Source organism: Melopsittacus undulatus, chromosome 2 (assembly GCF_012275295.1).
Source record: "Melopsittacus undulatus isolate bMelUnd1 chromosome 2, bMelUnd1.mat.Z, whole genome shotgun sequence".
Lineage (NCBI taxonomy): Eukaryota > Metazoa > Chordata > Aves > Psittaciformes > Psittaculidae > Melopsittacus > Melopsittacus undulatus.
In genome coordinates this window covers 19,929,875-19,980,490 of record NC_047528.1, presented here as the reverse complement: position 1 = coordinate 19,980,490, position 50,616 = coordinate 19,929,875, and the positions used below count along the sequence as shown (strand labels likewise).

The 50,616-nt window shown below is 38.2% G+C and overlaps 1 protein-coding gene across 1 annotated transcript; it reads left to right on the top strand.

Annotated features, from left to right (window-relative positions):
- Nucleotides 1–6,183: 6,183 nt before the first annotated feature.
- USP12 (ubiquitin specific peptidase 12) lies at nt 6,184–45,037 on the top strand. The gene is made up of 9 exons (XM_031049516.2): nt 6,184–6,343; nt 18,347–18,427; nt 24,656–24,869; nt 29,420–29,646; nt 34,932–35,008; nt 35,199–35,282; nt 37,433–37,630; nt 39,408–39,486; nt 42,344–45,037. Exons 1-9 carry the CDS (start codon nt 6,296–6,298, stop codon nt 42,443–42,445), a joined length of 1,110 nt encoding a protein of 369 aa, XP_030905376.1. The 5' UTR covers nt 6,184–6,295; the 3' UTR covers nt 42,446–45,037.
- Nucleotides 45,038–50,616: the final 5,579 nt, after the last annotated feature.

Below are 50,616 nucleotides of genomic sequence, written 5' to 3'. Positions count from 1 at the left end.
GCATGACAGCTAATTTTACTTCTGGAGAACTGCTGCGTAGATCACAAAAATACTGTCTTGCTGACTGCAGTGTGAAGCTTTGATGGTATTCTGGTAAAGAACACAGAAACTGAGTGCCTTGCACTTCTCACCTCTGGTAATGGATTTTCCAAGTCAGTGTTAGAGCACTGTCACTGACTCCTGAGTTTTTCATACTGAGGAGAAACTGGAGTTATTGAGATGATGGTTTTGCTTGTGCCTGTGTCAAGGATCAAAGCCATTAATTTTTAAAGAAAAGTTTCTACTATTGAAAGTATTTATTCCAATATTAAAAAACCCTTATTTCTAAATGTACCTGTGGCCCTGTTTCTCCAATAGATTCTGTTCAGAACAATGTCAAAAAGCACCCAGTTACTATTCTCATACCTAGCTCATGTCCTTTAATATTGAGATAACTGAGACTCAAACTATACGCATTTCTTTTGCAGTATAAAATGATGTCTTTCAAAAGAGTTTTTATAAATGGACTCTTTTTCTAAGAACTGTAACTTTATTTCAAGTTAGAATTCCACCTGCTTTTAGGAGTCTAGAGACTCATACAGGGATAACAGTTTAGAATTCTACTGTTATTTTCAACACAATTCTTATTTAACACAATCCTTAATTCAACACAATTCTTACTCTTTACAGTTTCATTGGACATGTCAGCTGATGTATATATTAAGTGCTGTTAGTAGAAATTTGTATTCAGTTTACGAGCATTAAATTTTGTATTTTCTCTTTCAACTTTTCAGATGCTCGTAATCATTTGTGTAATAACAGGTTCATTGTTTGCTAGCTATATATGTATGGCAAGATGCCTGGTATCAGCTGAACTGTGAAAGGATAAGAATATCCCTGTGTGTGAACTCTGCAAGAAATAAATACTACCCTCTGCTTAAAAAAATAGGCACAAACTAACAAACCCAACACCTTTGCTAAAGAAAGCTTTGGTCTTCTGAAATGAGTGTAAGGGAAAATTCATTATGTGTAAATTCTACCCTGTCAGAGAACTCTCACCCAATTTATTCTGTTTACAGATTTGGGCTAATAATGATTATTTCTCACACCTCTGAGTGTCAGATTTACTGATGAAATGTGCTAGGGAATGAAATAATATTCAACTATTGTACAGTTGAATTCAACTACTGTACAGTTACAGTATCATAATTTTAAGTTTTATAGTTTAATGATAACTTATTAATGTCTTGCTTATGATTACAATTAAGACTGATTTTTTTCTTTTGAACCCACGAATAAAGTGTACAACTCATTTAACTACTTGCTCAGATCCTCCCATATCCAGTTAGTCCATCATCTGTCACATCACCCAGGCAGCATGCACAACTCTTCTGAAAATGTATCCTTTGCATAATTTACAAAGATTAATCTACTAATACAGATGTTTAATTATCTGTGAATCAGTACAGATAGTTTGATAAAACATGAATTTTCAACTATACTTTCTGTTTGTCTCTTCTGTTCCTCATAAATGTTCCAGTTCTGATTCCAGTTCTGTACAGTCTGATGCAGCTTCAGGTTTCCTTGGAATTATGAAATACAAGTTCAGAAAAATTTCTTTTATGTCTTACTATGTATTACCACATAGCACAAATCCTGCAACACCTGTTGCCCACAAAGTAAGGTGCATGTCCATAGCTAGGCTGGTTAATCTATTGTGAGAATGGTGGATGACCTTCACTGGGTTATGTGTCAATAAAAATAGATGGGGAATTCAGATAGTTTTCCCGCAAGAACCAATATCCCTCCTCTCCTTCTCCAACCCCCACTCCTCCATCCCTTATATTTTATGTCTAGATCCAAATTTAAGAACTTCCAGAACAAGTAAAAAGGTATTTATACACAAAGCAACTTGTTCTGACCTCAGAGCTGACTCTGTTATGAGCAGAAGGTTGGACTGGAGACATCCAGAGGTCCTGTCCAACTCAGAGGTCCTGACCAACCCTGTGGTCCTATGATCTTGCAATCATGCTGTATACTAATCCAACCAGATGTAATATGCCTGCATTCAGATCCTGCAGCAATAGTCCAACCAGTGGGTGGTTTGACCGGTTAGTGGAGGGGTAAACAGATTCACAGGACTCATTCTGTCATCAAGCAACATTCATAAAAACCTGACATGCTCCAGACTCAGCAAAACCATCTGTAGTCACAGATAGATGATACAGGCACAAACACACCTGTACCATGCCTACTCTTCAATTTCTAAAGCCAGCCTTCCCACGCACCCTAGAGTAAACTGAGCGCCTGCCAAACCACAAGATTATGAAACAAGGAGAGGCACAGGGTGAGCAGCAGCAGCTTACATGTACTGTATTTTCCTTTTTGCTCCTCTGTGTCTATTAATACCTCTCTACGTTTGGAGTGTAAGTTCTTCAGAAGATAGAATGGAGTTTTCTCCTAAAGTCTTATGCAGTGACTAAGGAGGTGAAGAGCTTTGGACTCTTGGTTTGTGTTTCTAGGTGTTACGGTAATTCAAATACTGTGTAATAACAACTACACAACTCTAAGAGACTTTCAGGGCAGGAAATTAATTCTGTCTGTTCAATTAATGTACTTCTGAGATAAAAGTGTCTATTCTTTAACTAAAGTCCTCAGGAGATACAGGATGGTCCATTTCTCATGGAGGCATAGTCCAACCGTTAATGTCTTCCACTGTAAAAAGTTGTGCAGAATTTCTAATTTGAATTTGTCTGATTTCAGTTTATAGGTATTTTTCTTGTTATGCCTCTTACTGGGAAAGATCAGAAATCAATGTAGCCACCTTCCAGTCGTCTTTTTGAAAAGCTAAACAGATTGTGTGCTTTAAGTCTTCCCATGCAAAGAATCTTCTCTAGCCTCAAATAACTTCTCAGCATTCTTTTGACAGCAAGGGCACTAGAGGCTGGTGCAGTATTACCACAAGAATCTCCCCAGTGCCAGATGTAGCAGGAAAATAATGTCTCTTTCTACTAGCCACATCGGTTGTTACATAGTCAAGGATTCCATTATTTGCTCATATTGTAGCACTAGACTGGAAATTAATTTTTGCTGTCATCCCCATCTCTGCAGACATGACCCGCTCATTCTATTTTTAAGTAACTATACTGATGCCTATACTAAAATACACTGTATCTGAATGGGATTAATTTACTAAACAATACAGATCTTTTGATAACCCCAGCTTGCAATTGATTTCCTATTTAACCACTCTCTTCACAGTACATGAGTTTTGCTTTCTCATTGCTGAAAATACTAATACATCTATTTCCTTTTCTCTGTATTAAGATGCTTGTGTTCTCCTGACAGCTTTCCTGAGCAACTGTACCCTTTGGAGCTGCTGTTCAGTGGATACCACCTACCAGTTTCCTGAATAAACTGGTCTGCTCCCCTTAAGCCCAGTTCTGTATTCTGCTGCTCTTCTTCTGCCCCCACAGGATCATGAACGCCATTATTCACTCATTTCAGGCCAGGCTCTGATAGCCAAGCCATTGATTACATCCCCCAGTTCTTCCTTGTTGGTGAAGAAGAGATCCAGCTGTGAATCACCCCTGGTTGGCTCAGCCAATATCAAGAAGTTGTCCATGATGTTTTTCAAAATCTCCTTGACTGCTTGCATTCCAGTGTGCTGTGTTGTAGCAGATGTCAGGCAGGCTAAAACTCACTCAAAACCTGTAGTCTGTGATCAAGAGACTTCCTTGTTCCTAGTTAAAGTTCTCACCATGTTGGCTGGCCAGCAGGAAAAGATGCTCTTGTTGCATTTTGTCAGGTGGATCTTGTCTCTCCTCAGTGACTCAAGATCTCACTGATATGTTTTCTCAAACAGGGTTAGTTACCATGCTGATCTATGTGCATTGCAGTCACAGTTTTCAAAGCCCTGTCTCCTCAAGCATACACAAACACATGCACAATCCTGGCCTACCCACCCAGTTTTTCCTTAGCTTGTCAAATACCTGGCATACTTGTGAATCATTCCAATCACTGTAAGGGTTTTAATGATGACGATTAAGTGCTAATTTCCAATTCTCTTACTCCTTTGCTGATATATTACCTCGGTTTTATGTTCAATAGTATAGAAAGTGATTCTGTGTTGCCCCTTGTTCTGTGTGGTGATAATTAATTTGCTCCTAACACAGCACCTCAGTTTACATGGCATTGCAGAAGAAAATCAGCCTCACTCTGTTACTAATTTAGCATCTTCCAGCTGCTCTGCTTAGTCTGCAGCCATGATTAACCCACGCCTGGCAGATAGAGGCCAGCATAGGCCTACACCCCCCACCATCTTCAAAATGTGTCTGATACCCTGCAATACCTAATTTTTCTCTTGGAACTACAGAGAGAAAGAGAACTTCACACCAAGTATATTTTGCCTTCCTTTTCTAATCTGTGGGCAGGAAGAAACTTGAAGGCAATCTCCAACTTGCCTTTTGAGTGCCTTTCAAGGTTCCTGCCGTTGTCTATGGCCTGCATAGTTCCACTTGATGCCACATAATTGGTTCCAAACTGAATTATCTCCCAGATAACAGTGTAAGCTTCTTCAGTAGTGCAATTGCTTTTTATGTTTTTGCTTTAGGGAGACAACATGCTGTTGTATTTTCCTGGTGTCATTTTCTGACAACTTTGTCCACTCTGGATTATACAGGAGTGGCATGTTTACTTAATACTGTAAGGAATCATGCTGCAGATGTATTTGGCAGCATTGTATTTCAGCACACGATCTGCTGGATATCTGAAGGTTTGACACCTTTAGCTGGCCAAATACCCATTCTTGCTTTTTTTGCACATAAAGTGTCCAATCCAGGTCTTTTGTTTCTATTCTCATTTCCCTGATGCTGTCCTCCCCCATGGTTTCTGTGGCAACAGCTTCTGAATGTAGTCATCCAAGAGGCATTAGTTTTCTGAAATACTATACTTTTGAAATACACACTTCTAGACCACAGATATTATGTAAAGGAACTGCTTGAGGATACTTCAGGTTGCAATAGAGTTCAATTATAAGACTCCTGAAGTCATGTTCTTTATGTTTCAGCTGAAGTAACATTTACCAACAGTTGCTAAAAACTGTTTACTTCTGGCGATGATAGAAAGTATCATGATTTGCCATTACACACATTTAAATATCTTTTTTACAGTGAAAGGATGCATTTATGATCCAAACCATTATTATTAATTGTTATTATTATTACTAATAATGCATTTTCATCTGCTGAATGTATCCCATATACAAAAAGAGGCAGGTGGAATGTATCTTATCTAGCTTTATGCTTTTTTAATGCAGGCAGGAACACCTCGAACAACTCACCCAGATTTCTGTTAGTCTGAACAGACAAACAGGCATATCTGGATGATTCACCTCCTTCCCAAACAGACACTTCCAGTGACTGATACAAATGACAACTCTACAGATCAGCTTTATTATCCAAGACATCTGAGACTGGGGTATGCAAATCCCAGAGCACAGAAACCAAACAGTTGGTCATCTGGAGAGGAACTGAGAAAAAGAAGAATTCACAGATGCTGCGTGCCTCTTCATGGGCCCCTTTTGCTGGGAGGTACCTCGGGGCTTTGGTAAGACAACGGCTCTTCAGATACATGAAGTCTGAGGTGAGCTTGCCATTATTACTAGGTAAAAGTTTTCTACTTCTGAATTTGACATATTCTTCAGTTGCGAGTTAAGTCTGTTCATTCTCCTCACCTCTCTGGGCCACAAGGGAACTGTTTCCCTGAAGCGGCTCAGCCCTTGCATTGAGTAGCACCCACCAAAACCAGGCCCCGCGCCCTCCCTCTTCCAATGCCTTCACCCAGCGCCCGCCCGTTAGATCTCAGCTGTAGGCCACAGAAGTTAGTAAGGAGGAAAGGAAAGCAAGCTCTGATAGCGAGGGGCAACCAGCTCACACCCCTGCCATCTTGGGGCGCGACGGCCCCACCCGTTCTAACGGCCCAGGGCACGCCCCCACCACGCCCCCTCGGCTCCGCGCATGCCTGTTGGGGCGCGCTCAGCGCCGCGGGAGCCGCCGAGGGGGCGTGGCCAGCCCCGGGGCGGTTCCGCGGCCGGTGACCGGCGGGGCGGGGGGAGCGAGCCTCAGTGGCGCCGGCCGGTACCCGCGCGCACGGACGTTGGGGCCGTTGGGGCCGCGCGCGCCCCGCGGCGGGCGCAGCCCCCCCCCCCCGTGGCTCTGCCTTCGCTTTGCCTTCCCCCCTCCTCCTACTCCCGCCCGGCACAGCCCGGCTCCGCTCGGCTCGGCGCTGTGATTGGGCGGAAGATGGCGCTGGGCGGATGGAAATCCTAATGACAGTCTCCAAAATCGCCTCCATCTGTACCATGGTGAGGGAGTGAGTGAGGGGCCGGGGCAGCCCGCTCCCGGCTGCCCGGGGGTGGAAAGGGCGATGTGGAGGCTGGGTTTGCGCAGCGCCCCGGTGGGCGGGTGCGTGGTGCGGAGCGCTGGGACGGGGAGGCGGCTGTGTCCGTGGGAGGGGATGGGAAGCGGAGCGGGGTTAATCGGCTTTGGGAGGCTCAACCTTGGTGTAGATGCTGATGGGTTCGGATTGGACTGGGGGCCGGGGGGAATCCCTTCTGTGAACGGGACAGGGAGGAGTGCGGGTTTACTGACCGCAGCTCTTCCCCGAAGTGTGCTGAGAGCCGGGAGAGCGTGGGGCATTGCTTTGAGTTCGGGGGGGGCTTGTTGCAGGTGTGTTGTTCTTAGCTTCGGGTGCCTCCTGTGCGCTCGGTAACTGTCCCTTCTCCCCGCGTACCTCACTCCTGCGGTGGAGCAGTGCCTGGGAGCGGGCGGGTGCTGCTCGGGTTACCCGGAAAAGTGCTCGCACCCTGCATGATCTGCTCAGCCGTGCGCGCTCCACGCGCTGGCTGTAATTGGACTTGTTCGCTTCGATCCGCGTCCTGATAGGAGCGGTCCTCCGCTGGTCGCGCTTTCATTACGCTCTCGCTTGAAATTAGAGCTATAAGCAGATATGATAAGGCTCTCTCGGGCTTTTTTAAAAAGGAGTGGATTCACTGGTGGGGAAATGCTGAATTTAACGAAGGAAATAGCCCTTAGTCAATAGAAGTTAGTACTACTCTTCATGAAAGAGATGTATCGATGGTTCGTAGCTGAGGATCTTGCATTTGTGCTGTTTTCTACCTATTCTATGGCCAAATGAAAGTTCTTGTTCTCAGATCTGTTTTTGTGAGGGAAGGGAAGAGATTCTCGAGGGGAAAAACTAGATACACTCTGTCATCTAGTTTTGTAATTTGCTGAATTGAGAATATAATGTCTTGTAACGTCAGACAGTGGGGAATGCTCACGTTTTATATTACTGGAAACTGATTTATGGTTTTCATAAATCTTGTTGCAAAGAGGCTTTAAACATGAGTTTCAGAGGTGGCTCATGCAAACTTTGAAGAACATCTGCAGGTCCGTGCAGTGAGACTGCTCAGGTGGGGTGTTGATCGGCTGCAGCAGTAGTTTTCTGTGACATGGGAGATCACATCCTTTCGTCTGGACTTGGAAAGTCTGACTTCTTGAATTCATGAGCTGTATACCAGCACCTTTATGTGGCCAAATGTTGTAAGACATAGGCTTTAGGAGTTTTAATTCTCTGAAGTAGTTAGATTTTAGGTTATACTGTTGAGGCATCAGTGTGGTTGACCCTTGAGCTGGGACCATCTTGTTTTATTGCCATTCCAGCTAATATCTTTTCACTTGCAGCTGATCACTCGCTGTTGTCAGTATAAATCCAGTGCTGGCCCTTGATTAGGCCCACTGAAAGAAGAGGCCTACTTTTCTGCTTCTGGACAGCACAGAAATTGTATTTGTGGACTGACCAAGCAGCTAGTTTAAGATTATTCTGCATGTATGTTTATTAGAAATTACATTATGTCATTGCTATTTAAGTCAATCCCGAACCAATTTGTTTCAACTAAAAATCTTCTGATTAACTAAAGTGTCTATATCCATGAAGCTGAAATTCTGAAGGCAATTGAGCATTATCTGTCCAGTCGTAATCATGTGCGCTGAGGTGGATAAATTCCAGGCATAAGATTTTTCCTGTGCATTTCTGATGCATGATCTTGAATAGTACTGTGAGGTGGGACACCTAGTATAGGATACCTGCTTTAAAAGTTCTTTCACACTTAATAGATAGTGTATGATTGTGCTTAAAAATATTTTCATAGTGTGGAGAAGCACTTGGTGTTTACTGTGGAGTTGTTTAGACCAGTGTGGTTATGGTAAGGCAGATCTATTTAACGAGAGTCACATACTCATGTTTAAACATATGTTTTGCAAAACCAAAAAGGAATATAATTGCTGAGTAATACTGTTTTTTTTTTCCTGGCAGTTCTTCTTCGTGTCAACACACTGTTTGATAAACTGCCAACTTCTTAAAAATTCTTACAAGTTTGTCTTGCCCTTCCCCATGTCTCTTACAAGAACTCTCAGGCTGCTGCTTCTCCTCTTGTGTTTGCTTAATACAAAACCAGTAATAGGCAATTTTTGTCAGAGACGGTTTGTGCCTACACAAACCTAACACACGCATACGCTTACAATTTGTAACAGAGCAGTCTGGAACTCTGTTGAAGAAGCCCTTCTACTGCAGTCCTGTGTTTCACGACTTCCATTTTTGTACCCAAATTCAAGTTTCACTTCTGCTGGCTCACTTGAATTTTATGCATCTTATTCTTGTTTAAGATCTGAATATTAGAAAGTAATAAATGACATTTTACGGTACTGGTGGGTTGTGTGGGTATAGTGAAGAGTGATATCCATTAATTTTAGTTTGTTAGCCACAGTGCCTTTTGAGATGATCTTACAAGAGCACATTCTGCCTGCAAAGGGTTGGTTCTTTTCTATGCTTCATTAGTTCACTGATCTGTACTCCAGCGTTCATATCAGTGATGGCAGAGCTCTTCCTGTCATACTGTCTCCTAGGGCTGTATTCCCTTTGAGCTTCCTTTGCTCTACATCACCACTCACATGGTTCCTTGCGCTGTAGTCTCAATTACAAGGCTGGAGATTGTGGAAGAGCACTGGAAAATTCCTTTGCCCTCGAGTGGTTTAGCCAGTGTTCTTGTTGCAAGTGGATAAGGTTAACAGTGTGGGGTCTTTTTTTTAATGTCTTTGCAGTAGAAGTAGAACTTGGTCTTTTACCCTCATCCATGCATTGAACTGCAGCCAAAGTCTTACCTGACTGAATTATATGGGGTTTTTATGCATTTCTGAGAAGTGGTAAAGTAACCCATGCTAACTGCCTTGAAGATGTGATCTAGGCTATGCTCACCGTAAAACAGAGATTGAATCTAATACTTCTGACTTTTGTTTCTGTTATCTAGAATCTAACAAAAAAATTGCTAGCAGTTGAAAGGTATTAAATCTTACAGTAGCTGAAGCAAAGAGGAGATAGAAATTACCTTTTGTAGCTTAAAAGCTACAAAGATGTCAGACTCAGACGTGCAGAAGGAAGTTGTAGTGGGAGTAGTGCTTGTTTTTCAGTGTTCTAGAAACTGGTTGCTTATGTTACCACAGCCTGAAAAAGTTTAATGAAATTTAAAAATGATGCTAATCTAGAAGCTGTAGCATTAGACATGAAAATCTTTTCTTCACTTTTCAGGTTATTTGTCTACATGTTCCCTTCTCTATCTGACAGTTTAGCATCTTATTTACAGGGCCAACGTCACTGAATGTCTTCAGTGATTCACTCAGCCCCCCAACATTGACATCACATGCGTAGTTTTTAGCTAGATTGTATGATGTAACAGTGTGTTCTGCATGAGAAGTCTGTGCATATCTTATAAGCCAAATTTTTGTTTTTGAAAGGAGTGGGACTTGTGGAGTCACTCTGAATGGCTGTCTGTTGTCCTTTTCCTGCCTGTCTCCTGTCTAAGAGTACTGTCACCAGTACCCTGTTACTGTTTCAGTCACATTTGACCAGGATTTAGAGGTCTTGGAGATACTTAAGTTCAAACACGCACACTGGGAGGGGTAGAGGGGGGGAAAGCAGCTTAGAGGAAATAGAACCTGGAAGTGCCCAGTTGAGAGAAGGCTGCAGTGCACCTGCCTTGGATGTCATAGCGGAGAGGCTTTATAAAAACATTGATTTGTAGGAAAATTTAATAACTAACTGTGAGATAGGTAAACATACATGGATTTAATTCCTGCTTAAGGAATTATGTGTTTACAATAGGCTTTTCAAATCTGATTGTGAAATCTGCGCTTAATGTAAATTGATGTTTGCCAGAGTCTGCAGTCAGCCAGAAATGGCTATGATGTAGTCACTCCTGTTCCCTCTAATTGCACCGTCTCTTCTGAAGCGCAAATTACAATACTTAAACATTAATTGATGATAAGGTTAATAGATTCAACAGGAAAGCGTACAGAAGACTTGTGCTGGAAGAAGTGGGAATTGAAAATTACAGCAAAGAAAGAAAAGTTGTGGGGAAACATACCTTCAAAATGAACTGGTGATAGAAAAGAAAGCAGAGGAGGAGAGGACTAAGCTAACACAGAGAAGATAGCAGTGTTATGGTATTCCTTCATCCAGCTGTCTGCCTTACTCCTGTAGCAGGGTTGGCAAGAAGGAACATGTGCTGTGTCTCAGCCACTGCATTTCACTCTGGCATCATGACCTGAGACATGCCTTGAGACACAGACTGGAGGGTTCTGGCACGTGTTCTGAGGTGGTGATTCTGTTGCAAGCACGTTACATTTTGGAGAAGTATCTGTTGGACAGTTGGGTAACAGCTTAAACCACAGTTGGGAGGTTCACTCATTTGTTGGGAGTTCTCATCAAGAGAATCTTTCAGGATAAATATGACCCTAAGATTCATGTTGTCATAATTTTTCTAGATGTAATATGCTACAGTATGGTAATAAAAGATGAGTCCATATATTTGCTCTTTAAAATACAGTGTCTGTGACACTGCTTAGTATACTAATTAATTTAGACAAATTTGTTTTAAACTTACATGAAACTGATTTTGACTCTAAATTAATATAAAGCAAATGTCAAATATGAGACACAGAGAAAAACTCCTGAAGTTGTATAGCTGTAAAGCAATATTTATACCAGCACAGATAATTATCTAGTTGGCATATTACTTATATTGGAAAATGTCAATTATATAAATGTTCCCTTTTCTTTTTTACCTGCTTGTACATGTATAGTCATCTTGCAAGTTCTAAGCACAAAGAAACAGTGAAATTCCAACCCTAACTGTTCTATGATTCTATGAAATACAGACTTGGGCCCTGGTCTTGCCAACAGAATTTTTAGCTGTGTTGTAGGGAATACAAAGTTTGAATATCTAGATTGGTTATTTAATACTCTTTGTATTTATTTTTTAAACTACTGAAGCAGCTAATTTGCATTAAAACTTCTAGGAATGACTCTATATAATGTGGTAAAAGGATGTTTGCCTTTTAATTGATGTTGCCTACTTTTCTCTTTCAAAGTTGTTGAAGGAAAGAGGTGTATAAAGGCCCTGTATGGGGGGTAGCTTCTGTTTTTTTAGCTTAGGAAATTTGCTAAATTTAGATGCTTTTAACAGATAATTTGTTTAGTATATCTGATCTTTCAGTTGAGCGGAAAAAAAAACCCAACTAGATCTTATTGTGGTGTAGAACCAGAATGGTGTATTAACATAAGCAGACCAGAACTGGAAAAGATTCTTTGCTATTTTTCATCAACTCAAATTCTTTTTATAATTCCACAGAAATGGGAAATTATAAAAGCAACATACTTGATTTATGAAACAGGAATTATGGGGGTTAAACAAGCATGTGAGACACATCAGTGTGCAGTTTATCAGTGAAAGCAGTTGAGCAAATGTGTTGTTCCCCACCCTCCCCTGCATTTTGGGTGATTAGTTAAGTCTGATTTTTCCAGAAGATTAATATAATGCTTATAACTAACTGTACTTTTTAGCCAGTAAAGGATTTCTAAGATTTCTTTAAATACATCTCACAGACTCCTGTCTTGTCTGCTAGTGTAATTCAACCTTTAACTAAGTCTTTGAAGGTGATAGTTTTGATCTTTTGGGACCCCACTTAATGAGGGTTGTTATGAGATGTGTTGTTCTGATGCTATTGAAAATCCATCTGATTGGAGGAAATTGAAGCAAAGGCACCTAATATCATAAACAGCATCAACCCAGGAATTTTCTGGAATTGCACGGTATAAATATGAATTACCTTGTTGGCCAGTATTTGAGTTTTTAGAAATATGATTTTATTGTGTACTGGGGGTAGTACTGAACTGTAGAAGGATGACTGCCTCTTTTCATGCTTGGCATATCCATTCCATGAAAGAGCCAAACGCAGAGCCCTAATTCTCCCTTTGTCAGCTTCATAGGTTAGAGTAATTTATCTTTGACTTCAGTATTCAAAACAGAAGGAAGTATGACTATGCGTAGTTGCTGTGAAGGAAAATGTGTTGTGTATGTTCAGTGGGGCTCAAAAAGATGGGTTTGATAGTTACACCAGATGTGAAGAGAAGGCTATTTTATGCTATGATAACGTTTTCCTTGCCCAGGCAAAGATGTCTGTGCTTTGTACTCAGTAAAACCCCTTTTGTCTTAGCTGCACATGATTAGAATGTATAGGACTATGTCTTAAAATAATTACAGATAGTGTTATTTTCTCAAGTATTTTAAAAATATGAACTGAAACTATCCAAATATTTCCTAGTTAAATTAACAAGTTGTGTATAACTAACACATGTTCTTTTGCAAATAAGTGTACAATGAGGATTATTGAATCCCACTCAGCATATTTAATTTCTGCTTCCTGTGCTAGAAACAGTATCAAAAGAAATACATTTCCATTTTGGCTGCACTTGAAACAACATATATAAACTGATATAATGTAGCTGTTCCATTTGTGCTTAATCACAATTCATTGTTAAAACATAACTGGAAGAGTGGAAATACATATTTCTTTTTTAACGGATTCTATCAGTCACAGTGTATTAGTGTAAGCTGTGAATTTCTGGATACCTTCACCAGTGGCACAGACAAGGAAGACTTTTCTAATACATAGCAAAAAAAAGCAACAGCACTAGTAAATGAACATTTCTACATTGAAGGTTTTTTATTATAACTGATCAATTTTATGCTTGCAATGTTTTATTCTTGTTCAGGAAAACATTGCTATTCCTGGTTACCAAGTTTCTCTTTTAGTTCTAATGCCATTTTGTCATAGGAAGAATAAAAGTTCTGTTTTGTAGCATTAGTTTTTGTGATTGTTCGTTTACCTGTAGATAAGGTAATGTTTAAAAAAATTGGACTTACATATTCCTATGCAACATGGTTTAGTTGTGTGAGTCATCTTTTATCTTCATTTTTCCTTGCTTCTTGAGGGAGGTGGAGAGCATTGTAGGGAAGGATCTAGCGTAGTGCACATGTGAAGGGAAAAATGCATCTTCAGAATTTTCACCATAAATCTAAGGTTCAAGGTAAGAAATTTCAAAGTGAATTTTTTTTTGTTTACTCAGGAAATTTACAACTCAATAAAGCTGGAGGATAAAGCTGTTGGAGCAAACTACTGCAAAGATGACCCACCAAGTTACCAACTGAACAGAGCTTATTCTAGAAAGGGATAGATCAACACCTCAAGCCCAGCCTAATAAGACTAACACCAGTGTAGTCTTCAAAGCACATTTGCCTCATTATGAATATAGTCTTTGTAAGAGAAATGCTGCCAACTAGGTGGGCTGATAAACTGCAATTGTTTGCCTGCTGGCTGGCATGTTTTTAGACAGGTTTTTTTTTATATAGGTTGGCTTTTTTTTTCCTTGTTCTTTCTAGAAAAGTGCCAGATGCGTTTTTGTTAGTGTTTTAGTTCATATGAAGGTCTGTGCAATTCTGAAGCGATTCTCCCAAACAGCCTGCATCTTGGAGTGGTCTGAACATGCACAAATCAGATTGCTTGTGGAGGAAACCAAATCAGGCAATGTAGTTCAGCTGCAGCTGGGTGTTCAGTCACCAGCCAGCCTTGAACTAATCTGGCAAAACCCCTCTGAAACCCAAAGCCTCTATGTCAGATCATAAGTACCAACTGATTTGCTTTAAAGATTGGCTTCTGTTAGCTTATCCATATGTTAGCTGTTAGTGTGTCTCAGGGATACTAGTTTGACGTGTAGCACCACAATAGTGTGACTTCTATGGTAGTGAGAAAAGGCACTAGTAAAGTGGAAATGACATTTAAGGATATTACTGCTTTAGCAAGTGAAAAACTAAACAAATAAAAAAGCCCATCATATGTCTGCACTTCATTTTTTCCCTTTTTCCATTTAAATGTACAATATTGGGGGTTTAGTTTATTTTAGAGCTTTGTGAGAATATCTGTAAAACTTGAAAATCAGGAAAATTCAACTGTACTTAATTAAAAGATACTACACTTTCCTCTCCTACTGAGTTTTCTGAGCTTTGATTCCACTAAACTGAAGTTAAACACTTTTTTGGTTAATGTTACATGTAGTTATTTATAGAAAATCCAAGCTCTTTTGAAAATAAAAGTTGAGAAACTTAATTAAGGGCCTTCAACAGTAAACATGGATTCTTACCTCTTCATTAGTAGAGCCTTTTTCTCTAACTTGGTGGGGGAGATAAGCAGTACATGTTCAACTGATTTGAACATAGTTAAACAAAGAGTACTCATTATTTATCTCATATCAGTTTGAAGTTAAGCACAGGATGAAGTGTACAGTGAAGTAAAGGTCAGCTTTACACCTAACTTTCATTATGTGCGAGAGCACTCGTTTATAATCATTGATACTTTAACATTGTTTTCAGGATCATTTTTGGCAACAAAGGAAAGTTATGCAAATCTTCATTTCTTACTGTGTTTTTGTATATACGCCTTAGCTGATAAACTTTCCACTTCGTAAAGCTATATTGCATTCACTATGACAAATAGGTTTTCTGTATGCCTTTATAATTATGTCTGTGCTAGAAAGGGTGTAATGCAGGGCAGTGTTTGGTGATGTATAGTTTTATACTAATCTGATGCAAAACCTGGGAAATGCCAGTACTGATGCAATATTAGCTCTTTTGGACTTTATGCCTCTATTCCTTCCTACTTCTGGTAATGCCCTGTGTGCTTCTGCTCAGAAGGGTAGGAGAAACTGGAGGTGGATGTACTAACCAAAGCTGACGATGTTCTTTCTGTCCTCTGCACAATGTCAAAGCCAAGTTGCTGTGTGGGAGCTGAGCACCTGTTGTATGGGTTGTTCAGTGAGCCCCCTAAAAAAAGAGAGGTTCATTTTGGGGTCTTTGTACATCCCAGTTAAATGGCAGAGGAAGAAATTCTGTGTTCTGCAGCATGCATCACAAGCTGAAATTTCCCAAAGCTAGATCCCAAGCCCAGTAAGTCCATCCTGGCTGATGGAAAGAGGTAGACTTCACTCCTGTTTTAAACCCCTGCTGTCCTTTTGACCAAAAGATGGTATGATACCACAGTGGTTGGTGGTGTGACAGGTACTTCCCCTCTGCATCTGTATTCACAGAATGGAAGAGTCAACTGGGACTGGTAGCATGTATGGTAATAATGAATGCGGAATATTTTGCAGTGAGGGATAGCTAGAATCTTCAAATGGTTTTTATGAGTCAGATGTGAGCATGCATTTTAGCATACTCTTTCAAGTCCCTGCTGCATACTATGTTTTCGCCCTCTGCAACCAATGTGCTGTGCATTGTATGAATGATTCTTTGGAGGGAGAAATAACATCTTTTATGACAGACCAAAAGAGAGCTGTAGAAGGAAGTCTGAGTAGCTTGAGGGTTTTTATATTGGTGTAAAACATCCATGCTGGTTTGTAGTAATAAAACATTCATAAACAGCTGCATTCAAACATAGGCAATGCTGTGCTTTGAAATCATGTGAAAGTCTACGCGTTGAATGAAACAGCCTTGAAGAATCAGAAAACCATAACAATATGGGAGTATCTCAGCATGTCTGTCTTGTTGCCAAGTCAGGGTCTGTATTGTGCTAGAAAACTAAGTACAGAGTTCAGGTCTGTACAAAACAGAAACATCAAAGTTTATACCATAATATTCTTCCTTCCAAAGATAGAATAAAGCAGCTACTCCACCCTAGCTTCGAAAAGAGAAAGAATTTCCTAAAAGCCTGCTCTTGAATGTATTTATTTTTAAAGAACTAGAGATTTTAACAATAGGATAAAAAGGCCTCCACGGTTCCTTTTTTTGCTTAGTTTATTGGCAAATAATACCACCTAGCCAGAGCTCATGGATGTATTTCAATAAGGCTGCAAAACTAAATATTCAGAAGTCATGGAGAGCTTTAATCTTAAATGAGGGTTTATATTCCTTTTCCTTAGCACCAACGTCACCATCTGAGAACAGCTTCTAAGGTAGTAAGCCCTGCAACCAAGTCCCTGGTAAAGGAGAGGCTTTATTGTACTGGATAATTGCAAGGGATACGACTGACCGTGCCAGGACATGGCCCGTTAGCAGCTGGGGCCATGATGTGAATGGAGCAGAACTGTACTGTCTCAAGGGTGGAATTACACTCTTGTTTTCCTCTATTCTAGTTAAAGTTGTTACCTCCAAATGGGCCTTTGTCCACGTGTTTCCAGTTTCAGAACTACTAACCCACTCTTAAGTTCTGCAGTACCACAATCACATCATGGCAGATACCACAAAACAGAGTTTCATTTTTATTTTATACATTTTGATACGTTCCTTATTTTAAGTCTACACCCTTCCCCCATCTGTAATTACACTGTGAAATCCTTCATGTAAGTTTTAATGCAGTTGTGACTTTGATTTAATTTTACTGTTGTAATGCCCAGGGCTGTTTACTACATGTTTGGTGTAAAGAAGGAACTTGTCGGGAAGGAGTCATATCTGGTTTTAAGATTCTTTGTTGTTTACTGTGTGCTATTTTAGCCTCGCTTAGGCCTGACTTTGGACTGGAATACTGGAATATTCATGCTTATGCATTTGTTTGATAGTGTGTATGTATATATATACATATCAGTGGTGTTGTATGCAGCGAAAGCGATTTAGGATATGTTTGCTTTTCTCTAAAACCAGTCAGTATAAGAGCTGATAAAATGCTAGGGGGTTTTAGTTCTCTCAGTTTTCAATGGTAGAGGTTTTTCTGTCTCTAAATAAATTTAAAAAACAAACAAAACCAAACAAAAAACAACCAAACAACAAAACCTGCTTATTCCTTTGAAACTCAATGTTTATTGCACCAGTTCAGGCAACGGTTATTGGCTGGAACTATAGAGTAACCAAAGTTACCTTCTCTGAGTTCTTTTTGAGGACCAAACCCAGCAGATTTGTTGTGCAAAGGCTGCAGCATTTGTAATGCACACCGACAGTAGTTGTACTATGTTATCTTTTAATTTTACAGAGTTCAAGGTATTTAGCAAAGCCCTTTGAACAGTTTACGTTTTTGGTGTAGGTGGAACAGACCAGTCTCTCTGCTTCCTATGACCAAGATGCATTTTTTAACTGTTTCTGAAATGTGCTATACAGTATGAAAATTACATGTGAAGAGGAGCTTGCCATTTGGCCCTGTATCACCTGCTTTGCAATACTATATTAATGCAGTTGTTACTAAAGAAGCTTCTGTCTGAAAATAATAAATACAGAACATCGAACCAGTATAATTGCATGAAAATATATGAAAATGATAAAACTTACTTGGGATGTTTTTGAACAGAACATATTTGGAAACATATCTCTGAGGTACACTGGATTATGCTGAAATAGTTTTCTTGTGGTGGAAGAGTATTAGGCTCTTTATTATAAGTAGTGAAGCATTATGTTGTGGCACAGAAGACTTGCTGTCTTAAGACCTGTGGGAAATGGTTTTGTGGACAATCTAAATGTCCTGACAGTGCAAATCAACAGAGAACATAAAGGACTGAATTTTCTGCATTCATGCCTAATGTTATTGTGCCTATGAGCTTGTCTTTGTTTTAACTAAACAAGTTCAGTTAATTTGCCGTGTGTGATTGCTGAGCTGGGTCACAAGCTCCACTTTCTCTCCCACCTCCAGGGAAGAGACAGGAAGGTGTTTCATCCATTTTCAGTATTTAGTCTCTTGTTTATTTCTGTTTTTCTGCCTCCTGACTAGAGAGACCATCAGTGCAGGTAAGCTCAGTAAACCAAAGTCTTCTGGTCTGAGATCTGAAGATACTGGTTTGGTGTTAGTAAGGTTGTTTAGGGGGCTGTTTTTTTAGGATTGGTTTGTTTTGGTCATTTATCCTCACCAAAAAAACTTCTTGTCTTTTATCAACTAGTTAAATTCACTTTGTGTACATAGTTGCGACATTGACTTTTTATGGCTTTTGGTTTTTCTAGGGCGCCAATGCCTCAGCTTTGGAGAAAGAGATTGGTCCGGAGCAATTTCCAGTCAATGAGCACTATTTTGGTTTGGTTAATGTAAGTTTCAGACCATAATTTCATTGCTTTGAAATGCCACCAGTGGATTTGTTCGATTACAAGACTGTGAATTAAAACACTGAAAGATACAGTAGCTGAATATACATACTTACTGAAATGTTTCAGTGTTTACTGTATTTGTTGGACTGTATATTTAATGCTTTATTTCATTTTATTAATGTAAAATGTAGGTTACTTTTAAAAATAACTTTCTTGCTATTAAAATATCTAAGTCTCAACAAAAGCTTGTTCATAGTATGCCTATCTAAGTGAATAAATAACAGAAAATAATCTGTGAAAGAATGTTGATGGTATGTTCACGTCTGCTATTTATGTTAAGATTTACAAAAAATACTGAGTCCAAAGAGGAAAGCAGTGGTAGAAGAAACAAGCTGAATTGTTTTGATTCAATCATTAGTTTTAAGGAATGATTTAAATTTTAATTTCTGGTATTACCAAAAAAAGTGTATCTTGTTAGAAATTGCGTTATTCTGACCCGAAATATTTAAATGATTTTCTTTCGGGGGCTTCAGAAAGTACGTATTTCAACTAAGCTGATTTAACAAGAGCTATCATCTTGCTTGTCTTAATGAAACTAATTACTTCTAATGCCATCCCGCTACTGTAACATAGGTTTCTACCTCTAGGTCCTTAGCACTGACATCGTTCAAGAGTGCAGTCTGAGTATACACTCTGAAGTCAGTAAACATTCTAACTGATAAGCTGATTTACATGAATCTCAAATGCCATGACTTACATTACTGCTAATTTTAACTTTCTCATGAAAGTTGAAATGTCTTCAAACTGACACATCGTTTCTCTGAAAAGAGGAAATACAGTAGGTTAACTGTTAATACTTACTCTGTACCAGAGCTTAGGCTTTCCATCAAAGCTGTCCGTATCTGCCATTGTCTGTTACGATATTATTATCTTCTCAATTCTGTTATTCTGTTGACAGATGATATGTTTTCTTAATTTCTTGTCCAAATCTAGAGAGAATTTAAGACTTGACAGTAAAATTGTATTGTAACCTAATCTTGAAGTTTTACAGACTTTGTACCCTTAAGAAAAGTTCCAGTAAAGGACAATCTTCCTAATATATAATGAATATAAAGAAATTTTGCCTTTCTGTAGTCCGGAGGGAGTAGGAAATTTGAGAGGTGATCTGTCTTTAAGTCATTGCTCTCAGCCATACACATAAGAAGCAGGCAGCTAAGATAGTTTGGAGTGCGCTTAACTTTCTGTGTAATACAGTAATATTGCTTATTTTAGCTCCAAACAATAAAGTTTTATAGACCAGAAGCCTTTGAATTGTAACAGATAGTAAATTGGGATTCCATTACATCTGTGGCACCCTGGTGCCGTGTTTTTTGTCTGTAGTGGTAAGCAAAGGAAATTCAGTCATATTGTTGCTTGGATGGTTTTCAGATCTGTTCTACAGATTGTGTTTACTAACACTGTATGTTTACAGAAAGAAGTAGATATAAATATATAATATAAATAAAAATATATAAAAAAATAATATATATAAATATATAAAAATGTGTAATAAGCTTTCAGAATTTAAATCTATCAGGAAAAAGAAAGGTAGTGACCTCTTGATTAGCAAACTATGTCCAAAAGCCATTCAGAAAGAATGACAGCTAATAATAATTAAAAGAAATATTAGATAATTAGGTAACAAATTTAAAGTGCTGTTAGAGAAGTGATAGAAATCACTGGTTTTGCCTTCATTGATTTCTCTAATTTTTATAGCAATTACAAGAAGTGAACCTCTTAGAGGTTCACTAACATTTAGTGCTGAATTTTTCTAATTTGTTTATTGATTTTGTTTGTCCTAACTTTGTCCAGAGTAACAGAAAAATGAGATAATCTGGAAAACTGAGGTAATGTGTAGCTGTCTTCTGCCTCTGTAATGGCTAGCCATTTGAGATGTCCAGAATGCAGGTCAGGATTTTAGATAAAGATGACAGTTCTGAAATGGAGATCTGTCACTGGTAAATGTAGTGTTTATTCAGAGGTTGTGTAAAAGAAGGTAGAAGCACTGTCTTATATCCTCTCCAGCTTTGTGGTGTAATCTAAGGATTATTCAGAGGATGTGCTGAAAGAACAATTAGAGAGGTAGGTGAAGAATTAAGAAAGGGCAATTATGGGAAGCAGTTGTAAGACCAGATGGGATTTTGGTTCTGTCAATGAAAGCTCAACATGGAAAATTTAGTTTAGACTTTGAAGAACAATATCATTCACTAAATCAGCAGGAAACGTTTTAGATATGATGAGATGAAAATGTTAGTAGTATAATGTCCCGTCACATGGACAATCAGGAACACCAAGTCTGCATATCATTCTTCATTCGCTCTATGGTGCAGTAACGCAAACAATTAAAATGTGTGTTTCACAAATTAAATAGATTATTTTATCCAAAGGGTATGAAATAATGAACATTTTAAATCTCATAAGAACTAGTCTGGTAGCTCCTCATCTGTTTACCAGACTTACTGTAAGGGTGGTGAGGCACTGGAACAGGTTGCCCAAAGTGATAAATGCTCCAGCCCTGGCAGTGTTTGAGGCTAAGCTGAATGGAGTCTTGGGTGGCATGGTTTAGTGTGAGGTGTCCCTGCCCATAGCAGGGGGTTTGGAATTAGATGATCTTAAGGTCCTTTCCAACCCTGACTATTCTATGATTCTATTATAGAGCAGCAAGTTTGGTTATCCAGTCTCTTGCAATAGATTGTGTATTTTGGAGAAATCTGATTTACTGTTGTGGCCCATTGCAGTGATAAAAGTCATCAGATCTGTCAACACATCAGAACTGGGAGGAACCCTAGTGCTGCTCAGTGTTCTCAGCAGATCTGAGTTCTTGTAGATCTTGTGTTCATTTTTATAGCTCTGCGGTGTTTAGCAACCAAGGTTCTTGGTGGTTGTATGTTGCATCAGAAGATTAAACTATAAAGCTACAAGCCTTAGTGAGTGTGTGGTGGTTTTGCTGCAGCTTTCCTGATTGTCTCTTTTTTTTATTTCCACACAGGTTTTGGTTTTGTAACTATGACTTTGGTTTGGGTTTCTTTTGGGTTTTCTTTTTTTTTGTTTTTAAAAGGGTGTGTGTATGAAATGTCCAGAATGCAGTATTTGTGTGAAAGGAAATAGTCTGATTTCTCAGAATTTGGAATAGAAGAGTAAGATGAACTGGAAAAAAAAGAGTGAATGTGCATTATTTTGTACTTCTCTTAGATTTGCACATTTTAAGAAGGATCTCACAGAAACAGGCAAGCAATAAACCAGTTGAAAACATAGGTTAAAATGACTCTGCTGCATATAGTCTCAGTTACATTTCCCTGCACAAGTTTGAGGAGTTTCAGTATCCCACACATTACAATGATGGTCTTTCTTACAGTTTGCCACTGCTGCTTGTCAAGTCTGCCTCAGAGTGTTTTGTTATACAGCACTTGCCAATCTTCTTACAAGTGTTGTGCTTCTGAGGCCATGAGGGGAGATGGAAGAGGTCTGTTGGCCCCGTTAAGAGGGTTGAAGCATTGAGTGTTGAACAAGCAGAATTAGAAGGCAAAGTTCAGCGGGTAGTGAGAGGATGGGGAGTCTGAGCAAAATCTTGGGTGTTCCCTAAACATGGGATCTACTTTTGTACTGAAGTCAGTGATGGGAAGTGAAGTAATAAAGGTGGTAAGACTGGTATCTATCCATGTAACAAATTCCATGTTTGCTTAATCTAGAAAACTCCCTTCCTTTCCCCTCTTGTTTGGTACAGGTACCATTATAATTTTAACAATTGGAAGCTTTTCTTTCAAAGTATTTGAAGTTTTGAAGCAATGAAGCCAATGCTTTAGATATAAACCAAATGTGAACTAATTAATTTTTTTTCAGGAGTTTATTTTACAACAATCTTGTATTGCCTACTGTCTTTCTGGATTAGGTCAAAGAAAACGTTTTATGACCTTTCTCTGCTTGCTTTTATTTCCTACCTACAGGCACGTAGATTAGCATACATTCATCTTAAATTAATTTGAATTTTGTTCATTGCTCTGAGTTCTCATATTTTGGTTGTCTTTCACTGCTTGTGCACAATTCTAATTAATTTATCATCAGACTATTCCTTTTTAAAATGGGAATATTACGGAATTTCTAATTTGCTGCCTTTTCATCTTTTGACACTTGCTGTAGAAATTTTAACACTTTTCCCATTTGATTTGATTTTAAGAACTTTCTTAACAATTTAATGTAGTTCTCTGTGGCTGTTTCTAATTGTAAACTTATAAACAGTGAGCTTACAATATTAAATGTTCTGACATAAGCTACTGTGTAATTTCATCTGCTTCCTTTAAGGAAAAAAAAAAAACGTGTTTTCCTCTTAAGTTCCTTTACCTCCTTGAGAGTAGATTTGGACAAAGAAGCTAATATAAGCATTTTCCCTAGCTTAAATAGATAAAAAACAATAGGTGTTAATTTCCTCGCTTTTTGATATGGAGCTCTTAAAACTTCTTTTATATATATATATATATATATATATATATGTATATAAATACACTTCTTACTTATTCTTTGGACATCTCTTGGAGATTAAGAAAGTAGTTCTTAGTATTTCAGTAATTTAAAATAAGAGAAAACAGTGTACTTCCCAGTTTTGTGATGAAATTGCATAGTGCTCTTGTTTGTCATTGTCTCATTCAGGAGAGAGCAAAAACCAGTTACTTCCCTAGTTATTGCTAGGATGTAAAATCTTTCAGTTCTTTTTATCTATTGAAAGAATCTGTTCTTAAAATATCTCTCAGTGCACTCTTTTTGCTATACAGTTTCCTCGTCACAATATAGTCTTAGAATTTGTTACCCATATATGCTGCTATCTTTACAGAAAACGTGAATATGAACACTATTTTCACATTTTACAGAATGTGTGTGGCAGGTATGTGCTTCAATTTGCAGGTTGAGTGACTGCAGCTGAAAGGTTGGATTACTTGCTGAGGACCTTAAAGATTTTTATCACACTTTCAGTGTTAGATAGTAGGTTTCACTGGAGGAGGGCAGCATAAAATGAGAGTGGCTGTATCCACTGGCAACGCACGATGCCTTCGCAGAGGTGGTGGGGAGGTTCGCAGTGTTGGGATGAGCTGGAGTCAGTGTCAATGAAGTGGAAGGAGTCTGGGGAAGAGGGACATCTGGAGCATTCTGGTACAAAGGGGGTTGTGGATGCTTGTCCTGCTGGCTCTGCTTGCCCCCGGCAATTCAATAGCTTGCCTCCTTGAAAATGTGCATGTCCAATTTGTGCATTTTTTAACTTTCAGTCTTGATTTGAAACTACTGATCGTGCCACAACTTTGAATCCTGAAGAGGCCATCTTGCACTGTTTCAACAAAACTCCTGAATGCCGATCCTGTTGTAGAATCATATTGTAGAATCATAGACTGGTTTGGGTTGGAAGAGACTAAAGATCATCTGATTACAAACCCCCTGCCATGGGCAGGGACACCTTCCACTAGACCACGTTGCTCAAAGCCCCATCCAACCTGGCCTTGAATACTGCCACAGATGGGGCAGCCACAGCTTCTCTGGGCAACCTGTGCCAGTGTCTCACCACCCTCACAGTAAAGAACTTCTTCCTAATATCTAATTAAATCTACTCTGTTTCAGCTTAAAGCCATTCCCCCTTGTTCTATCATTACATGCCCTGTCACTCTACAATGAGTGTCACTGAAACCTGAGGAACAAGTTAAAGCATTATTTCTGACTTTGATCACAACTAATAAAATATGGAGAATCCAATTTCTGAAGTGTCTTAGAAGCTTTCAATTTATTCACAGTAAAAGCTGAATTTCTTCACAGTGCAAGGGCATGCTGTGCCTGTTCTTTACTGTTGTGGCTGACTTAAGTAGATGGATAGTTATTTTTACCTGGGTATATTTTGAGTGCTGTGAAATTGGTGGTATTTGTTGAACATTTTGACCCAAGTAAATGCAAAGTATTACTAGTAAGTTAAATTTACAAGTGAGACAAAATTAGATAGCATTGTTCAAATTGACCTAGGTTATTCTTGAACTTATGTACAGTGTACTTGTTAATCCTTTGCAAAACAGAAATGTGCTTTACTATTTTAAAGTCAAGAAGAAACAACTTGCAGAAGATTTGTCCCTGCTTATGCATTCTCCTATGCTTAGAATTTAATTTTACTTCTCTACAGTAATACTATGCAAGCTAATAGATCTCTTTCTTATTTTATAGTTTGGGAATACCTGCTACTGCAATTCAGTTCTTCAGGCACTTTATTTTTGTCGACCATTTCGAGACAAAGTCTTAGCATACAAGAGTCAACCAAGAAAAAAAGAGAATCTCCTTACATGCTTAGCTGATCTGTTCCACAGTATTGCAACCCAGAAGAAGAAAGTTGGAGTAATACCTCCCAAGAAATTTATAACAAGATTACGAAAAGAAAATGGTAACTTTTTAAATCTTTTTTTCTTGTGTAATAGCCATAGCTATTGTGATTTAATTCCTAAGTTATCTGCATATTTGTTACACATGGAAAGTGTTTGTAGTGCTACACTATAATAAAGAGTTGTCCCTAGCATAAGGGTGTAACCCTGGAGCTGTTTAGAGAGAGAACCCTTGTCTGTCTCTCTTCATGTAGAACTGAGTGTATTGTCATGGGCTGCTTAGGAAATTGCTTGCTAATTTTGCCTGTCTATGAATTGTCTTTCTATAATCAAAATTCACTGCACAATTTTTGCTCTGTGTTTAAAGAAACATCACTCTTTGAATGCAGGAATCAGTCTCCCAAACTGAGTGTGTGGGAAGGATGGTAAGACTTTTTCCTGCAAGAATCTACCTTAAAACCCCACAATTTTTAAAATTTATTTAGAATTTATGCAGTACATACCTTGAGCTACTTTCTAAAGGATTAATGAATTTTAAAATGACTAAGTAGTTTTATCTTATTTTTTGAAGTGTATTTAATATCCTAAAACACAAGAGATTTCCAGAGATTTTAAACATTTCTGGTTTCTTATCTGCAGGGCTAATTGGTCAGAATGTTTTAGAAAATCAATGTTAAAATATAAATAAAACCATGTAATCTAGTACTCAATTTGCATACAGTTATATAAAAATACAACATAAAACCTTTCCAGAAAATAAATACTGGATTTGAATGAACTGCATAAGATACTGTATTTAACACGCCTGCATGTTCATACTGGTGTAATCTCTGCAAGACTATATATGCAGGCTAAAAAAGTATTTAAATGCTATGATGACCATCTCTGTAGTAAAAACAAGAAATAAAATATTGTGATGATGTTCTTAATTCGAAGTAACCCCTCCAGTAAATGCACACCATAAGTTGTGATAATATTGTTTAAAAAAGGCTCTCAGATAATGTACAGTCTCTTTCCTATGGAGAACAGAAACTGTCATGGACTTCTTTGATAAGTATACTTGAGAAATATGCATGCATGTTGATACATTTACAGAAATAGTTCATTATATCAACAAATGTTGACTAAATACAACAAATGTGGAGAATGGTTCAAATGGAATGCAGAAAGTAAGCCACAGGAGCAGTTAAGTTCTTTCTAAAAACTGCTCTTTTTAATGCTTAATTACGTCATTCTAAGTAGAAGAAGGCAACTGGAAACTCTTAGAGAAATCAGATGAGAAAGTTCAGCTCTTGTTGGCCTTTTGGGTTTCTTTTAATGATAATACTTTCATCTTTTCTACAAATAAATGACTAAATTGTCAGGCAGTGGTTGCATGGGCATCATATATGCTATGAAGTGATTTTTGTAAAGGTATATAATTTCGGGCTTTAAACAAGAGATGATTAACGAATCAGGTATGCAACACCAGTTCTAGGTTCTGTTTCAGTTGTTACCTTGTTATACCAGGGTGATGACTGAGAACATAATGTATTCCAGACTACAGTGCTGCTATTCCATTTTAATTTTCAATGTCTGAATGCATCATACATGTATTAATGACCTTAAAGCTTAACTGGCTGGGAAGCAGCTGCTGGATTGAATTCAGCTGAAGGTATACTGTTACATTTGCTTAAATTTCTTTAATCATAAAATGAACAATGTGTACCTTTCATTCTGTTGTACTTACTGGTAATTTACTGACCAGGCACATAGACCTGTGATGCAACGCTGTGAAGAACCTCTGAAGTGTTTTACCTCAAGAGACTTGTAGCTCTTGTTCTGCCTTGATTTACTTGATTAAATAAAGACCTTACAGTTGGATAGATTCAGAGTGGAACTTATTCTTACTCTCAAAAGTAGTTAATTAAATAAACTTCTTGATTCACACTCTTGGCTGACCTACTGCACTACTTAACCTCTCCAGATTATCTAGATTAGCATCAAGTTCTCTCTACTTTGTTCATAAATAGGGATTTTTTTTCTTTTTGAAGTTTACTCCTGGATGCCATCAAGTGATTGATAATAAAGCTTCCAAGTAGTTCCTGTATGCACGTTAAAACTTCAGCTTCACTGAGTATCTTTTCCATTCATCTGTCCAGTCTTGGGAGTTATCCTTCCACCAAAGGCCAGTTTCATAGTATATTCTTGGACTGGAAGCAAATTGCAAGTTATAATTAGCTGAAGCAGTTGCACATTGAAAGACTTGCATGATATTAGCTAGTGGTATGGAATGCTGCTTAAATTGGCAGGTAAATTTTCTTGTAACAATTCCTGGTCAAAGAGAAGCAGTAACTATTATTAAATCTGGTTCAATGCCTGTATGGTTTTCTTAGCCCCATTCCTTATATGAGGATTTGTAGCAGCAGGGAATTTATCAGCTTGATATCCCAGGGGACTGCAATAAACAATGTACCAATTTGAACATAAGGCAGAGAGAAGACTTGTAAGAAATAGTTCAACTTTATGCTTTGATCTATTATCGTTGCTATACTTTGCAAGTATGTGAAACTATTCCCCTTCCACTGAATTAATCCTAAAATTATTATGCTTAGAAATCCTGACAGAGTGAGGGCATGAAACATAAAGCATGGTGAATCCATTATTATCTGTCCAGCAGGTCCACCAGTAATAAAGGTGTCACATATACCAATATCTAGAAGCAGTACTTCACATCTTAAAAGGCAGATCTAGAAGTTCTTACTTGAGACCTGTTTGCTGTGGCTAGAACTTTAAGCTAATTTGGCTTCTGCAAGTACTACCTTACTTAAAAAGCTTTGAGAAAGAAAATACTTGTTTAAAAGTATCAGTATCTCTAGATTTTTAATCTTATTCTTAACTTTCATTGCTAGTATTTATGACACTGTGCTTGTGACAGAACAGTAGGCTTAAAACCCTAAAAGTGAAAATTAATAAAGCAATGTTTTGAGCATTTGTTTTTTCATGTTCTTCCTGTGATAGAACATATCATAGGATCTTAGGCTGGTTTGGGTTGGAAGGGACCTTAAGGGTCATATAGTTCCAGCCCTGCTGCCACAGGCAGGGACACCTTGCACTAGACCAGGTTGCTCAAAGCCCCAGGGATGGGGCATTCACAGCTTCTCTGGAAAACCTGTTCAGTGCCTCATTACCTTCACCTTCTGGTTCCTTACATGTTCTTGAATCTGACTTGCTGTGGGTGGTTCTTAAATCTCCTAGTCCCTATGTTTACCTTCTGCTACTTGGGTGGTGTGGCTGCAGCACTTGCTGGTGAAGACCAAGGCAAGAAAGTCACTAAGTACCTCAGCCTGGGGTAACAGTTTTCCTCACTGAGAGGGCCCACATTTTCCCCATTCTTTCTTTTATCATCAACATACCTGTAGAAGCTTCTCTTGTTGCCCTTGAGGTCCTTGGTCAACTTTAATTCTGTCAGGGCTTTGGCTTTTGTAACCTGATCCCTGGCTGCTCAGACAATTTATCTATGTTCCTCCCAGGCTACCTGTCCTTGCTTCCAGCCTCTGCAGGTTTCCCCTTAGTGTTGGAGTTTCTCCAAGAGCTCCTTTTTCATCCATGAAGGCCTCCTGGCGTTTTTGGACTTCCTTTTTGTTGGGATGCATTGCTTCTGAGCTTGGAGGAGGGGATCCTTGAATATTAACCAACTTTCTGGGGCCACTCTTCTCTCCAGGCCTTTATCCCATAGTACTCTACCAAGTAGACCCTGATGAGGCCGGAGTCTGCTCTCCTGAAGTCCAGGGTAATGATCTTGCTGTGCACCTTTCTTGCCACCCTAAGGATGTTGAACTCCACCGTTTCTTGGTCACTGCAGGCAAAGCTGCCCTTGAGCTTCACATTCCCCACAGCCTCTCCCAGTTGGTGAGAACAAGGTCAGGCATAGCACTTCATTGGTTCCTCTGTCACTTGAAGAAGGACGTTGTCATCAACTCACTCCAGGAATATTCCGGATTGCTTATGCCCCACTGTGTTGTCCCTCCAGCAGGGACTGGGGGTGATTGAAGGTGAGGCTGCTCGTATCTGTCTGTTGAGAGCCTTATCCCCCTCATACGGACATTGAAGCTTCATGTAGATGAGGAAACATTTCCTGTCATAAGTTCTCTGTTAATTTATGGAAAATATCAGTGTCTAATGCCCTTTGATATGCCCTGTGTTATCCAAGACTTTGACCTAAGCTTGGCAGAGATATTATAGCCCCTGTAGGAGAGTGAAATCATCCTGGACAGGCATGTAGAGGCTGGATGGGAGGAGCTATAAAATTTCAGGTGGCACTGTATTCACACCTATGTTTAAAGAGCTGCATCATGCCCTAGTTTGCTTGTAGAATGGCTCACTTGTCTGTTAATTCCCATCAGGTGAGAGATTTCTGGGAATGTAAGCTGACATGTCCTCCCTTCTTCCCATCCCCTATGTTTTTGGCTTAGTTTATGAAGTATGCATTTTGTGTTGGTGTTGTATATAAATGAGTCAAGAAATAAAGACAAGTAAAGACTGGTTTTGAAATTTGACTTCTCTTAAAAATATTTTTGTAGTATAGCACTAACAAATCAAATCAAAACTCTTCTGTGTTTTTATGTTGTAGAGCTTTTTGATAACTACATGCAGCAGGATGCACACGAGTTCTTAAACTATCTATTAAATACAGTTGCGGATATTTTGCAAGAGGAAAGAAAACAAGAGAAACAAAATGGTCGCCTACCTAATGGCAACATCGACAATGAAAATAACAGCCAGCCAGACCCAACCTGGGTTCATGAAATCTTTCAGGGAACATTAACTAATGAAACCAGATGTCTTACGTGTGAAACTGTAAGTCTGTATGTAATTCATAAAATGAATTCTTCTTTGTTTCAGAACTTCATTTTTCCTTATTCATTTATCTCAACAGACTAATGTACTAGTTTTTTTCTTTAGAAATCTTATGTTCATATAAACATTTGCGCTTTTGCTTTGTTACTGGGAAAATTTCAGCGTCTCATTCATGAATTGTAGGAAAAGGGTTATGTCAATATTAGGAAAATGCTCACTTAAATTTTTGTCAGTGTGATCATAATTGACTTCTCCTCTACTCTACTCTTGTGAGACCCCACCTGCAGTACTGCCTTCAGCTTTGGAGTCTCAGCTCACGAGGAACATGGACCTGCTTGAGTGAGTCCAGGGGAGGCCATGAAGATGCTCAGATATCATCTTCAGCCTTTCGATATTTGAAAGGGGCCTACAAGAAATCTGGAGTGGAACTTTTTACAGGGGTGTGCAGTGACAATACAAGGGGAATGTTTTTAAACTGAAAGATGGGAGTTTTAGATTAGATATTAGGAAGAAATTCTTTACTCTGAGGGTGGTGAGACACAAACAGGTTGTCCAGAAAGGCTGTAGATGCTCCATCTCTGGCAGTGTTCAAGGTCAGGTTGGATGGGGCTTTGAGCAACCTAGTCTAGGAGGTGTCCCTGTGCATGGCAGTGGGGTTGGAACGAGGTGATCTTTAAGATCCTTTCCAACCCAAACCAGCTAAGATTTTATGATTCTAAGAATTTCAAAATTTGGATTAGAGAATGCTAAATTGATGTATCCCTAAGAGCAATGAAGTCTGCTACTTGGGGATGTGGAGTTCTCAAATTTAATGTCATGATGACCTAATGTCTTGCTTACTGATCATAAGTATTGTGATTCAGCTTCGACCAATTTCTAGTTTTGAATTTAAAGCCATTGAAATCAAGAATCTATGGCTGGCTTTTAGCACTGTGACAGTAGACTGGGATTCTCAAAGAACATAACTTAATGTGCAGGAAAAGTAACGCTTTTTTAAATGTCTTTTCACAAGAATTCTGATGTTAGACCCTGAGAAATAAACTACTCATTTGAGCAAGCTATAAAAATTTTTCTCTGGAAATAGATCTATAATAAGAAAAAGCATATATTTCAGTAAAAAATCATAATTGAATTTTAGCAGCTTGAGAAAGAGAAAAAGCAGTACAACCTGAAAATCACAGTAATTCTGTTATGATCTGTGCCTTGGATATAAAAGAACTAAATGACTTTATTTTGTATGACTTCATGCCTATTTTGCTTAATTAGGTAATGAATGTATTTCAGCATGAATACCTTGGAAAGGAAGAATTAATCGAATTAAATCCATATATTTCACATGCAATTTTCTCCATCTTCTAGAAATACCCACCTCTCTTTTATTTCAAAGAAAATAGCTTACTAATGTCATGTATAATGTAACTGCAGATGTTAGATGGTATTTTGTGTAATTTAGGTGATGATTTCTGGCTACCATATTTTCTTTCCTGGTGGGTTTCACCTCCCGAATAACTATCTCATGGCAACTGTCAATTGCTTCTCTTTTAGTTCTTGAAGTGATTTTTCTTTCTTCTTGAAACATGAGTTTAGCTTAGACTCTTAACATGACTGACATCATTACCTTTCCTTATTATGGCATCGTGAGTTACTGCTGTCAGGATTTTGATCTAGATACAGTCTTTAATATGGTTTTTAAATGCTGATATGCTCTTTGCCAGCATACTTTATTAGTTACCAGGCCTATCACATTTTTGATTTTTACTAAGCTGGGTCAGTTCTATTTTTCTATTAGCTATTGGTAAACAGGATACACCATGTCTAATTGCCACTGCGCCTTCTTGGATGGTTGAATTTTAAATTCAGTGTTGTAATGCACATGAGGTCTTAGTATATTAGGGTCTGTTTTCCAATAATAGTAATTTCAATTTCTAATAATCTGTAAACTATTTTATTAGCTTCTGTCTATTCAGTATATGAGCTTGTTTCCAATTAAAACACGGTGACCTGAAAATGAGCACTTAGTATTCACAGCAATAGTACTTATTTAATGTGTCTAAATCTATTTCTATCTTACTTTCAAATATAGTGAGCATATATGATTGTTTTAATGTTTATTGGAAGCTGTTGGCATTTAGACTCGTTCTGGGTTAAGAAATATAATTTAAATGTCAGGAGTACTTGAATACAGCTCATGTGGAAGATTACACAGCAACAGTGGATGAATTAGTGTTTTTTAATGATAAGACAATAACCTTAGTATATTTTTTATTTAAATTTGGAATTTAATGCATACTTAAATATAGAGAATAATATATCTTTGCTCTGAGTGAGAATGAGTATCTTCCAACTGGCCAAACCTACTCAGTGTTCCTAAAATCACCATGGCAAGATTTTGTTCTAATTTGAGTTGTCCTGAGTGTAAAAAAGAGCTTCTTTCCAGGACACACAGTCTCAGCCCATCCTTGTGATGAAAAATTAACTGATTAAAGATTTATCCTCAGTTTAAGTATGGACAGTGGATACAAGAAACATAGATATGATTCTTTAAACGAAGATTTGTGTCGTGGGTCAAGCCACACTGTAAAGTAAATGTTACAATATGGACTGTAAGTTGTCTGTACACACTTTTAATGTGATTTCGTGTTATGATGCTTTCTCCCTTCCTGGGTAGAGGTAGTATGATGAAGTGAATGTTACAAATTTTTCGTGGCTAATTGATAAAAATGATCCAGAAGTTATTTGGTTTTACAGATTTATCTCACACAATTTAAGGAAATTATAACAGTAAAACAAAAAAATGTAATTGACCACATTGAAGTTAAATCTGTAATAGATAAATGTGGGCAATACTTCTACAGAGAAAAATAGGAAATTGCATTGGGTCAAAAGCACCAAATGTATCAATAACATTTTTCTACAGCTGATGGTCTTGCTCTTGTGTTCAAATGACTCTACAGGGTATAAAGTTGTGGCTCAATTCTGCTTTAGACTGAGAGAAGGCAATAAGGAAATCTCAGTAGTCTCTCTTCTGGGAGTACTATAGATACTATAGAAGTGTTAACTATGCCCTACTTTTTTCTCTCTTCCTTTTTTTTTTTCCTAATAAGCCCAAGATAAAACATGTCTTTTGTTTCAGCTTCATTTAAAAATAGTTTCTGGTTTTGCACACATGGGAGCCTACAGTTGCAAAACGTTTTTTTTTTGTCAGTATGCTGATACACATTGCTAGTGAAATTCCAGACTGAAAGAGATACAGATTCCAGGAATTCTGAGTTTTCTGTTTTTTGTGACATTGGTTGTCAGAGTACAACTGAGCTGTTTGTGTGCAGTTATGTCCTTGATGTGAGAAGAACATACCATCCCCTTTAGCCAGCATACTGGAGCACCCAAATTCTTCACAATTATTCAGATACTCCTGTTAGGAGCACTCAGATGGCTGTTTGAACACATCAAGGTTTGATTCTGCAGGTGATGAGATCTTCTGACCATGTCCATCTTTTCTTCATTCTCTATATAATTAAAAGATATACATAGCATTGGTGACTTTAGTCTAAGAACCTTAGTGGTGTTTATTTGACACAAAACCTCCACGGAAGCGGTGGGAGAAGCAGGCTGGTCAGAGTGGGAAGCGACTTTTTTGTTTAATTAAAGCTGTCTGAGTTAATGTTAAAAAAAAGTACTGTTCAAATACTAATGTTCACAACCTCTTCATTTTTAAGACTAGCAATTTCTAAATTGTCAACATAGATGGAAAAAAATCCACTTGGCTGTTCTTTCAATACAGCATTTTAATGGTTCTTCATGATCCTAAGTGCAAAATGGGCCATCTAATCTGAGAGAGGTTCTTTAAGGCTGCATTATCTCTAAGAATGGAAAAATTCCTTTTGTGAACTTCTGGTTTCAGTACGGATCTCTCTTTAACCAAGTACAATGCATCCCTTTCATCTTCTCCATCTCCTCCCTGCACTTACAGTGTCTGTGTGAGATAAAGCTGCCAGTGAAATCTTTGTTGTTTCATGGTATTTTTTTTTTTTTAGACCAAGAGAGGAAGAATTCTCTAATTGCATGTCTGAATAACACTGATCACGAGTCCTCAATTCCAGCTGTCCTAGCTGAAGACTGCAGTAGAGTATTTTCTGGAACTGATGTGTTTTTTTCCTGAGCCATTCTTAATCCCTAGGCTAAGGTGACTTCCACCAGAGTTCTAAGTGTTATGAACTTAAGTTTGGTAATTCCAAAAGCTTTTAACTTCATTTCAGAAGTTTTTGATTTGCCGTGTGGCATTAATTCTCAAAAATAGCTGACTATCTATCTATTTTTTTTCCTCTCCATGGATATTGTCCTTAGGAACTGTGTGGTTGTTATCTCTTGATAAGAGATACGAAGAAAAAATTCCCAATCTCGTTTTGTTCTGAGTTGAAAGGGAACAGATCTCTTTATGTTTTAAAGATCAATTTACTGTAGTTCTCCAGTAGCTGTTTAACTTTTCCTGCTTTCAATCAACAAACTGCAGCCAGGCATCTTTTCTAAAAGCATTTACTTTTGTGCTTAGGAGTATTAAAAGGGAGAGAACATTCTCAACAGTGGCATTGAGTATCTCTAGAGAGGAAACACTAGCAGACAAAGTTAAGGCTGCAGACTGCTGTTTCTTAAACCTTTTGATAACATAGTTGGTTTTCAGGGCAGGTGTGGATTTCACCTGTCACCGTTTTTCATGATTGGTGATGGAATATATTCTCTCCTTCTAGGAATTTCTTTTTGTAAGAAGTGGCTCTGTACTATTCTGTCCCTATCAGACCAAGTCCCAGGCTCTCATTTACTAATTTGCTATCTGCTGCTCATTTAATAGTGTGAATCTAACCAGGAAGAGGCTTCAAAGTATTTGTGCTGTTTATTAAGGACACTATGACATGCAAATACACTGCCCTCAGTGGGAGGGAATCATAGGAGAACAGTGGTGAAAGCACTAAAGAGAACATGATTCTGTTCTTTTGAAAAGGGTGAGGTGTACAAGGAGCTTGGCATTAATATATATTGTTGAGCTGCAGTCACAGCATAATGACAACTGGCATTACACGCCCTCAGACACATACACACTTCCCTCTTTCTGAACAAAATCGGAAACAGATCTAGCAAATCTCTGAAATAGAAAGGCCACTTGTAACAATTTTTAAAAGCCTGTTATAAAGTAAAAGAGACATTCTGTCCATAGAAAATGGTACTGAGAAACAGAGATAAATTTGTATAATTTGGTTTAACTCTTATCTATTGGTTCTTTTCTCATGCAGATAAGCAGCAAAGATGAAGACTTCTTAGACCTTTCAGTTGATGTGGAGCAGAATACTTCGATCACTCATTGTTTAAGGTAGACAGAAAAATTTGAATTTTCCTAGTTTGTCTTTTATCTTTAACTGAAAAAGCGGGAAGTAAAACTAAAAGCTCATGATTCTAGCTTATGTAGACATAAGAGTATAAGATCATGTTTATAATGTACATCTTGTTATGTATATTTCAGAAAACAAAATAGTATCTGTAGCATTTTTTTTTTCATTCAGGGGTTTCAGCAACACAGAAACTCTGTGCAGTGAATACAAATACTACTGTGAAGAATGTCGCAGTAAGCAAGAAGCACATAAAAGGTACGTTGGATTCCAGGAGGACAAAAAATAACCTGCACACTTCATGAAAATACTCTTGATTTCCTTGTGTGTCCGTGTATGAGGCAGGAGGAGAATGTTCTTTTTCCCTTAGTTTTTCTCACTCTTCCTCCACTTAAAAATAACTTAGTTTTCAATTGCTGTAAGAATCAGTTTGATAGCACTTTTTATTCTGATTCAATCAGAATGAGGCTTGTAATGTTTTTTGTTAACTGAGTTTCAGGTTTCTTAAAAGTGCACAGTTGTGCTAAACTTCTGCTTCACAGTGCTCTTGAAAAGCATCAGGAGCTCTGTAGAAGCCTGAAATTCATTATATTTAAAACCAATTCTTGTCTGCCTCATAATCCTTTTAGTCTTCCTTGCACCTTTGAAAAACCTCTGATTTTGTGTACTGTGTGGTATTTATTATCTGGGAAGGTATTTGGTTGAAGGGGTGGGAACACTGACATGCTCTACTGGTTGTACCACTGATTCTGGTTATTTGGTTTAACCATAGATTCAGCATATGGCTTTGTCATATCTCATCTGCAAAGTCTGCCTTTACACATTGCTTAAGCTTACTAATTGGTGTGTGTTAGAAGGTTGTGAAGCCAGGTCTGTCCTGTTGTTTTTGATGTTGCCTGAGCTCTTTTACTGTGTGGAAGGTAATGTGATTCCTGGCCAATATAAGCTGTGTTGGTGTAAACCTGTACTGTAGGCACTGCCATATTGTCAAAACACAGATTTTGTTGTTTGTGCTCTTCATGTGGGGCTTAAGTTCAGTTTCTACAGTCATGATTTTCTTTGGTCCCTATAACAGGGAGCTTATCTGTGATAGTGTCTACTCAGTTAGCAAACGTGGTGTACTGGATCTCTTCAGCAAGAGAGCTATTCTCACAGTAATATTACAAGGAGAGGACTTAATTTAAAAAAAAAATAGAGCAGAAATTGGATCTCAATAATACAATAAATGGTAACCCTTCTGAAAAAGAGTTCCTTTTGGCATCTTTCTGCCCTTTTCCTGCTTTTCCATTTTCTAGTTCATTTGCAGGCCATGGAGAAAATTTGAGTCTAGCAGTGTTTTCCTACAGGTTAGCATCAGTCTGAGTTTAATGAGAAAAAGGGAAGGAAGGTGAGTTTTCAAGGATTTTGTCCCCAGGCCCCTCTCTTTTGAGAAATGTACAGACATAATTCCTGATATTCTGAAAATATGGTCTCAGTAGACAAGTCTGAAACCTGGGCTGTGTTGCTGAGATTGCTGAGCTAGTTTTCAGGGCTGAAATTCATCACAGTGTTGATCTAAGGTAATCAGCTGTGCTGAGAAGCAGAGCACTCCAGCTTGGCCACTCTTCTAGTGTGAACAGATTCATTGCCCAGAGAGCTGAAGTCTGCTGCCAGGCAGCTGTGGTTTGCTGAGGAGGATTTGTAGGCACTGGTACAAGATCTCAATACCTCCAACTAGGGAAAGTGGCCAGTGTGCTCTCAGTAAAACTAGGTAATCTGGTTTTGACTGGCATAAAATAATGCTGCAATATTTGTACAAAATTATTGTGCTAGAACACAGCATTATCTTGTTTGGGTAGAATGGAGTACGATGCAGAACAGTGTGCTTTTTATATCCCTTGGGGATGCTAAATGAAGGGCTTGATATGAAAACTTGGAGTAATACACATGTAATAAAGTGGCGTAACAACGCTTACTTTAAAAAGCTTGTTTGACTTGGCTGGTTTACTGAGTAATTGGCCTGGAACAGGGTATCTGGAACAACTTTGTTGCAATACCTCCACTGTATACCAAGTGGGGTCTAGGTTTTGCCTTTGGGGACTCAGGAAAGCTATAGGTAGGTACATTTAAAAATGAAATTCTATGCTATATGGTCATTATGTCTACATTACTGTATGGGTTCATCGTGGCTGTTATATATTATAGCTTATTGTTCTAAATGCATTTGCAATTCTCAATTGTTAAAATCCACCTTTAGCAATTCAGGACATACTTGTAAACAGCTGAATAGTTGAGCTTCTTTTAATGCTTGCAGAACTATTTTAAGACTTCATTAAGACCGGTTCCTGTTGGTTGATATCAACTGAATGTTTTGGACGGATATTGGAAATACTGTTGGATTTTGGTTTGTTTTTTTGTTTGTTTTTCAGGATGAAAGTAAAAAAGCTGCCTATGATTCTAGCTCTCCATTTGAAGAGATTTAAATACATGGATCAGCTGCATCGATACACAAAACTCTCTTATAGAGTAGTTTTTCCTTTAGAGCTTCGTTTATTTAACACCTCAGGAGATGCCACCAATCCTGACAGAATGTATGACCTTGTTGCTGTGGTAGTTCATTGTGGAAGGTAATAACTCTTATTTTATGCAGGAATTTTTGTGTAGCATAACTATGTTTAAAAAATCAGAACAAAGCACCCACTGTCCCAAAGCTGTGATGGCATTTAAAGACATCTTAAATGTAAAGTTTCTTAGAAAACACTGAGAGGAGATGGTACCAATCCTGACAGCATATTGTTTTGTTGCCGTGATAGTTCATTGTGAAAAGTGATAATGGTGTATTTCACATCACAGATCTTTGTATGAACTTAACTACTTTTAAAACCCCCCACAAAACTTGCAATATCGTATTACTCTATAACATTAAAAGATCACTTTAAAGAAGTTTCTTAGGAAGGAAGGCATTATGGAACAGATTCCTTTACAACGCATTTCCTTTAGGGTGTTTTCTTTTGAAGGCTTGAGCAATATTTTCTGAAATATATCCATATATTACTAATTTTGTTGATTACTTTTGTTTCCTTGCTTTTAAAATATGACTGTTAGAGTTGTATTTGATTTTCCTGTGTTCAACAAATGTTCTTGTGGCTTCAAGTCTTAAAAAAGGCTGCTCTACAAACTGCTTATTGAGTAGATACAAGCCCCGAAGATGAAAATGATGGTTTGACATCTAGAATCACAGAAAATTTATGTTGTGGAGTCAACTGCTTAAAGCTCAAAGCAGGGCTGACTTTGGTATTAGATTGTACTGTGCTCAGTCTTGTGGATAGGAATGCTGATTCACTGCCTCTTTGGGCAGTTTGCTCCAGTCCATCAATGTTCTCAGTCATGCCTCCATTCCTCCCTAGATAGACCTAGGAATACAGTAGAGCTAAGATGACTACATCTCAAGTTGGCCAGAACAGTTTTGGAAAATAAGCCTTTGTGCCATAGTTTTCTTGGACGCTCTTGTTCTGGAGTATAGGGAAAATCTGTTCTGTCCATATCTGACCATTCTGTTCAATTCTGACCATTTCTGTCTCCTTCATTCAGTCTGGAGTTTTGGGACTGCATTCTCAGAGCCATGGCACAATACAAACCTTGTTTTTATTGAGTTATACAATTTGGTACACAGACATGTCCATCACAGGTGGCAACCTTCCCTCCCTGGTCTAGACATAAAATTTGTATGAGTGCTGTTAGCCAGTTCAGGCAGTTCCAAAACTGCTTTAAGTAGTCATCCATTTTCAGTTGTAAGGTTCAGCTATTTCAGAAAGTGTGTTATTTCCTTACTTGAAACCTGATTAGAAATAGAACACCATTAGAGTTGGGTTTTTTTCTGTCATAATTGTGGAGAAATTTCTTGTCTGCCATAACTGAAGAGCTGTGCATTATAGTAGTTTTAATTTAATTGTGAGCCCTCTTGTTGCTGTGAGGATTCTTAGGACTTCTAAATTGTCAGTTTAATTCAGTTTTTGCTTACAGTGGGTCAGATAAAAAGGTTTCTGGTAGAGAGACAAGGTGAACAACAGCAGCTCTGCAGCTTCTTCCTGAAGATCAGAAATAGTTTGGGATTAGTTTTTTAATTTAATTTCTCTATCTCTTCATTTATATTTTCAATGCCTGTGCTGTTTATTCCTCATTTGAAATTATAATCCTTCTTTTAACACAATATTAAATGTAGAGATAAATAGGACCTTCTTATGAAGATAAATGGAGGGTTAAAAAAGGAAAAGCATAAAATGTAGCGGTAGCCATTTTAATTACTGCTAAATATCACTTTTCTCCAAGAAAAATATTTAATGAAATATATTCCTACATACTTATGTGTTACTGTCTGTGTTCTTTCCTAATTTTATTCCACAGTGGCCCTAACAGAGGACATTATATTGCAATAGTGAAGAGTCATGATTTCTGGTTGCTTTTTGATGATGATATCGTTGAGGTAAGCTTTGTGTAACTATAGCCTTTTTTTCTCATACTGACCAGAGCATGTGCACACACTCCCTCCGCCCTCCGTGTACATGATTAATTAAAGGACTGGTGTGCTAATGGAGAGGGTTCAACACAGTCTGAACAAGGACTATCTGAGTGGAGAGCAGCTCCTTGCAATTTGACTGTACTATACTTTGAATACTTTGAATTGCATTTTGGTTTTTATAGTTAGAAGAAGCTTCCTTGTTTATGGCCATTCACCTTTGTTTAACAAGCCATTCCTGTGGCAAGGATACAAGGCAAATAAAGATACATGAAAAACTAGGTGCTTGGTGACAGCCAGCATGGCTTCACTAAGGAGAAAATCTGCCTGACCAATTTGGTGGCCTTCTATGATGGGGCTACAGAACTGATGGACGGGGTGGAGCAGTTGACATCATCTACCTGGACTTGTGCAAAGCATTTGACACTGTCCCACACAACATCCTTGTCTCTAAATTGGAGAGACATCAATTTGATAGGTGGACCATTCGGTGGATAAAGAACTGGCTGGATGGCCACACACAAGCAGTTGTGATAAATGGCTCAATGTTCAGCTGGAGACCAGTAACGAGTGGTGTCCCTCAGGGATCGGTGTTGGGACCAATCTTGTTTAAGATCTTTGTCGGTGACATGGACAATGGGATTGAGTGCGCCCTCAGCAAGTTTTCCAATGACACCAAGCTGTGTGGTTCTGTTGATACACTGGAGGAAAGGAATGCCATTCAGAGGGACCTTGACACGTTTATGAGGTGGGCTGATGCCAACCTCCTGAAGTTTAACCATGCCAAGTGCAAGGTCCTACACATGGGTGGGAGCAATCCCAGGCACAGCTACAGGTTGGACAGAGAAGAGATTCAGAGCAGCCCTGCAGAGAAGGACTTGGGGGTGTTGGTCAATGAGAAAATGAACATGAGCCAGCAATGTGCACTCACAGCCCAGAAAGCCAACAGCATCCTGGGCTGCATCAAAAGGAGCGTGACTAGCAGGTCAAAGGAGGTGATCCTGCCCCTCTACTCTGCTCTCGTGAGACCTCACTTGGAGTATTGTGTGCAGTTCTGGTGTCTTCAACATAAAAAGGACATGGTACTGTTAGAACAAGTCCAGAGGAGGGCCACGAGGATAAGCAGGGGACTGGAGCACCTCCCATATGAAGACAGGCTGAGAAAGTTGGGGCTGTTCAGCCCAGAGAAGAGAAGGCTGCATGGAGACCTCATAGCAGCCTTCCAGTATCTGAAGAGGGCCTACAGGGATGCTGGGGAGGGACTCTTCACTAGGGGCTGTAGTGATAGGACAAGGGGTAACGGGTTAAAACTTAAACAGGGGAAGTTTAGATTGGATATAAGGAAGAAATTCTTTACTGTGATGGTGGTGAGGCACTGGAATGGGTTGCCCAGGGAAGTTGTGAATGCTCCATCCCTGACAGTGCTCAAGGCCAGGTTGGACAGAGCCTTGGAACAGCAGAATTCCCTCCAACAATTTTTACTTTGTCATCTTTCTGTTTCACCAGTTATATTTTATTCTTTATTCAGAGCAAGACTGAGAACTGCTGGTTTGCCTGTATTATATCATCTCACAGTTTTTGCTTGTTCTGTTGTCTTCCTTTTGTTCTCCTTGTCTCTGCTTATGCATGAACAGAAGTATGATTGTGCTGTCCAAGTGCTTTTCCTGCCTTTACTTGAATTAATCCAATCTATAAAATGAATGGTTTATATTTTCCTTACAATGCACAAAAATGTGTATGATTGAAAAGAAGAAAAATGAGTGAGACAGGTATTGGACTTGCATTGTTAATTGGCAGGGCAAGTCGAGTATTGAAGGGTTCTCTCCAAGCCACATTATGGATGGTTTTTCATGCAGGACATGTCAGACATCTAAATATACAGAACTGTTGGGAAAGCAAAAGGATTGCCCCTGTGTCTTAGCAAGATAGACAGTAAAGTGAAATGTCTTGATAGGGTCAGAAGTTCACTTTCCTCCTGGGAAAACAGAGAGAGCTGTAGTAAATTGCACATCATTTCACAAACATCAGGGACAATCTTTCCAGTACCAAAGCAGTAACTTGGCAGTAATGTATTTTTTCCTGTTAGCCCTTCTAAAGAGAAAGTAAATATTTTTTTTTTTGTTCTTAAACCTAAAACAATCTTATTCCAAGTAATGGAAATGAGTTGAAATAAAATCTGCCTAAGTGAAGGAAAAATTATCTTTCTGTCTTTTGGCTGTTAGTAGCCTAATTTCCTTTGATTTAAAATGTGGCAAGAGAGCATGCTTTGAGTTTCTTTTGTAGCTGGAAATGATGATAGTTAAAAGCTGACAATACTCTTTTCACCTTCTCAACTGAAGTTTTTCATCTTTTCCCCCAGATTTTGATTATAGGGAGCTTTCTAAGCTAAGAGGATCACAAGCAATCATTCTGCCTTCTCTTCATTCTCCTCTGCACTGGATTGGCTCATGCTGCTCAGAGTTAGAAATTATAGTTCATACTTACATTTTTGATATTGATAAAAAGTCTTAATGGGATATTGTTGTCTTTTAAACTTTTCCTTGTGAAATTTGAGCAAGCAGTGCACATAAGATTGCACTTACAATTAGGTTCACTTAATACTTAAAAATGCATATATAAAAATATCTATATTTGCTGCCTTCTGTGCAGTTGATGACAGATGGGAAACCAAAGCATAACAACTTTAAGAATTATTTGGATTTTATTACTTTATGTAATTATGTGAGTTATTTTTGTTTTGACAGTAGTTTTTAGGTGGAACTTCATGTCATGTATATGCTATGCAAGATATTCTTACTTTAAATTTTTGCTTTTTTACACACAGAAAATTGATGCACAAGCTATTGAAGAATTCTACGGGTTGACATCAGACATCTCAAAGAACTCTGAGTCCGGTTACATCCTCTTCTATCAGTCTCGGGATTGAGGGGAAACTGTAGTGAAGAGAGATTTTTATGTCTCACATCTCTATCTTGGAATGGAGGAAGCACTGAGTAAAAGGAAAACAGGGAGCTTCAGGTGCAGTGGCACAGTTTGCACAGAACTAAGCAAAGAGTTTGGGATTATTGAGACCTTTGTATCATTTTAATTTTATTTACTCAGGTATCATGCTGACTACACATCTCCACTGCATCCCATAAGCAAAAAGAGAGATACCAGCCACTCTTGCAGGAGCTTTCTGTTAGGTAATACTATCTCCGTGGTCCTAATTCAAAACCCATGACGATCACTGGAGAACCTTTCATGGACTTCAGTGGAATTTGAATCAGGTTCTAACTGTACTGCCAGGTTGGTGCAATAGGAGCATTAGAAATCTGTATTTTATACAGACTTTGTGTGTAAAAGGTAAAGGACTCTTTGTGAACTTAGATTCATGTGCTTAAGTTTAAAACAATGAGGTTCGGGGGATAACGTGTAAGCGAGAAGATATATCTGGGCCCAACACAATTGCCTTCTTGATGGTAGTCGTTTAACTGAAGATATAAACTGGTGTCAGGGAGGCAAGTATGTTTTGCTTCTCTGAAGAAGCTTACGTTATTTATAATGTATGACCGGGAACAATCAGTCAAGATTATGGCTTTTAATCTCCGTATGGGGAAAGATTTGGTTTGTAATAGTTTATTTTTATTTATAAATTATTGTAACTTAGGATCTTGTGTATTGTCCTTTATTCTGACAAGTATTGGAAATTTTATATATTCATTTGAATTAAAACTAATTATGTTTAAATGTTAAGCAAGAGCCAATATACATTCTAAAAATAGTGCTTATGATTTCTCTCAAAAAATTAATAACACAGAAGAGAGATTTCCTTCTGGAGGAACTGGTATCTAAGTGAGGTACTTTAATAAATTGGAATATCCTCTTTCCATTAGTGGGTGAAAAAAGGTGATCAAACTATTAGAAGCCTTCAAAAATGCATATCATAAGAAAATGATGGTGCAGTGGTGGTATACTGGTCTTTATAGTTCTTTAATAGGTTGTTAATGGTTCATACAAATAAGAATGATTTAGATAAAGTAAACCATTTTAAGAATATTATTCCATTTCCTAAAAATTGATCTTTTTCTGTTCCTAGTGGCATGGGTGACTCTCAAAAGCCGCTCAAGGTCTCAAGTACAAATGATGTCTAAGTAATAAGAATAAATAAGTTTGGAATTTCATGAGACTGAAGGTACCACATTCCTCTAAAAATAATAATTCTTAAGTCCCTTAGAGTGAAAATTTCTGAAACTAGGCAGTTTGTCTTGCTTGAGGTCTATGAAGTAGCATTAAGAATTAAATTTTGACAAAACACCTGATCTGTGAACTACTGTGATTTGACATTCTTCCACTTACCAGGACGTTGCCTGACAGTAGCTGAATGTAATTTCTGGAAAGTCATGGGATGTGCATTCCAGATTATGGCAATCAGGTCTTGGATGTCCTTGTCAGTCCCTCTTCAGCTAGTGATTTTTACATTATTGTCATTTTCTAAGGTTATTTTATTGATACTGTTACAACTTTTAGAAAGAATGTCTCCTGTCTGCTGCTATAACTGACTATTTACTTACCTGTATCTTTTAGCTCAGGAAGTGACTTCATCTATTAACTCAGTTGAACAAATCTTTAACAGAATCACTAAATAAATTGGGCTATTTAGCAACTGTCATACTGTAACAAATTACTTTTGTAAAATGCAGAGTTTCTAAAGCTTTCTAAAGTTTGGTTTGGCTGGAATTCTTTTATAGAAGATCGTGTATCATGACTAAACTACCAGCATTGTAAAGTACAGCTTCAAATATTGTGCAAGACGCAGAAAATATGATCTGATTTTTCTAAAGGGATTCAAGTAATTTGAAGTCCTTTATTCAGCTTTCAGTGGCAAAAAGGTTAAGGGGTGAATCAGTTGGATAATGGTGCATGTTAGAAGGATGAAGTCCTTTGCATACTAAAGGTACAGTATCGTAAAAGAACTGTCACATTACTTTTTGTTAATTGAATATCTGGGTTTTTTTCTTTTTTGTTTTTTTTTTTTCTTTTTTTTCTGTTTGGATTTTGTTGGGCTTTTTTTAGGTGTAGTTAAAAGCCGAGATTAGTCACTAAATAGTTTATGCCCTAACAAAATTGAAAAAGTTTTTGTTTTTCACTGGTTTTACTCCTGCTATGTATTTTTATAAGATACTGACTTTTATTTTGTATAGGGGTTTTGAGATAGTATTCCAAATTATATATTTCATTTTTCTTTTAGTGCAGTTGAAATAATTGTAAGTTCTTAATTAAACTGGTATAAGAAACTGCAACTTAAAACACTGAAAAGATAGAAAAGTGCAAAATATAACTGATTGGTATGTAAAACATTATGGGCTTTTTTTCTTGGCTGTAATACAGGGGGGAGCGTGGGAAAGTTGTCAGTTGTTGTAAATGGTGGAAATTATTTGCTGTGTAACTATGTAAATGTTAATTGGGACTACAGTCCTTTATTTTGTATATTGGAGCAAAAACCCTCTATTAAATAAAGTATGTTCTCTAAAGGTAAGTACTGTATGCTTTGTGTATCCTGAATGGTCAGCCAGCTGCCTTGTGTGCTTTTTAGTGTTTTCAAACCTTAAAAGTATCTGGAATTTCCTGTATTAAGCTAACTGCCATGAGCCATAGAAGGAGAAGTGTGTTTAGATATACTGCATTATATATCTTACTAGATGTGTCGTGAAGAAAATAATGCAGTGGCAGCCAAGGTTTTGGTGATGTACTTCTCTAGAATTAGTTTTTAAGTAAGTTGTTTGTTTCTGAGGTGGAGAAGGGAGTGTTTTGAAATACTTTCTTCTATTTCCTCAAAAAAAAATCTGTACCTTGCTATTAAATATACATCTGAGTTACATGAGGGATCACGACTTTGTAGGAGAGAAAGCAGAAGAAAAAAATAGGTTTTGTTACAGTGCCAACATATCAGAAAGACTGACCGAAGAATGGGAGTCCAGCATCAGAAGAAAAAGGTGCAGCTGGTTACAACATCCATGTAGGATCTGTTATCAAGTCATTCTTCACTTGGAGAATATGCTACTGTTTGTACAGTTTTACAAACAGTTCATACCCTGCTATATTCATAGCTGTGATAAACACATTCTTTTACTGCCTGGAAATAATGGCTTTAGGTGTTCAGGTACTTGTAGGAATGGTTAAATCTAGTTGTGTTTTAAGCAGTTAGTCCTTAGGTGACAGTCAGATGTTAGCACATGGGGATTTGATGCTGTTTCAAATTGTCTGATGTGCCCATCAACATCTGCACAGGACTGGTAGGTGTAAGATAAGATCCACATAAGATATGTATCCTTTTAGAGCAACAGCTTTGAAGCCAAACAGGACATCCTGGCTTGTTCCCTGTGTCTCTGTCTAGGGATTTCCACAAGCACTATTGCATATGCTGTATTTGGATCACACACAGTTGAAAGTCTGTATTGCTTGGTTATATTTTTGTGGTGGTATTTGTTAAGTTTAAAACCTGAAGTATTTGAGGCCTCTAGTTGCTTTCATAATTCCCATATTAAAATTAATAGAACTTTACCTTGTGCTACTTGGTCTGGTCTCTCAGCTGTAGGTTTAAGATGATCATGTATAGGCTTACTATTAAACTCGTAACTAAAGGGAATTTTGATATGCGGCATCTTCAGTCTTCATTTACCTGAATTTATTTAGCTTTTTTCCTTACCTTTTCTACAGAAACTTCCAACTGCCTTACCAGAAAGATCTGAACTATGTACAGCTAATGTCATGAACAGATCCTTGTAATTTTCTTCATTGCTTTCTTTGTAACTGCCCATTAAAAATTCGTAGTAGTCCCTCTGCATACTATTACCTGCACAACACTGATTACTAAAGAACAGGGATTAATTCTTACACACAAAGCTTTGTCTACTTACACACAAAGCTTTGTCTGCTTATACACAAAGCTTTGTCTACTTATACACAAAGCTGTGTCTACTTACACACATGAAGAAGTGACATCTTTTTTTTCTGTTTAACTGCTGACTTTGTTCAATGACATAATGCATCTTGGGCTGAATGAGTCTGAGAGTGGGAGCTTGCAGAAGGTCTTGAAAATTCATCAGCAACTGAGTATGTCAAAGAGGGTTTAGTGGTGGTTTGTGTGAGTTGCCTGAGAGCAGTTATTTGCACCTATATTCATAAGTTAAACCAGCAGTATGTGCATCTCTTCAGTTATCTTTCTCTGTAAAATAATCTGTGAGATTTCAGTACATGTTGATAATCCATGGGCTGCAGTATTCCATTGAAGATACTTTTATGACTTATTTGCTAAAAGTTTAAATAATCCAGATGCAGTTTGTTGTTTTCAGGGTGGCTTTACAGTGTAAGCTGTCCATTTTCCCCTCCTGATATTCGTCTGGGTTAATCTGAAGTTTGTGTGTCTTGCAAATTCAGTCTTTATTCTCCCTCCCAGTAATGCAATATGCAGTTTATGGTGTCTGTCTTCTAAGGCTTCAAAGTCCTCTAACCTCTCACAGCATGATAGTGTGAGATGTATAATACATTAGTCTCTTTACATGCAAGCCTCCAAGTACTCAATTATTACTGAAATTAATATTCTACATAATGCCTATTCAAGGGTTACTCATTTTGCAGCAGCTTAGCTACTGATTGATTGTTATAAATGAACTATGCAAGTCAACTACCATGCAAACAAACACCAGCTTTGTCTTTTAAATGCAGACTTCTCTGGAATCTGTTGTGTACCTTTTTAACAGCAGAGTGGTGAGGCAACTTTCTTCGGTCTCTATTACAAAATGTCTGCAAAATTCTGTCTCTTACCATTTTAATTTAGTGAGTTAATTTTTAGGCTAAACATAAGTATCTGCTGTTATGGTTGTTGAATCCCCTTGGGGAAACTCACATAAGAATGTGTTGAATATATAAGGAGGATTGTTTGCAGACATCACTAGTTTTGAAATATAAACTGAGTAATATCTTCCACTTTCTTCCCCACAGTAAAAATGCATTAGATTCTTTCTTTCTCTAGTGGCTTGTGATTGCTGCCTGCATAAGAGATTGTAAGGGCGCAGAAAAGGGCAAGGTACTTTCTACCTCGTGCTTTGTATAGAACTCATGTTGGCAGCACTAGGGAGCTTTAATTACAGAAGGATCATCAGCCATGTCCTTGATCTGTGTTCTGCAGGCTCAGTAATCCAGGAGAGAAAATGTACAGCAGGATCTGTCAGAGAATAGGGAGAACGAGCTTTACAATTATTTATTAACACAGTTGATGTAGAAACAGCGTTTCCCAAAGAGACAAAATACTGCTGGTAATGCAGATTTCTGGTGTTTGGAGAAGTTAGGGTGTGCTCAAAACATCCTGCCGTTCTCAGCTTTTGTTGCTTATTAAAGGGTCATGCCTCTGCGTGTTTAATTTGCTATTTAAGTTTGTATGAGAATTTTCCATCTGTACGCAAAATTGTTAGGTTATGCGATTGTATTAATGATTGCTCCTCCAGAAACAGTTTATGTGTATATGTGAATTAAATGGAATATAATCTCTTAATGGTCCCATTTACAAAGCGTTTTCAGCTGCTCACTAGGATTCAGTTTTGTGTTTTCTGTTACTGATTTTACAGAAAAAACCAAAACTCAATATTTTACTAGCGTGCTACATTATAAAGTGATTCAATACCCATGTGTGCCTAGAAATTTCACTGCTGTCAAATATTGACTGTTCAGCATTTGAGTGTCATCACATTGTAACACAAATTGATATCCATCAGCTGCGTTGAGTGTGATCGTTACGTTATTTCACCTCTATTTCACTAAATGTTGCTTTATTGTCATGGCTGCTTTAATCGGCTCTCATGAGATGTGCTAACAACATTCAGCTCGAGTTACATGCTTTCATGCATGCACATTTATTTGTGTTTCTAGAAGCTGATTATCTTAATGTTATGTCACATCAGTCTTCTCTCCACATCTTTCAAGTCAAGGAAGATTGCTGATGCGCAGCAACTGGTAGTGTTTGCTTAATTACTGAGTTCTATTTCAGAGATGAGATCAGTGCTTGAGATTTTTGCACTGAAAGTATCTGGATCTTTTTGTCTTCTAATCCTCATGCCTCTCCAGTGAAAGTGTTCTTCAATATGTTTGGAGTCATGGGACTGAATTACAGAATCATATTCTATGATTCTAAGACTGAACAAATACAAGCTTAGGGTACCCCTTTCTTCCTCTTTTGAAAGGAGATGCTGAAAGGCATTCAGCATTTCTCAGTAAAATTTTTACAGAACCAGAAATATTTGAAAAAGGGAACATTTGCTGTATAGCAGATATCCCTCAGATTATTACTGAGTTAATAGTTCAGTGTTAGGGACTTGGCAGTATTGCAGAGTGATCTATCAGGATGAGCAGCAGGTTGCATTAAAACTCCTTAGGAATACAAACTGAGGAGTATTTGCTAGTCCCAGTGTATTCTAGCAGATCCCAAACGTCAAAGAGCAGCCACAAAGAACCTTCAATGAGTATTTAGAGAAAAGCTGCGTTCAGCAGGACGGTACATGCTGTGCCTACGCAAGGCTCCAAGACTGGCCACTGTTCCTTTCATTCACCCTGTTTTGGATAAAGGGGAGACCATTTAGAAGATACAATTTTGATATGTATAAGCCAAGTATTCACTCACCCTATTTGCAGTAAAATTCTGGTAACTTTCTGAATTGCAGATTGTTAGGGGGAGGGACTGCAAGTTGAGAGCAAGAGGTGTGTTCCATCAATATACAGCAACACCAAATAGCTTCTTTTTTTCTCTGTATTGCATATAGAAAAATAGGTAATTCACAGGAGGAGACAAAAGTAACAGTAGTTCCCAAACTGTCTTTTGTCTTCCTCCATTATGGGAATTTTAGCAAGATAATGAATATTTCAGAGAAAAAAGGCATTTAAAAAAAGTACAATGCATGATAATTTCGTGCTTCAGTGACTAATAGTAATTGTTAATATAAAGCAGGGAAAAGCTGCTTTTGGACAAATTTAGTAGCTTTAAAAAATACTAGCATATTGAAAGCCAAATAATAAAGGTGAGATGAAAAAAGCCCCAGAGCCTTGAAATCTTTTAAATAATGACCATCCTACTAGAATGGAAGGGGAAAAATGCAGTTGAAAAAGCTGCTTGTGCAGGCTGATGGGACGATCTGAGTTATTTGTCAGCCTTGCTGTGACCCTGTCTGTCCAAGAAATGGCATCTCCTAGTGTTGGTGCTGTATGTCAAGTACATCTGTGTATGTCAGAGGACACTGCTGTGCATTCAAAGGAAGACTTCTGTAAAGAACCTACCTGTGATAATAGAGCACATGAATATTTTGTCTTTAACTGCACAAACACCAGCTTTTAAATTTGGAAATCGAGAAGGAATAATGTGAAACCACAGCTGCCATGTGTCCCAAAAGAACCAGAAATATTTGGTTTATGAGGATGCAGAGCATCACTCTCCAGAGTCCAGGACAATCCAGTCCCACTTCGTGTTTCCTTTCTGGAAAACCTGTGTGATTCAAAGAGCTTCCATAAATCTTTCCAGGAGCACCCCAGCCTGCCTGCCATGCTGCTGTAGTCTGGTGTTGCAGCCACCTACATGAAGTGCACATAAAAAAGCCATTTTATAAAACATTCCTTGCAAAATCTGAGGTTAGCCTGGGTAGAAGGCTACATAACTGGCTGCCTGCTCTTCCACTTGTATGCAACAGGTACAGCAGCTTCTAGGACTTACAACGTTCTTTAAGTTCAAATCATCCTTGTTCTAACTTGCTCGGTTTGGTGGTTTCTGAGGAGCATTTGTCATCTTCTCATGAAGATAATCTCATTAAACTGCTCTGACTCCAACTGCCATTGCTGGCAGGGCACAGAAAGCAAGCGCTTCCTGATGTCTCATGGCTATTTACGTAAGTACTAACCGCAGCACTGCATTTTGTGTCCAGTTCCCTCAGGGCTGGGTAAGATTGTACAGGTCATCATGCAGGGAGATTACAAAAATCCAGTTAATCGTTAAATTTAATGGGAATAAGATATTTCAAATACCTGGGTCAGTAAGAATCAGGGATAATATAGCACAAAAGCCGTAGATCCCTGTGG

Bases quoted from the DNA above. Each gene is read 5' to 3' on its own strand.
- USP12 (XM_031049516.2), top strand. From the start codon at position 6,296: ATGGAAATCCTAATGACAGTCTCCAAAATCGCCTCCATCTGTACCATG. The intron at 35,283-37,432 runs GTACGTTGGATT...TTTGTTTTTCAG, and splicing joins AAGCAAGAAGCACATAAAAG to GATGAAAGTAAAAAAGCTGC. The intron at 37,631-39,407 runs GTAATAACTCTT...TTTATTCCACAG, and splicing joins GTGGTAGTTCATTGTGGAAG to TGGCCCTAACAGAGGACATT.